The 63170-nt window shown below is 41.0% G+C and overlaps 8 protein-coding genes across 12 annotated transcripts; 5 read left to right on the top strand and 3 right to left on the bottom strand.

The window, feature by feature from the left end:
* Positions 1-15806: 15806 nt before the first annotated feature.
* cnr1 (cannabinoid receptor 1) lies at positions 15807-19489 on the top strand. 2 transcript variants are annotated; one of them, XM_028397559.1, is made up of 2 exons: positions 15807-16063; positions 16641-19489. In XM_028397559.1, exon 2 carries the CDS (start codon positions 16686-16688, stop codon positions 18093-18095), a length of 1410 nt encoding a protein of 469 aa, XP_028253360.1. In that variant the 5' UTR covers positions 15807-16063; positions 16641-16685; the 3' UTR covers positions 18096-19489. The 2 variants fall into 2 exon arrangements, with proteins under 2 accessions (XP_028253360.1, XP_028253361.1); XM_028397560.1 differs by having other exon boundaries at positions 15807-16058.
* Positions 19490-22059: 2570 nt separating this feature from the next.
* Positions 22060-24739, top strand: akirin2 (akirin 2). Its single transcript, XM_028397586.1, has 5 exons — positions 22060-22570; positions 23026-23160; positions 23674-23823; positions 23905-23976; positions 24087-24739. Exons 1-5 carry the CDS (start codon positions 22399-22401, stop codon positions 24095-24097), a joined length of 540 nt encoding a protein of 179 aa, XP_028253387.1. The 5' UTR covers positions 22060-22398; the 3' UTR covers positions 24098-24739.
* Positions 24740-25572: 833 nt separating this feature from the next.
* Positions 25573-30501, top strand: rars2 (arginyl-tRNA synthetase 2, mitochondrial). 2 transcript variants are annotated; one of them, XM_028397550.1, is made up of 20 exons: positions 25573-25710; positions 25823-25896; positions 26001-26103; positions 26441-26524; positions 26639-26739; positions 26808-26863; positions 26967-27050; positions 27142-27218; positions 27290-27448; positions 27556-27662; positions 28038-28133; positions 28249-28309; positions 28435-28511; positions 28719-28843; positions 28982-29049; positions 29132-29241; positions 29316-29411; positions 29526-29600; positions 29722-29785; positions 30300-30501. In XM_028397550.1, exons 1-20 carry the CDS (start codon positions 25675-25677, stop codon positions 30384-30386), a joined length of 1740 nt encoding a protein of 579 aa, XP_028253351.1. In that variant the 5' UTR covers positions 25573-25674; the 3' UTR covers positions 30387-30501. The 2 variants fall into 2 exon arrangements, 1 of the variants encoding a protein (XP_028253351.1); XR_003669613.1 differs by lacking the exon at positions 29722-29785 and having other exon boundaries at positions 29526-29673; positions 30300-30427.
* Positions 30498-35747, bottom strand: slc35a1 (solute carrier family 35 member A1). The gene is made up of 8 exons (XM_028397567.1): positions 35570-35747; positions 35122-35302; positions 34308-34467; positions 31902-32054; positions 31733-31799; positions 31405-31581; positions 31196-31330; positions 30498-31102 (listed from the first exon to the last, which is right to left on the bottom strand). Exons 1-8 carry the CDS (start codon positions 35574-35576, stop codon positions 30969-30971), a joined length of 1014 nt encoding a protein of 337 aa, XP_028253368.1. The 5' UTR covers positions 35577-35747; the 3' UTR covers positions 30498-30968.
* Positions 35748-36078: 331 nt separating this feature from the next.
* Positions 36079-38589, bottom strand: LOC114428854 (protein yippee-like 5). The gene is made up of 3 exons (XM_028397587.1): positions 38414-38589; positions 37628-37802; positions 36079-36831 (listed from the first exon to the last, which is right to left on the bottom strand). The coding sequence occupies exons 2-3, from the start codon at positions 37766-37768 to the stop codon at positions 36610-36612; spliced, it is 363 nt and encodes a 120-aa protein (XP_028253388.1). The 5' UTR covers positions 37769-37802; positions 38414-38589; the 3' UTR covers positions 36079-36609.
* Positions 38590-41128: 2539 nt separating this feature from the next.
* LOC114429035 (phospholipase B1, membrane-associated-like) lies at positions 41129-51163 on the top strand. The gene is made up of 42 exons (XM_028397883.1): positions 41129-41257; positions 41492-41545; positions 41675-41735; positions 41821-41855; positions 43047-43131; positions 43203-43251; positions 43348-43428; positions 43781-43843; positions 43921-43982; positions 44061-44136; positions 44224-44331; positions 44426-44500; positions 44585-44656; positions 44802-44876; positions 44964-45024; positions 45158-45216; positions 45354-45427; positions 45529-45572; positions 45659-45767; positions 45956-46007; positions 46098-46178; positions 46264-46329; positions 46414-46514; positions 46589-46670; positions 46749-46853; positions 46981-47076; positions 47219-47290; positions 47367-47444; positions 47592-47652; positions 47746-47804; positions 48027-48094; positions 48165-48208; positions 48353-48446; positions 48533-48584; positions 48657-48737; positions 48819-48884; positions 48966-49060; positions 49176-49257; positions 49532-49636; positions 49866-49961; positions 50044-50118; positions 50888-51163. The coding sequence occupies exons 1-42, from the start codon at positions 41182-41184 to the stop codon at positions 51161-51163; spliced, it is 3306 nt and encodes a 1101-aa protein (XP_028253684.1). The 5' UTR covers positions 41129-41181.
* Positions 51164-51930: 767 nt separating this feature from the next.
* Positions 51931-57055, top strand: LOC114428839 (serine/threonine-protein phosphatase PP1-beta catalytic subunit-like). The gene is made up of 8 exons (XM_028397571.1): positions 51931-52020; positions 53320-53451; positions 53694-53924; positions 54043-54147; positions 54234-54305; positions 54399-54550; positions 54761-54895; positions 54978-57055. The coding sequence occupies exons 1-8, from the start codon at positions 51969-51971 to the stop codon at positions 55080-55082; spliced, it is 984 nt and encodes a 327-aa protein (XP_028253372.1). The 5' UTR covers positions 51931-51968; the 3' UTR covers positions 55083-57055.
* A 77-nt stretch (positions 57056-57132) lies between these two features.
* bpnt1 (bisphosphate nucleotidase 1) lies at positions 57133-60731 on the bottom strand. Of its 3 annotated transcripts, none has more exons than XM_028397568.1 (11): positions 60611-60731; positions 60365-60447; positions 59665-59798; positions 59368-59472; positions 58886-58993; positions 58696-58744; positions 58356-58439; positions 58123-58214; positions 57739-57936; positions 57537-57642; positions 57133-57388 (listed from the first exon to the last, which is right to left on the bottom strand). In XM_028397568.1, the coding sequence occupies exons 3-11, from the start codon at positions 59782-59784 to the stop codon at positions 57237-57239; spliced, it is 1014 nt and encodes a 337-aa protein (XP_028253369.1). In that variant the 5' UTR covers positions 59785-59798; positions 60365-60447; positions 60611-60731; the 3' UTR covers positions 57133-57236. The 3 variants fall into 3 exon arrangements, with proteins under 3 accessions (XP_028253369.1, XP_028253370.1, XP_028253371.1); XM_028397569.1 differs by lacking the exon at positions 60611-60731 and adding an exon at positions 60529-60547; XM_028397570.1 differs by lacking the exon at positions 58356-58439.
* Between the last annotated feature and the right edge of the window lie 2439 nt (positions 60732-63170).

Genomic DNA, 63170 nt, shown 5'->3' on the forward strand with positions numbered 1-63170 from the left:
TTTGTGCTCTGTGACTGGTCAAGGTGAGATAAAAATGAACTTTTTATGGCGTTTTTATTGGACCTGTATACAACGACAACAGCAGCAACAACAACAAAGCTTTCAGCAAGGCCGCAACGTCAGTGCAGCCTGTGCATTTTTAGTTTTATCTTTGAACTTCTAAATGAATCTGTCTGAAAGATTAAAGACCTGGATTCTTTTTTTTCTGAGTTCAAAATAAAATGGCTGCAGCACTATTTTTCATTTCAACGCCAAAGAGCACACACGTCATCAAAAACCATCAAGAGAATGTGATTAAAACAACATTTTTTTGCTTATTAGCATGCTAACCACCTAGCCTCAGATCAGTCATGTATCATATGGTATTATTAGATGGAACAGTGAGTCCATGCAGTGTCTATTTTTTCTTATATTTCTTACAGTCTAATCTGGCATGAGTCATGTTGACAGACAGTAAACACAACAATGGTTGAAGTTCTTGGTGAATAACCATTTTAAAGCAGGATTATCTGGTTGCAGCTACTTCCTCCATTACTTATTATGCAGAAGTTTAGGAATGTCAGACTAATATCACAGAATAAAGTACATCAGCAGGTGAACTGCTGAGGAAAGTCAGAGTGGGATTCATTGTTTTATTGGGATTATACAAGAAGGAATAATGAGCAGAGAACAAAGCTGTCAGACGTGCTGACGTACATCCTGCCTTGTTCTACTGAAGCTCTCCTCTAATGACTTTGTTTGCTCGGCTCTGATTGGAACATTCTTCTGGTGTCAATTACAGACCTGCACCATCAAAGCAAGAGGCAATTTTGGCAAAAATCCTTTACTAGAAAACCCTCCCTTAATGTGGAAGGGTTGCCGGTTCATGCAGCCTCTCCAGCTGTCGCTGCAGGATCCATCTGATTTTTTTAGCGAGGTCCACCTCCCGTCAGCTTCCAGCTACACTAATGACATGACTTTGTGTCACTGGTATTTGATATGAGACACTTGCAGAGGGGAAACTCTGAGCTTCATTTAGCCGGCAGTGTAGCTGGTGTGGTTTTCAAAATCCTGACACTTATGAGGAAAAAAGGGCAGAGATAGAGTGACTGACATGTGAAAGTAAACATACAAAGGCGTCACAATACAAGAGGCAGAAATAATGATGCTGTAACAATGATGCACTGAAAAGAAAGGGAAACAAATCACACAATAGTTGTAGTGCATTGCAAATTACTTCTCAAAATTCAACATCACATCAAACAGACACTTTTGCTCCTCTGGATCTGTCTATTTGGCCACGAGGCAGCAAAGAAAAGCTGCTATTTGTAAATATGCATTATTTGAAATCCAAGAGTGGAAAATTGAGTCAGGATTTTGAGCGTATGGGGGTGTTTGTAATTGATATAATAGACCTAGGAGGAAAATCTGAAACGAGAGCTTTAGCATTGAGAGCAGAGAAGAGCCTTTGTGCGACTGCAGCACAGGCTCTTTGTCTACAGGCAGCACAAAGCTGCAGCACAAAGCTGCGCTGATCTGGGTTACAGCCTTATTTTCAACGGATTTAAGAAGCTGAATTCCACAATAATGTTAGCCGTCGCCACATCAAAGAGGCAGAGTAAACAGGCTCTCTGTTGTTCATCTCTAATAGTGACCAGCATTAAGGAATGTCTGCTTGTATCAAAACACTTTGGGATTACCAACAAATCCTTCACATGAAGAAATACGATAGACGATAGAATTAACCCACATTTTACATGCTGCCAATAAAAACTAAATCTAACAGGGTGAAAACACAACAGCTTGTGGTGTCAGGGGGCCTCGGACCTCAGACTCCTGAGTCTGCTGCGTTGCCTGTGCCACCACAATCCCCATCCTACCTCCTAACTTGGACTTTTGTGGCTTCGTTGTTGCCAAGACGTCCCGCAATGTGTCCACGTTAGCATAAAAGAAACCATGTTTGTGTGAAACCGCTGATCAATACACATCTAATAGGGGATGCAACCTCCTGTCAGACATTAAAGTTTATTTATAGTTGATGGAAAAGTTCAGACGCGGTTGTGCAGTACAATCAGCAGCAGATTCCTCTCAGTGATGGCAACATAAGTTTTAATAATATCCTCCACAGTGATGTGTCTGGACGCTGTCTGTCTGTGGTATCAGCTCCAGTAAGAAAGGCCTGACTGCTTTCATTATGAGACTATTACAGTTCTCTGTTGTTTCATTTGCTGTTCTCACAGTGATGATGGATGAAGATGATTATTTATTTTCTTCATGCTGTCTACTATCTAATCAATCTTTGCTAGCATCAAGATCAAGTTGGAGAAACAACCATCACATCCATCCTGCTGTGATCAATCAGAGTGTCCAGTTTTCATTTTTGTGGAGGCAAATGTCAGCTATCGTGTAACGTTCTTTATAAAGTACAGAGATGTTTTTGACGACAAAACCTCTAGAAACTAATTATGTGAAAAGCATTTCTAAACATTGATTAGTTTATTGAAATTAAGTGGAGGGATGCAGGGATCAAAGGAGGGCTGGACAGAGATGAATAAAGGGTCACACATGAAGGGGGTGAAGTGGCGGTCGATGAAAGTGGAGGAACCCGCGGAGCCATGGCTCAGGGTGGGGGTAACATTTTGTTGATGAGGTGTGTCGTGGCTGCATCTTTCTCCGTACCTGTTTTAAAATCCCTTCTTAAAACTCACTTGTTATAAGATTCTTTCATTTGTTGTTTTTATATGTTGTAACACTTTGGACTGGTTGTTTTAAATAAAGTTGAAGTTTTCCCCCTCAGAGAGGAGGAAGTAAGGAGGCCAGAGGGAGAAACTCTATGGATTACCCTTAAACACAGCAGGTCTGGACGTGCAGAGCAGTTAATGACATTAGTTTTTGAACTTCAGGTTCAGAGTCATTTGTTTTCCTCTGAGTGGTTTTAGCAGCCAAGCCTTGGATTTAACAAAAATCCAGTCTCTAAGAGTAAACAGGTATTGACAGCACCACAGTGTTTTACTGTAGACGACCAACTTTAAGCTGCTGTCGAGTCGACTTTAGTCTGCAGCACAGTGCTTTCAGACCTGGACAGGCTGAGTTCTAAAAGCTTGCATGCAGATTTTTTATTATTTCATCAACACTGTGAAAGTCCTCACACATTTGGTTGATGTTACACCCATCAGAAACAACACATGGTTACATTTATGCTACTGCTGACATCATCCAATCATGGTGCTGACAGCCACACAAGTCTAATTAAGGAGGCAGGTGGGTGATGGTGGAGGTGGTGGACTTTCAATCAGGAGTCCGAGGTTGTTTTGTTTTTACTGGTGGACTGGTGAGTGCACAGTTGTCCTACACGTCTGGTAGACAGGTGTCTATTTTGCAGTGACACACACTTTCCTGGGTTATTTCAAAGCATGGTGCTCCTACAGCATAATGAGGTTCTTTGGTCTCTTCAGAGACCTGTTTCCTTTTAAAGTATGGTGCATGGGCGCTGAACTATACTGAGCTGTGTACTATTACTGTTTAAAAATCAAAAAAACTTTCTTAAAAATTAACTTGGGAATGACGAAAATTAATGATTTATTTAGCTCCTTTTGTATTAAGGTGGATTTCTGTGTGTGTGTGTGTGTGTGACTTTTTCATGACCGAGGTAACTTGGAGGAACACTGTTGACTTCCAGAAATGAGACTGAGCAGAGTGCGGAGGTAAGCTGGAGGTTCAGCCATTGTTTAACGTGCACAAATGAATCTGTCAGGCTAGAAGCAACAAACTCATTCTGATGCTCAGATGACAACTACAGCATTTTTAAGAAGACACGCTGATGCTGGCAAAGTGCTCCTTAATGATGCCCTGACATTCCAGCTCTGACAAATGAACACCTTCAACTCCTCAGTCCTTGTCAGCTCATCCACAGCTCTGTAAAGTTGTGTCAAACCTCCTCCTCTTCCTCCTCCTCCTTCTCCTCCTCCTCCTCCTCCTCCTCTGTTGTGATGAGGAAAAAAATAAGTATATTGTGTGACAGCATGTTGTGCGCACACACTTTCAAAGATGTAAATAGCACACAAGGAGGAGATGACAGTCCTCCTTCCCCTCCTCCAGGTTGTCCATCAGTCACATCCTCAGCCTTCTTCCCACACCACCCGCAGCAGCAGCCTGCCTGCATCACTCAGCCCAAACTCCACATACACAACACCTCCCACCCTCTAAGTCTGTGTAATGTTTACCACAAACACTCAAAAAGGAAACACTTTTCTGAGTCCTGGATGCAGCTGTGATTGATAAGTGTGGCCAAGTTTTCATGGAAGTTGATGAAAGTGATGATTATCTTTAAAAACACTTCTTTAATCATCAATGTTTTTTTTTATTATTTTCATTGTTCATCCCTCTGTAATTACCAGTAAGACATCATCATTATCATCATTATGTTATTATTAAAGCAGAAGCATGTTTTTTCTCTGCTTCTCTGTGTCTCTGCTGTGGTAAAGTGATGGACAGACACAGATCTGTACATTTTGTACAATCTGAATCTGTGAAACGTGAACATACAGCACTCGCCAAAGTGTCTGCGGGTGTAAAAGACACATCCACACATAGACTGATTATATTTGAATGAATTTGTTTTATCTCAGTTGATAGGCTGTGACTGGTTTTCCCACATTTTATATATGATGAGAGTGACTGAGAAGCCCATTCCAAGCTGTTTATCAATTAATAAAAATATATTCATATTTGTAAGACCACACCTCTCACAGTCAAATAACAAATAGTTCAACAGTAGATGCATCAATAATATTATAAATAAACATATTTATGATTACAATACAAAGGCCAATTTATCATATTGTTATGGTGCATTTAAAACCTGTGATTTTATTTAGAATTTAAGATGCAACGAATCGTTCATCTGTGACTTCATGTGTTTACTGATCCAAACTAAGATCAAAAACCAATTTGCTCATTTTTTTTTAAATCAGACTTTTCTTTAATGTTTCATATTATTTTGATGCTTACACCACCACTATCATCAAAAAAACAGTCATTAAAGTTCTCTCTATCTTATCTTCATTTCCATTTCGGCAGAGAAAAATCTGATTTTAATGTGGACGGCAAAAGCAATCAGTGTACATAAATCATATCAGGACACAGTGCAGACACAAGGAGAATACTAATAACGGCTTGCATAGAAATGCTAAACGTTCACACTTTCATTTTGAACTGAGGGTGTTTTCATCAGCACCACACACAGATGGGTGTGGTTTCCACTGTGGAGCTAAAGGCTCCAGTTTAAAGCAGGTTTTTAAGCCCCTCTCACACAGACACCACCTCAGTGTGTGTCTTCAGAGGGCATGCTGCTGCTGTCTAATCAGAGGTGTTTTCTTGTGCAGCTGGCTCATTCACAGTTCAGTGCTGTTACAACCTCCACTGGGCTCCTCAGTCGAGACGCCTCACAATGTGCCGTCGTTACGTCTCCACACCTTTCACATTGACCAACAAGATGCATTAAAGCTACATCCAATTATGAGGGTTTCTCATCCTACAGGCTGTTTACTAATTTGACTTGTAACTTTACATCACTTCTCCACCTATATGTGACTTATTTATTCTTTATCAGACTGAACATGTATGAGTTCAAGAAATTATGTCATCATGGTCTTCTTCTTCAGTTTCATCCCATTTAGTGCATCTATATCTGCAGATGTTGGTAACTGTGGTGCCAAGAAATCCTTAAAAACAGACAACCAGGTCTTTTTCTGTGGTTCTTCTCCATGTTGAGCAAGTAGCTAGCTTCCCTGGTTACATAAACAAGCAACGAGGAGAATGGTGGGCAGCACCAGTCCAGGCTATTACATGTGACCAGAACTGGCTTAGTGTAAACATGCAGAAACGTGTGACACTGTGCTAGTTGATTTATTTCCCTGTATTAGTAAAGCTTAACTTGGCAAAAAAAACACTACAAGAGAAGCTGCAACAAAAGAAATGTGTCATCAGACTGAACAATATATAAACATTTGCTCTGTTTGGCCAAATCTGATTCTGGAGGTAGGTGAGAACAGATGGCAACTTCAGATAGAAGCACAAGTCAAACCCATCAGCCAGCCATGTGCCTTTTAGGATAGATTCCCCTCTCAGTGCCATCCTGGTGCAGCCAGATTACAAAAATTACCTTGTTGAGCTGTGCAGCCAAAGTGAAAGTTTGAGTCAGAGGTTTGATCACGTCTGTGCCCACCTGTGTGATGAAGCTGGCAGTGGAGACCTGATGGGCATGTTCATGTTCAAACCCAGCAGGACCCTTTAAACTGGTTGAACAGGCCTGGAGGTTGTGTGTGTGTGTGTGGTGTGTGCGTGTGTTTAACTCTGGGTGTCTCGCTAGTTAGACGCTCATGGGACAGATGTTGAACACTGCTGTGAATGACTGCAGCCGCTCAGTGCTCACACTTCAGCTGTGGAGTATCTCTGTCCAGAGGCTTGCTACTTAGCCACATGATGCTTCAGCGACAACATCTCATTCAAAGGGACTCAGTTGCCATGACGCCCATGCTTAGCTTTGGTTCAGACAGCAGATGTTACCTGCTTTCTACTTGTTTTTCTTCTGTTCTTTGTCTCCTCACCCTTCCTCAAGGAGCTGTAATGCACTGTTTGTGCACGGCTCACTAACATTGTCAGATCACGATGTGCTGGGCAGGAATATACACCCACCTCAGCTTTGTTGTACAGCAGAGGAGGCATCCTTGCACCTACTAGATGTCCCCAGGATAATTAGCACAGAACATCTTGTTATTGGCCCTGTTTTCCTTTTTTCTTTTTTTTTTCCCAATGCATCTGTTGCAAAGTCTTTTCCCCTGCGGAAAAAAATGATCTGTTGTTTTGTCTGTGCTCAACCTTGGCTGTGTCATGTGACTAGCCATTTCAATCCTCACTGGTTGTCATGCCAACAGTGTATCTAAGGCAGCCGCGCTAGTTCAGAGGAGAGATGGGATGTTTGCACTTCACAGACAGCCAGGTAGGTGCATGCTGTGGGTCAGTGGGAGGTTTGAAACAAAAGCATTGATGAAAATGAGGAACATCCTCATTGCTGAATGACTGACTGAATGTTGCTGAATGACTGATCAGTGTGTTTGTTGTTTGTAGCTTGGCCTTTTGTTTTGTTGCTTACTATCAATAGGGTCCAAACAAGTCCCTGAAAAGCTGATCTAAAATCCTGACTGGAATATTTGTATTAAACACATTGGCTTCTCTTCATTTAAATCACTGTAATTTTCAGAATGGATTATAAAAATAACCAAAATATTGATTTGAAATTAAATGTGCAGGACTTTGTTCACAGCAACAGCGTGGTATACATACCAATGCTCTAATAGGCCACTGAATGCTGCATTTCAGCTATGCTAATGGGCTCCTCTCTGGCTGGAGGCAGACACCATTTCTGCTTTTAGGTGTGTGAAGGTTCAAGTGAACCTTGCTGCAGATTACAAATAATCTCCAAGTGTGTGGTGTCAGTACCATTATTTGAGTGCTCCTGACTGAGACAGAGCCCCCCCTGATCTGGAATCAGATCGTAGCTGCTGCAACAGCCATCGAGGGCAACAGACCAGGAAGAGTCAACAAATGTGTGTTTACAGCTCACAAACATGGTGGCAACCAGAAACCAAAACACACCTAGGATCAAATGAAATACCACAACAGCCAGCTGAGGACGCCCATCATCCTCCATGTTTGTGTTTTTCTTCTGAAGTCATGTGTGATTACACGCCTTTCCGTGACATCACTTCTCACCGTGGTGAAGTCATTGCAGCAGATGTGTGGCCGAATCCTGTAGCGTGTGTTCGCATGATGATAATGTTAAAATTGTCCCTGTGTGTGTGTGACCCTGCATATGGTCTTTAAGGTAGTGTGATGAAACATCCACACACAGAAAGCATAAACTCTGCTTCACTCTCCGTGCACGTCCATCTCCATCCCTGCCTCCCTCCCTCCCTCCCTTACCATGTCACCCTTCTCTGGGGGCTTCAGGCCCTGAGTTATGTAAAGCACATTTGTTATTGTTGTTATATAAATAAAAATACATTGAATTTGCACCTTCCATCTGACATCACCAACTATTATATATTGAATACAGTCATTTGATACGAGTCCCCGAGGAACATCAGGTAACACACAGCTTCCTCTGTGTCTCTGTGTCTCTGTGTCGTGATTGTGAAACATTTAGAACAACATAACATCAGCATCATCGCCTTTTTCTTTTGAGAATCTTCCACATAATGTCTCATAATAACGATGGCAGCAATATAATTTCATAATAGGAAAAGTTACTAGATTTAATATCACAGTGTCGTGAAGCCCTCCTGATACTCAGGAGAATGAGCTGCAGATATTTGGTCATTATTTCATTCAGGTTATGTTTTGTTTTGTTGAGATGAAAAACCTCAGTAATTACATGTGAATGCATATCTCAGACATTACAGCCACAAGTAAATGATGTCTGATGTGTATATGATTGTTTCTTAACACAATAAAGATCCAAGCTGTTTTACAGTGTTTTGTGAGTCAGGCTGGTTTCATGTTAGAATCCTCCTGGCATTAAGTGTGTGTATCACTGATTACTAATTAATTCATCCATTGACTAGACATCACAAATTGTGATTCTAATTCCAATTCACTGCCAGCTATTGTCGTCGCAAGTGGCAGGATTTAATGAGCAGCAGCCTCAGGCAGTCCAAACAGGATATATGGTCCTCCACTGTGTTCTGGGTCGGCCAGAGGTCTCCTACTAGTCAGTCTTACTAGGAGTACCTCCCAGCAGAAGGCACCCTGCAGGCATCCTCACCAGCTGCCCTGCTTATAGCCTTCTGACACAAAGCCTTCATGACAGGCCGTCAGTCCCTCTGCTTCTCTCAGGCTCTCTGAGGAAGAAGAGGATACTGCCCCCCCCCTCCCCTTCCCCCTCACCTGGATAGGACAGGCCTCTCTGTTTGACATCAGAGGTGGTGATCCTCATTTGAACTCTTCCAAATGACTTTGAGGATCACAGTACAGTGAAGCCAGGTGTTAGTCGGGAGTTAGTTTGTTGATGCATCCTTCCTTCTCTGGACGATGGTTTCTGAAGGCTGCAAGTTTTTACTGACAGACACATTTAAAAGGAAAATGTTGCACTTTTTATATGTTTGTCTTTGTCAATGTCAGTGTCCGGTCTTCTCTATAAACTGCTTTGTGAGCTTACTGAGCTGTCTTGTTAACACAGCTGTTATTGCAATGCTTCACGTAGGAGGATGCATTGAAAAGGAGTCTTAAGTGATCCCCAAATCCATCCAGACTCCACCTAGTAATCAATAAAATAACTGGGGCCCAGGCACAATCTGGGTTATAAAAGACACTATTAATACAATATTGAATTGGAAATTATTTGTTAATGTCACAAAAACAGCTCAGTCAATGGTCCTAAAACACAAAACAATCAGTCAATTGAAATGTGGCACAGTTCAAACCCAAAAATCACTAAAAGCACACGTATAAATGTCTTTAAAAGCAGATAGATGGCTTCTTCTGTACTAAGATTAAAACATGCACTACAGTCACACTCACTGCAGTAGAAACAAGTTCCTCATTCAGATGTGACAAGTTAAAAAAATGTTCATTTATTCTCTGTGATTCACTTCATTGAAGGACAGAATGTTCTTTAAATATTTTTCTAGGTTTTAATACCTTTCACTGTCAGACCAGCTGTTTTCAGTTCAAATTAAGATTCTGAATGTTAAATGGCAGCTTAGAGTATAAATGATTATCCTCAAAGCTGCAGGCTCAGATAAATAAAAAGCTGTAACATGCAGAACTCCTGCTGCACCTCCTCAGTCCAGCTCACAGCTGATAGGAGCCTTCCCAGTGAGGCTTCTTTTCAGCTTACAGTGCAGCATGTTCACCCGCATTAGTTGTTTTAACTTCAGCTTCATAAAATGTGTATGAGGATGCTTGAAATGCTGGATCATCCATCCACAAGCAGCAGCAGCAATAGCAGCACAGCCGCATTCATCCATGCGAGACTCCTCCACTGCTGCATTTCATATAGTTTAGGAGGAACAGAGATAAACCACTGCTGAGTTACCGTTTTTTCTTGCTTATAGAGCCTTATGTTTAATTTTTAGCTACCAAAGCACAGCTTTTACAGTTTGACACAAGTTTAAGTCAGAAAACATCCTCAAAAGCATTTAATTTTTGTTGTACGTACTTATACAATGACAATACATTCTGATTCTGATGCTTAAAATGCTGTATACAGAAATACAGCCAGTCTCAAATGATTTGACATGACTAGGATATTAAAAATCATCATTATTCGATACCCTATTAACGAGTATGTTTGTTAGTGCCTAACTGCATTTAAAAACTAAACTTAACTGTGGGTGAAAACAAAACAGCTCATGGTGTCAGGGGAACTCGAATCCAAGGCATTTAGGTAATAATAATAATAATAAATAATCATAAATTATTATTGACCAGATCTGGTGTTTTCTTGTGAGGATGTGTAGGGAGGTGTTCGGGGCATGTCCCACCGGGAGGAGACCCCGGAGGGAGACCCAGGACATGGTGGACAGACTATATACAGTCTCTTGGTTGGCCTGGGAACAAGCGCTGGAAGAAGTGTCTGGTGAGAGGGAAGTCTGGGTGTCTCTGCTCAGACTGCTGCCCCCGCAACCTGGTCCCGGATGAGCGGTTTGAAGATGGATGGATGGATGCATGGATACAAATGTGCTCACAATGACACTGCCAATTCCCTTTTCTCCCATATAGAAACATAAATATGCAGGAAATGCTGCTGAGGTGTCCTATAGGAGAATAATCCCCTGTCATAAGGGAGACATTTTATCTTCAGGGGGGGAATCTGTGTATTAGTTTTCCTCATTATAGAGACTTTTCACTGATGCAGGAAAAGTCAGGGGAATACATGTTTATGAATGGTACCAATTCATATCAGAATTGCTGCAGCATTTCAGTTGGAGCCGCAGTAGTCATTAATCAGACGCTGCTCCCACCATGGCTGATAAAACAACATAAATAATAGTTATTTAATGACATTTGTTTATTTAAGGCATATTCTTTTAAAATCTTCACATATCTCTATGCAGAGAAAATTGGAAGGATGCTCACGCTACACTTTTAATAAAGTTTTAATTTGAGTTATTAAATGTTCTGTTATCTGCAGACAGCCTTTAAAGCTGTGTGGGTTTTTAAGCAAGGTCATTTGATTTGTACAGAAAAAATGTGTTCTCTAACGCAAACTCTCAGATCAATACAAACACAAACAAACCCAGTATTTGGCAGACAGTCCTCCAATATGAGGTATCCTTCTGAAATTACAGCCACTATAAAACCAACAAGAAGCAACAATAGAAACATCCATCTACCATTAATGTGAGCAGCACAGGCCTGTCCTCCAGCCACTCATAGGATTCATCAAGCCTTAAATGCTGCTTTTTGAAACTAATCAAATCTTATTCCTCACAATTGCTGGGAAATGTTCATTGTTTTGCATAAATAAGTTGAGCGTGGTGGAGTAAACTGTAATTTATCATGACCCATGGGCCAGCTGCAGCTCTGTTACACCAACACACTTTATAGCTGCTTTGTGCCTATTTATGGAGGCACAAGACACCGGCTCATTCGTCTCTATAGTTTTCTCAGCACTTCACATGGAATTATGTGCTGCGTGTTGAAAAACAAGCTCCAATTTTGCTGAACTGCTTTGCTTACTACACATTTGTCCTATTTTTGGGTGGAGTTGACTCATGCACATGGGCCATGTGATAACCTTAATCACTGGTTTAGCCTATTTAGTAAAAGCACCAGCAACTCGACCACTGTGGAGATTTCAGGATTCAGATCAGGGGAGTACCAGTGGGAAATGAAGCTTAGATGGAAGCAGGAACCCGAGACAGATTTTGTTTGTTCAGCTCTGCTGGCCTTTCATATTGATGAGGGGGATACTGTTGCATTAGTGAGGTATTGGTGGGCTAAGGTAGAACGTCCTTTGTTTAGTTCTGGTGCTTTTTGAAATGGCAGGATGTCACCAAGTATCAATGCTAATGTGGAGTAAACTATTACCTAGTTGAATCTAGAGGGGAAAAAAGCACTTTTTAGTTTCATCAGTGAATTATTTCGCCATCTCACTAAAACCTGCTTGGCCGTCGCATCCAACCATGATTCCAGAAAGAGCAATGAAGCAGCTCTGGAAGGGTTTTGGGGTCAGTTAAATGTAGTGTTCAGTGTTTGCTTCCTGTTTTATTTTTACAGTTACTTCCCTCCTGTGCCTCTGCCTGTCCTTGATGACCTGCCCCGCCCTCATGCACCTGAGTCTGTTTGCTCTCTGTGTATTTTGTGTCAGATCTTCTTTGTGGAAATCATTTGAGTTATTAAGCTCCAATGTATTGTTAGCACTTTTTTTGTAGCTTTGCTTCTTCGTGCTCCTGGTGGATTTCTTCAGATAACTGTATTGACCCTGCCTGTTTGTTTTCTGAACTACCACCTGTCTGATTGTTTGTTTTTGTTTGCTTCTTGGTTCTAGTTGGCGAATTAAATGATGGCACTGACTCCTGTGTCAGTGATCATTCTTTGAGTCCAGTCTCAGTACTTCACACAGCTTTGTATGTAGTCTGTGTGCTTCCCCTCTTTGTAACCTCTCATGTTGTTCCTGCTTTAGTTTCCCATACAGTTCCTGCCCATCTAGTTTCAGGTGTGTTTTGCTGGCCTCCATTGTTTTGCACACATTATTTTAGCATCCAAACACATCCTGCTCCAATAGTTTTGATTATTTCTGGACCAAGTGGGGCACCTGTGTTGTGGGATTGGCAGTGGTTAGTTTTGGATTGTTGGCGGTGTGTGTGATGTAACTAACAGAGTTTTGGAGTGAGGTCTGGTTGGTTGAATTAACTTTAGAGAGGAACTCTATAATACACTTAATATATATGCAGCCATATCGTCTGCATAAGAACAAATATGAGGCTAATTTTTCCTGGTTTCATGAAATGAATATTTGCTTGGTGAACACTTGCATTATGACATATATTTCATTTCAAATTGTAAACAGCTGTCGGTGTACCTTACGGTTGACATGCTGTAGGTTACTGTACACGCTGCTGTGTGGTGACATTTAGTTACTTCCTATTTATACATATGTACATGTTCTGATGATGCTATCTGCACTGAGAAGCCTGGCATCAAACACAAGTCACAATCACATATCACATTACTACTATGACTTCCTTTCTTTTATTTTTCCTGAACTCTTGTCTCTGCTCTTTGGAATCAAAGTGAGTCACCGGAGGACAAAATGTTATGTACAACAACTGAAACAGATGGCCGCCAGTTTTTGCTTCAGCCATCACTCACTGCTCACTCACAGGTTAGCATGCCAACCAAGTCAGAGAAAACTGTCACAGGCCTCCAGTCAGTTTGGCTAAGCAGCCTGCTGCCCAAAGTCTAACTGCTCCATGTGGTGCATGTTACAAAGTCTCAGTTACTGGGATGAAAATAATGAGCAGAAGAAATCCAAATGTCAGACATGTTTGCTGGAACATTTTCTGAGGTTTTTTATATTTAGAGAAAGACTGATGCCTCCCACGCTGTTCTTGCAGATGTTTTATGGTGGATGTATGTGTTATTTATAGGTCTTGCATGTCTACATGTGCAGGGTTTGAATCCAGGCAATGAAATATTCTACAGTGTCCACAGAGAAGGAAACACAACAAGGAGCTCAGCATGTTTGAAAGCTATAGGTAGCAGTTAGCATGTTTGTAGATGATTTATCCTTGTAAGGAGAAAGGGGCAACAGCTATCCATAACTGCCAGGACGGTCCTTAAAAAGTACTGATTGGTTCCAACCAACACACAGTCAGAGGCGCCTCCAACTGCTGTCCCTAAAGATCTGACACCAACACAGCAATCTGTCATCATTTTCTTTAGCTTTTGTTGTCATTAGAAATGACAGGGGAAGGGAAAGCCTTGCTCACTTTGCACATCGTCACTAGTTGTTTAAAGTTTGTTGGCCCTCAGACAGGCCTAGGCCACAAGCACACATTGCTTTCTACAATGTTGTTTTTTAGTCACCATTACATGACATTTTTAAAAGCTGGGGAAACATCCTCAGGATTCCTGCTGTATTGACATCTATGACATCTTTAATGGGCTCCCAGCAGCACAGAACTACTCATGAACAGGCACAGTAAGCCTGTAACACACAACAGCAGACCTTATTTCAAGCATGTAACTAAAAGTTCCAAAAATCAACTTTGAGACAAAGAAGCGGAACAGTGCAAAACACAGAGAGCTCCTATCATGTCATGAAGCCATTTCACAGCTCTCCTGCAGGTATAACATATGAAACAGAGCCCAGAAGTCAACAATGAAAAGGTGAACTTCAGCAACATGCTTAAAATAGAAGTGTTAGAATGTGCTGCAGCATCACAGATGGAGGCTGTCGACGGATGGAAGTGCAGCTGAAGGTGACGTTCTGCTTCCAGGGTTTAAAAGGCGAACTGTAGACTGCAGGATCATTATACCTGGAGGAACCTCAAGCAAAGGGAGCGAAGCTGTGTTTCTCTCCTCTTTGATGTTTCCTAGAACAAGGCATCTATCTGCCAGTGACTCTGCCAGAGCTAATCACTTATCAACACTCAAGGAAGAGGGCTTTTATTCTGGTCTGCTTTCAGGTTGGAATCAGTGTGCAGAGCTCCCACTAGTCCAGCAGATCATGACTGTAAATAATATGTTCTTTCTCAGTTTACAGACAGATTAATGAAAATTAGTTTGAGGAAGATTTACAAGCAACTTGGCTGTTTACACTGACAATAAGCCAGAAGGGGATTATCATCCAAAAAAAAGAGAGAATGAAAATATAAGATTGTTTTGACATTTTGTATTAATGTTGGAAAGAGGACACTTTCATTTCATCAGAGGCAGCCATGGCTGACTGATGTTAATATTGACGCCTATGATTATAATAACAGAGCCAAAGAGGCGAAAGGTTTTTATAATCTGTGGTCAGACACAGTTAAATAAATGCTTCTCTTCTGATTTTATCTACAGCTCCCCCCTGATTCTGCCATTGTGTGTAGGACAGTGTGAAGAAAAGAAAACATGAGAAATGGAAATGAGATCATTGGTAATCAGTGAATTGAATGTGTTTTCATTAAGGCCGAGCAGAGACCACATCTTTGTTTCTGTGACTCATAATCTGACTCTTAATTTGTTGCTGTGTAATCTGATAGAATGTGCTGATAACTGTTCAGAGAGGACAACGCAGTGTGCGCAGATCACCTTCCACACTTTCCTCCAGCTGGATGGCTGAGGGTGGCTGCCTTCAGCTTGTGCAGCTGATCTCATTTCAAAGTGATGAAGTCTGATTCTTTGTTCTTTGTCAAATTTTAGTTAATTATTCACACAATAAAGAGACTGTCAGTGAAGTGTGCAACCTCCATCTGCCTTTGAAAGGCTGGGAAAATAACCTGCACGCTGCAGATTCATGACAAACTGTAGATTTTTGTTCCTGCAAAATCTACACAGTCATTGTGTTTACTGTTTTTAATATAAATTAGAATTTTCTAAGCTGTTCTTGATCTATTTCTTGCTGCTGAGGTTGGTGCTTTGTGCGAGGGATTCAAATAAAATCCTTTTTTCCCCTTTATAAGCCTCTGTTTTCTGCTCCCTTGTTCCTATATGCGTCGCAGTTAACAGCTTCATGGGTTGGGCAGATAAAGCTGTATGGAAACACGTGACAAGCCTTGTAGCAGCGACGCTTCATAAGTGTGAAGACAGAGAGAAAAGGGTTGGAGAGACGCTGGAGGCGGCAGCAGCAGCACCAACCTGCATCCACGGAGCAGGAGCGCACCCGGAGAGCGGCGACGCACACTTGCAGAAAACTTACAGAGAATTACAGAAACAAAGTAGTTATCATGATAAAAGTGAGGAGCTTATTCTAACACGTGCAGGCTGGCTTTACTCTTTTTATGTAAGGTTTGTGTTTGCCTGGATGATGCGCTCTGACTTGGATTAACGCGCTGTGTTTAAGGACTCTGCTCACTTGGAAAAATTATGTAAGGTAAAAACATCACGGTTTCTTCGTTAAACAACTATTTAATGCTATATACATACTTTAAATTGTTTTTATTATGTATGTCAGCATGCAAGCGCTGCTTTGCTTCCCTAGAATGTGGAGCTGAGTGCTTTTGTGCGCCAGAATTACGAGAAATCTCCATTTATTAGAGCTTCTGACTGTCAAAATAACTCTCCGAAATTCGAATCTATCCAAATAAAGTAAAAACAATTGAAGTAACCACACATTAGATTGTTCCAATTTAAGGCTATTTTCATTTTCTTTGTTTTTTTCTTTTGGATAAAAAAACCTCAAAGACATGAAAGCGTTTTTGTTATTTCCCGTTGGATGTTCACCCCAGAGATGGATCGTTTTCTTTATTGTGGTGATGAGTGCAGTGCTGAAATACACCAGCCATTAAAGCGTCAGTGTTGTCTGATCCAGGAACTCTGTGGAATGTGAGGAAAAGGGCATCTGGAATAGTTTTTTTCCAAATATCTGTAGAGAGGGTTATTCAGAGTGTGACGAATAATCTGAGATTGTGTTCAGAAGTCTGTCTGAAATCTTTCTGGTTAATTTGTAGGTTGTCCAGGCGTCTTAGACCACAGTACTACCTTCAAACACAGCCATGAAATCTGTGCTGGATGGCGTGGCCGACACCACCTTCCGGACTATTACATCTGGCTTACAGTATCTGGGCTCCAATGATGCCAACTACGATGACCCCATCAATGATGTAGACTTCAAGGGCAGCTTCGCTCTGCAGAAGCCTTTGTCTGCTTTCCGCAGCAACTCTTTCCCTGACAAAGTACCTGCAGACGAGGAGCTCATAATCAAGGGCATCCCCTTCTACCCCACCAATGCCACAGACTTATTTGGCAACAGGAGCACGTTCAGAGATGAGACTAACAACATACAATGTGGGGAGAACTTTATGGACATGGAGTGCTTCATGATCCTGACTCCCAGCCAGCAGCTGGCTGTGGCTGTGCTGTCTCTGACTCTGGGTACCTTCACGGTCCTGGAGAACTTGGTGGTGCTCTGCGTCATCTTGCAGTCGCGCACCCTCCGCTGCCGGCCCTCCTACCATTTCATTGGCAGCCTGGCCGTGGCTGACTTGCTGGGCAGCGTCATCTTCGTCTACAGCTTTTTGGACTTCCATGTTTTCCACAGGAAGGACAGCCCCAATGTTTTTCTCTTCAAACTGGGTGGAGTCACAGCGTCGTTCACGGCATCAGTTGGGAGTCTTTTTCTCACTGCTATTGATCGCTACATCTCCATTCACCGGCCTCTGGCCTATAGGCGCATTGTGACACGGACCAAGGCTGTCATAGCCTTTTGTATGATGTGGACCATCTCCATCGTCATCGCAGTGCTACCTCTGCTGGGCTGGAACTGTAAACGTCTCAATTCTGTCTGCTCAGACATATTCCCTCTCATTGATGAGAACTATCTGATGTTCTGGATCGGTGTAACCAGCGTGCTGGTTCTTTTCATCATCTACGCCTACATATACATCCTGTGGAAAGCACACCACCATGCTGTGCGCATGCTGAGCCGCACCTCTCAGAAGAGCCTTGTTGTGTATTCAGCAGACGGGACTAAAGTGCAGACCACACGCCCAGAGCAGGCACGCATGGACATCCGTCTGGCCAAGACCCTGGTACTTATCCTGGTGGTGCTGGTCATCTGCTGGGGCCCACTGCTCGCCATTATGGTCTACGACCTCTTCTGGAAGATGGATGATGACATCAAGACGGTGTTTGCGTTCTGCAGCATGCTCTGCCTGTTAAACTCCACCGTCAACCCAATCATCTACGCCCTGAGGAGCAAGGACCTGCGGCACGCCTTCCTCAGCTCCTGCCATGCCTGCAGGGGCAGTGCCCAGCAGTTGGACAATAGCCTGGAGTCAGACTGCCAGAACAGAAACGCCAACATTTCTGCCAACAGGGCTGCAGAGAGCTGCGTGAAGACCACTGTGAAAATAGCCAAAGTGACAATGTCCGTGTCGACGGAAACTTCTGCAGAAGCCGTCTAATTGGCCGTCATAGGGAAATAAAAACTGTAAATGTCATCCTCCCTCTCCACAACGCCACTCCACACACAAAAAAAACAGACATTATGTATTCATATCCTCTCATGAAAGTGTTGACTTACATCCTCCTATAGATGCTTTAGTGGCTGCATAAGTTTACGTTTGTGTGTGAGTACATAGTGTGCCAAAGTGCCAAATGGAATCGCAAGGTCATAGGAAGGACTCACAATGATGAAGGAATATCAGAGTCTGTTGTTTACCATAGACTTCATGATATCCAATTATATTTTTGTACTGTGAATTTCAGGTTTTGAAAACAATATATCTTCATTTACGGGATAAGGGGCTACTGACATTTTTAATTAGTTTTGTGTCATTTAGACTTTAACATGTGTCTTGCACCATAAATACAAAATCCTTGCGCCTTGACGTTTCTATAAGCAAATGTGAAAGTGATTGTTTTTGCCAATAATGTGTCACGTTTTGTACTTTTCCCCCTGACAACACTCAGTGAGTGGCAAGAGATTTATTCATGTTTAAAAAAAAACAACTAATTACCGTAGATGAGGGTAAACAGACTCACAGCTTGAATGTGTTAAATCTGAAACGGCATTCCTTGTGTCAGAGTGATTTGTCCCTGACATCCATTCCTTCAGAGTAACTCGTCTTTGTTCAAAATGTATACTTAAACAACTGTACAGTGTTTTCTTGCAAAATAAAAGTGACTCATTCAGCTTTAGCCAAGACAACAAGCGTGAACAAAACTGAGTGAGGACGCAGTGTGCTGGTCGCTACTGCAGGAATCTGACGGAGATGCTGACTGTGGCTACTTTCATCAAATGTGTGATTTAACTGGCCTTGTGTGTGATACCTTGTGCAATGGTGATACATTTTCAACCCCCCGAGCCTTTTTGATCATTGCAGTGAGTTGTTTTTTTTTTAGTGCTACTGTTGCAGTGGGGGCATCGTTTCGGAAAAAAACAAAAAACAAAACAGCAACCCATGCACAGGGCTAGTGAAGTAGTTTTGGCGTTAATCTGAATAATAATAATAATAATAATAATAATATGTCTGCTTCTAATTTTACTTATCAAAACAGAGGAACTTTTCATTTGCTGGTAACTTGAATGGAAGTTTGTGTATTCTGTGGAGCAGTGATGACTGTCCATGCCAAAAGAAGAGAAGATGATGTAGTACTTTGAATCTAGAAAACCTCATGGCTCAATTGTTCTGTAGACATTTATCTTGGTGTAAACTTATCCAGACAGCTGTTTTTTATCAGTATATGCTTTGCTGCTTCTTGTATTATTGAGTACTGAAGATCAAAATGTCAACTGTCAAGTGGCTTCTGTATATTGGTGGCATAATGAGGAAAATCTATGACTTAAAAATCACAACCAGTCAAGTGTTTTTAGTATTGCTGTTTTCAAACTTTTCAATAAAGTTGCAGCTGGTGGTCATCCGAGTCCTTTGATTGATTAACTGTGTGATGAGAAAGAGAATGAAGGACACATTTTGAAGTCCTGAAACTGTCAATGATACAATACTGCCCCCTTGTGGAGGACTCATCACTGCCTCTGTGGAGAGGATGTGTGGATTCGCTGTGGTTCCAACCCCAACAGTGACGAATTGCAAATAAACGTCTGCCACGGCATCCTCTTCCTGCAACATCTGTTCTTTTTATCTGTTGGCTCACAGACACAGGCAAACTGCAACATCTGTTCTCACAGATGTCAACAGGATTTTGTTCATTCATACAAAATGCTCCAATCTAGCCAGGTTACTATGCGTGTGCACGGCTACAATGAGGACTGAATGCATCACTTGAATAAATAACCTGGGTTTGGAAAGGAGTAAGCCATCAATCAATTATTCTGCATGACAGAAGCAGAAAAGGAACCAGAGGCTTTAAATTGAGTTGGTAAATATTTTATTAAATTGAAATTTTAAAATGTTGATCAAATTTTATCAGTATTTTCTATACCTTTATAACAAAAGCTTGTTCTGTTTTATTTAGTATGTGTTAGTGTCAGTATAAATTTATCTTATACAGCCGTTGTGTTTAATTTTCAGCTTTAGCCTGAGTTAGCTAGCTTGACTTCGCCAGCTGCTGAGATTTAACCACTATAACCACTAACTACAAATTATGGAGTCTAAATTATTAAGTTAGAAGCTAGATGGCTAAGTATGTCAAGAAGCAGTGAGCTGGTGATCAGGGTAAGCCAAGCTACTTCACAGAGGAGGTCTCATTTTAATAGCAAGTAACACAATGTTTGCTTTGTGATTGTTTCTTGTTATCAAGTTTACATTACGGTCTATGTATGCGAACATAAGCACATAACTCATAAGAAGTCACTGAAAACAGCTTTAATAGCAAAGTGAAGTAACTTCAGTCAATAGACAATGCAAAAGGTAAAGAAACAGTTTGCTTGCTGTGCTATAGAGCCCTCTCTGCTTTCATCCTCATATATTTTTCCCTCCTTAGTTCCTTCAGCAGGTCCTCCACACTGGCCCTGTCATGACAGACCGTGTCTCCTGAGTGACTGGTTTCTGCCCCTGGAAAAGTGGTGCCTTGGATGCCGGCCCCTGACTGACTGGTCCTTGGCACTCTGACCACACGCTGACCTCTGCTTCATCGTCTCCTCATTTGCCTCTAACTGAGAAACTGTTCTCCCTCAATATCTGCAATAATACCAAGGAGTTGTTGCTGTTATATATATGGTGCAGCGAAAGAATTCTGTTGAATTGTTTTCTCTTTATTTTCTTGTTCACAGGTTAACACACACACACTCACACACACACAATTGTTCATTTCAATAATTCCTTAATAAATACGTTCATTGGACAACTCTTGTAACCACCCATCCTTTTTTCAGTCCATCAGCTGTGACATAAATTGCAAGTGTCATCAATTAGCTGCTTGAAGAGATATATTGTTATATATTGTTATTATTTATTATTTATTTAACATTCACTTTAACAAACACTGCAGGTGGTTTTTTGATAGATCTGATACATGAGTATATATATATATATATATATATATATATATATAAAAAAGCAAGTCCCGGATTCCTGTAATACTGAAACCTCAACATAGTAAATTGTCCAACACCCTATGATAGGAGTGACCAGACATCTTAAATCTTATATTACAGTCCATAACCCACTCCACAGAGTCAAGTCTCTGCGGAATGGCCTCATCGCCACGAGCATTTATTTGTGGGTTAAGTATGTTTTTTCCTTTGTTTAGCTCATAGCTTTCATTGATGTTAACTGAACAGCCTAATGAGGGAGCTAGAGGTTGTCTAACGCAAGTTACTGTATCTGCTCAAATACCACACAGGACCGACGCTCACCCTGAGTCTCTCACTCTCACTCACCCGGGACAAACCGGGACATATTAGTGTATCCACACGCCCACTTCGGGTCAAAACCGGGACTATGCAGAAGTGCAGAATGAACGAACCTGTAAAGTTAGCACCACTCACATGAGTAGCTACCCAAGCTAACCTTTCCTTCCGAAATTTAACACTTTCAAAGTAATAAATGCAGTACTTTCAGTGGTCAACACCACAACTCAAAAGCAAAACTGACACTAATAACGGCGGGGCATATACTTTTGTGGGGTTTATTTTGATATTTACCATGAAATAGGGCACTCGTTGCTATCTTTCCCACAGAAGTAAACGGCAACACGGAGTTTGTTTGGAACTATTGAGGCTTACAAGAACCACGTGATCACTGTAGCGGTGACAAAATACTACATATCCCGAACTCCTCGATGTCGTCATTTTAAAAACAAATTTAAAATGACGGCTCGAGGACTTCGGGAACTGTAGTATTTAGACCAAGAGTGTGGTTGCCTAGCAGCATTCAAACTAATAAAATAACAACGGACACGTTACAGGATAAAAACTACAAGTACCAGCCTGACAACTCTTTATTGCGCATGCTCATTGTGGACTAAACACATAGACTGGGGAGCTAAAATTTAAGCTTGTCCGATGCGATACTGTCGGTGACTGATGTGGTGAAATCTTTAATCATCTAATTTTATACAGCATTTACGCAAAGGTATTTTATATAGTCCGCTTCAGGAGATATTCGTTAACGTAAGGGTTGTGAGATTTATTAGTGAAAGACAGTGAAAGGCGAAAAAAGTGCGTATTTGTCTGCATTCCGGAATCGTTGCTACCCTTCGACCTAGCTAACCGCTAGCTAGCATTAGCAGTAAAGACCGTGGCCCAGACCGGCGGCTTTCTTTTATAACAAGGAATTTGAGGTTTTGAAACATTTAAGCAAGATGGCTTGCGGGGCTACTCTGAAAAGGACTCTAGACTTTGATCCCTTAATGAGCACGGCTTCCCCTAAAAGAAGGAGGTGCGCTCCGATCATGTCTCCGGTTTCTTCACCGCAGAAATATCTGCGTATGGAGCCCTCACCTTTCGGGGAAGTGTCGTCCAGACTCACCACGGGTAGGAAATGAAGTCCACTTTTTATATTTCATATTTGGTACCTCATGTTTAATCTATTGATATGATGTCTATTCATAAAACGGCCCAGATAAACATTCACCCATTTTGCTAGTTCCTACTATGATGATGTGAGCATTCGGCACATCTCCAAACATAATGTATGAAGTTTGATGTTAGTACCACATATTTAGGAGCACATGGCAGATGACCGGAAATCATTTGGCATACATAGAGTTGCACAACATATCAATAGGAAACGGTATTTACCATTTTGGTGTTCTGGTGTGTTTGAACAGGAAACGTTACAGGTTAATGTGCTGCCTTCAGTGTGAGATCGATTAAACAGTTCTTTTCTTGTTTTAAAGTTTGAAAGTACAAACACCAAGTGTACTTGACCATATACTGTACTACTTCTTAGTTATGATTTAAGCACATGTATTTTTTTTTTATTTCAGAGCAAATTCTACACAATATTAAACAGGAATACAAGCGTCTGCAGAAACGTCGACACCTGGACAGTTCTTTCCAGCAGGTGGATGGCTGCTGTCCTCTGGATCTGCAGAACGTACATGGTGGATCTGCCTTACCAGGTAGCTGCAAGGTGTCTCTATTTTAAATAAGCAAAAATCAACTTCAGCTCTGGTTTGTTACAAGTCCAATATTATTGTGTCAAATATGATAGTTTCTTGTTGTTGTTAGTTTTGTGTTCTCTGAAATCCCAGATCAACGGCCAACTCCCTCAAAAGAGGAAGAGTAATTAGATCCCTCCCTTTCTCCTTTCACTTTCTTTTATTGGAAAGTTTTGTTTATTTTTCATCCATGACGCTTAAAAGAGAAAGGGCTAACAGGGATTGTACATTGATAGGATTTTCTTCAGAGTAAGCACAATTCAGATTGAAGAGTAGAACCTTTAACTAAACATGTAAAGTCAAGAGGTACCGTCTGCTAATGAGTGAAGATGGCACCTGTGCTTGATACATTCTTTCATACCCGTTTGATGTAAAAGGTGTCAGGCTTTCATGTCACAGATGTGAAACTGATTCTGTTACTTTTACTTTATCTTGCATTTTGTATTAATTGTATGATACTTACTCTTCTGACAGGCACGTCCTCAGGTGGGTCCTCTCCCATCAGGAAAGAACAGCCGTTGTTTTCCCTCAGACAAGTTGGGATGATCTGTGAAAGACTACTGAAGGAGCGAGAGGACAAAATTCGCGAGGAGTATGATGAGATCCTGACGACAAAGCTGGCAGGTAAGATTTGAAAAAAAGTAAACATTTATAGTGAAGAATACAAACTGTGTTAATGCATTATTTTTTTCTTTCTTTCACTAGAGCAATATGATGCGTTTGTCAAGTTCACACATGACCAGTTGATGCGAAGGTTTGGAGAGCAGCCTGCTAGCTGTGAGTTTATGGTTTATTGTCAAACACTTGTTGTGTTATAAAATTCGTACCAAGTAATAGTATATTTGACATGTTAGTGTTAATATCATGCATTCTTTGTCTCTTCACAGATGTTTCCTGAGTGATTGTGTCTGATTTTGCGGAATACTGTTTGCTGCAAGCTACTCCAGGGACTCTGTGGGTCTAGTTGGACTTTTCTCCTAGCTGTGCCATATCCGCCTCTATGTGGACTCACTGCCTCAGGCATCAGTTAGTGGCATCAATGTTTGCTGTTGCTCCCAGAGTTAGGAGAGCTTCCTGCTGCCAACGTGTCCAAAGGGACTCTACCAGTGGCCTCTTAAACTGCCGTGTCAATATTTATTTGGCTTTGTTCTGATGCCTTGAAGGCTGACTGCCACCACCCACCTGGCCTTTTGGATTTTACTTTTTATTTTTATTTTTTTTGTCTTCATGCTTTATTTCAGAGAAAGGTTGATAGGAGTGCAGCTTTTCTATTTGTACTTTTTTGAAAAAGGGATTGGACTGTGATGAGTGGATGAAGGCAGCTTTCGGACTGGACTGGATCGTTGTCTTGGCTTTTTTTTTTCCCCAAACATTGTTTAAACTGTATTAGTGATTACTGCTTTTACATTCATATACACTGTAATTTTTATTTTGTAAGTTTTTGCTTGACTTTTCTCTGTTGTTACAGAACTTTGTGATTTTATTTGCTGTAGGTATAAAGGAGCTTTGAAGAAATGCAAATAAATAGTCTTTACACAAATGGTTGTTTGGGTTTGCAGTGATTTGATCATCTCCTGTCACCACACTTTTTTTTCAAAGGCTGTATTGATATAAACTGGGTGATACCAATTTCCTCCAATAACCTCAGTGTCTCTAAGATGAGTTTTAGCTTTTATAAGATTAAATGAGGTGTTCCTTCCCCTGCCTAAATGGAAGAAGCCATTATTAGACAGGAGAACTAGACAGGGCCATGGAGGGGGGCATCAGCCAACATTTTGTGCAAGGAGGACCAGGTAGTTGAGTGGTTAGATCGCTGACCCTTTCTGCATGTTGACTTAGTGTTGACATTTCATGATTAACTTTCAGTGGTGTGTGCTTGGAAAAGACCCAACCTAAAGTTGTTTGCATCTGCACTCCTGCTGTGTCGAAATGACTGGAATTTGGTAGGTACCATACATAAGGGTACCAACCAAATATCAAAGATGGCCTGGAGTTAAAAATATGTAATAATATGAATGTAGACATAGTGAATATGCTTTTAAAATGTCATTCTGACATTTTTAGACATCTATAGTGTTTTTTTGTTTTTATGTGACATTCTAAAAGTTGGGTTTTTCTCTGGTATATTGTGATAATTTATGCCAAAAATAAAGCATTTTTCTCACATTTTTTATGGTATTTTTTCTATTTATTTTTACAATTATGAAATGCCTCTTTAGTTATAAGTATAAACAAATGCTTAGTGACAGTTTAAAGATGACTGACTAACTGAGAGCAGCCGAGATATAAATCGAACATCCCTTTAGTATTGTTTGACGTTGTTCCGAATCTCAGCCTGTGATTGGACGAGCGGACAGGAAGCGGTGCTTTAACCCAGGAAGTATAGTTGCTATGTCAATGTGAGCGGATCATGGACAGATTTATCTACCTTAAATTAAAGTTTATCTTTATATTTTGTTTACGCTTGTAAGAAACATGGCTTGTTTCTTTAGAAGATCAATTGCAGTTAAGGTAACGAAGCTTAAAATCGTAAATATGAGACATCACACGGTTAGCTAATGCTAAAATGCCCTGACCCTGAAGCAAGTCAAACTTTGTGTTGTGTTGTTTTATTTATGTGTAGCTGGGCAGGACGCTGCAGCACTCTGAGGATGCCTTTATACCAGCTTTGACAGCAGTTCCAGTTTTTAAGAAACAGTTAAGTGTATTTGTGTTGCTCCCACTGTGGGACTCTAATGAGCCATGTGTGTCTGTCCTCTCTAACCCGTGGGTTTAAAGCACTCTGATATTTTGCTCCTCAGGCAGACTGCTGACTTCAAACTGTGTATTGGCACATTAAGAGCGAAAGGGATTTTACCATCCGGTGGGGACATTCAGCTGCAGACACAACGCTTGGCCAATCAGGTAAGAGGGAGAGACACAGGCTCCAACAAGGAACAGCCTTAGATAAAACATAATATTACATATAAGGTTTTTGTTTCACCTTTCAAAATACTAGTAAAAGAATTGTAAGTCTTGGAATAAGTAGTTATGGCAGCTAAGGAACATATGCAGTGGGAGTAGACACTTAGCAGCTGGCACCTTAGCCACACATTGATAAACAATTGCATAACAGGCATCCATCTTTTCTTGTTTGCCTTGTCATAACATCCCTTTAAAATCCATCCATACATCAATCCATCAAAATAAACGTTTTCTTAATCTTAATCGTAAACATTACATTTGTGTGCTGTATTTTCAGTTGGAGCGGGACAGTGTGGTGGAGGAAATCTCTGCCGGCCCTGGAGTGATCAACTTTAAAGTTAATCGCAAGCTTCTCGTCCAGGTTTGACAGTGGTCGATTTTAAAGTGGCACACAACAATCCGACTGTAATAACTTTATTAGGAAATTCATGAAGTGTGGTATATAGACATGTTCTTTCTGCTTTGTTTGTTCTAGAAATTGTTGGAGCCATTTGGAACAGGGGAGAAAGACAGATTTGGGTTAAACAGTGAACTGTTCACCACACTGAAAAGAGGAACAACATTAGTGGAGTATAGGTAGGTTTTGTGTGTATCATTCTCTTTAAAATGACATACATTTTATCAGGTGTGTTTGTGTATTGCAGCTCTCCAAATATTGCCAAAAAATTCCATGCCGGACACTTGCGTTCTACTATCATTGGTGAGCTAAAAATGGATCTTGAATTCTAAAGTGCAGACCAACCCGTCTGCAGAAATGTTTATTGTTCATTGCTTGCACTAAACTGTACAAACACCCTCTCCAGGCAACTTCATTGCTAACCTAAAGCAATCCCTTGGAAATAATGTTATCCGAATGAACTACCTTGGAGACTGGGGGATGCAGTTTGGTGAGTATTTTGTCCAACATACTCACTCAGATGATTGAAATAATTCTATGAAATTCTATGAAAAATGCCAGTAACGCATCGTAAACTTCAGGTTTGCTGGGAGCTGGTTTTGGCCAGTTTGGATGTCAAGACAAATTAAAACAGAACCCCTTACAGCATTTGTTTGAGGTGAGTGACATGCTTGCACAGTGCTGTGTTGTGAAAAGGCTTTCCTCTGATCAGTGGATTCTGTCCTGCAGGTTTATGTTCAAGTGAACAAGGAGGCAGAGCACAACGAGGACATGAAGCAGGCTGCCAGAGACTTCTTTAGACAGCTGGAGCAGCACCAGAGCCAGGCTGTGTCACTATGGCAACAGTTCAGGGACATCACAGTAAAAGAGTATCGAGATGTTTATAAGGTACAATCTGTCGGACATATATATATGTTTTATATGAACTTATCAGCTGAAACATTTGAAGTTCACTGCTTAACAGTGTGATTGAAATTTATTCCAAATCTTTCCAGCGGTTGGGGATCCACTTTGATGTTTACTGCGGGGAGTCCTTCCACCAAGATCAAGCCCAGGAGGTGGTGCAGCAGCTGCAGAGCCAAGGCCTGTTAAAAACCACCGAGTATGTCACAGTAAGACACCAAGTTAACATCTTTGAGGAGGGCTGCAGGTCACACACACACACGGTTTAGTTTCCCTACTGGGTTGTAAATAAAACCAAGATGGAGTGTAGAGGACTGAAGTTTATTTACGTATATGACACTTAAACCTGTATTTACATGAACACTGCACTCTTTTTGCACTTTTTCTGGCCTCTACACACTCCTCTCTTCGTGCCTGTAGCTGCTAAATACTGTTTTCATCTACATATTGCTAGCTGCACACGTGTGCTGTTTGTATTCAAGTTTACAGAAAAAAGGAAACTTTAATTAAATTAAATTAAACAATAATTCCTCAGCTTACCAGGACTCGACATCATGTTAGTTTTCTTTGACAGGAAGGGGACTGGTGTAGTGGATCTTTCCCCTAATGAAGACATGAGCAGTGTCTGTACACTACTCCGCAGTGACGGCACTACTCTCTACATCACCAGGTTGGTACCAGCAGGAGCTAAAACATTGTTAAAGAAACACCATGAAATGTAGAGGCATCTTATTCTGGTCATCTCTGGCAGGCAGCTTCTGATTGCAGCTTATTTTGTCGTTCAGAGATCTCGCTGCAGCTATCAACAGAAGGGAGAAGTACAGTTTTGATGAGATGATTTATGTGGTAAGGACACCAGTGCTTTCTTGTTATGTTACTATAATTCATTTTAATGCAACCACAGCTGAGTAGCAGGAAAAAACGTCGATCTTGTTTTTGGATCACTGTTTAGTTTCTTTTTTGTCTTTCAGACAGATAAAAGTCAAGTGAATCACTTCTACCAGTTATTCAAGATCCTGCTCGCTATGGGACATTCATGGGCTGACAGGTGATCATATCTTGACACACAACATTCACAAGTGGGAATGGTTTCATTGAAACCATGCACTTCAATAACATAATCGGCACAAAAGTGAAGCATTAAACTGCTGTTTAAAGGCTCAGAAGCTATTTTAGCCACCAAAAACAAGACCCACATTACCACTGCTTCATGTCGACGTTGCACATTTAGGTACTTTCTCCTTTCTGGTTGTAGGTGTCAACATGTGCCCTTTGGTCTGGTGCAGGGCATGAAGACCAGGACGGGTGAGGTGGTGTTCCTGGAGGACGTGCTGGACGAAGCTCGGGCGAGGATGCAGCACAACATGAGCCGATCAAACAGTAAAACCTCTTGTACTTTGATTGCTGTATCATGGGAAACTTAACATAGCTATAAGCATAATGATGCAAATGAAACAGTGGAGATAATGTCTTTGTTTTACGGGACAGAAGTGACTCCTGTGCTTCCTTTTTCCACAGCAACAAAAGAAATGGACGACCCAGAGGACACTGCAGAGAAAGTGGGAATCAGTGCTTTAATAGTCCAGGTGAGTTATTATAATAACTAAATTACAGTAGTAGGTCTAATCTGTCTGAGGTGTTGGACTGACAATGTTTTTTTTCCCTCAGGACTTTAAAGGCCCCCTGCTGTCAGATTATAAGTTTGACTGGGACCGGATGCTGCAGGCTCAGGGTGACACTGGCGTTTTCCTGCAGTACACACATGCTCGACTCTGCAGGTCTGTTCTCACTCAAGTGATTTAATGAGACCTAATAGAGTAAGACAGGCTAATTGTAAATGGTGTCATGGCAGTTTAATGCAGAAGAATGAACGAGAGGAGGCAGCAGCATTTGATCCCTCCCTTCTTGTTGAGCAGACCAGTGTCACCATTCTACAGCACCTCCTTCGGTAAACTACTTTCCTGTGCATTTGCAAATAAAAGCTTTGCTGAGAAATGACAACAGCTGTCAAAGTATGTAGTGTAGGACCCACCCTAAGCAAATCTTCTTCATCATTTTACAGTTATGATGAGGTTCTGTACCAGTCAGCCCAGGATCTGCAGCCCAAACACCTCGTCAACTTCTTACTGAAGCTGTGGTGAGGAACAGGATGTTAGTTTTGAGGGATTGGTCTTAAATATTTACCTGCTGCCACCTCAGAGATACTGTCGGTAGGTGTAATATGTTCACATTTTTGTCTCTATATCCTATCTCTACAGCCACCTGATTGCTTCAGCACACAGAGAGCTGCCAGTGAAAGGAAGCCCAAAGGATGTTGCACAGGTAGAAAGAAAACATGAACACACAACATGTAAACATCCAAACACATAGTGATCACAATTTCCTGAATTTCCTTGAGGGACTAATAAAGTATATTCTATTCTGATCAACCTAGCATTTACATGCACGCACTGATCAGGTTACATTTGCTACTCCACAAATGCATGCTGCGTTTAGGTGCTAGGTTATCACAGCTTTTGGTAAGATTATGGGTAATTTTAATAGAATAGTGGGGAAAATGTTTTTTATAGCTTTTCATAATGATGTGTTTGACAATTTTAAGACTTATTTCTTATACTAGTTTCAGTTACTGGAAAGAATGTTAAAGGTTTTGCAACTTGAAACTGGCACTCTTCTAGAGTCTGACTCAAATCAATAGGATTCAGCCGTTGTTATGCATACATGATTCTAGTCTTTAGCATTAGATAAACACAAGTGACTGTTTACAAAATTTTGCAAATGCATGTGACTGAATCTCTTGAATATATATTAAACATATGTTATCTTCCACTAATAGGCAAGGTTACAACTGTTCAGCGGCGCATGCTCAGTCCTGGCCAACGGGATGAGGATCCTGGGCATCACACCCGTTCAGAAAATGTGAAGCTCAAAGTTTGATAGTTGTATCAGTGTTGTTCAACTGCTGTAGGTAATATATTTAATTTGCACTGTAAATACTGCATTACATTTTTAAAATAAAATCAGGATTCTGAACTTTTCTTCACATCTCTGTTCAATTTTAATAAAAGCTTAAAATAAAACAGGATGCAACACAGAAATGGTACAAAAGACACTGTAGAGATGATGTTAATACATAATAACACATGCAGTCCTTTCAACAGTGGTCTCCTTTCACATTCAGATTTAACACTGCAGTCACTTTTCACAAATGAACTGAAAATGATCCTCCATGATATGGAGTCGTAACACTTCATTGATTAATATATTTACAGACTTTTACAATGACCACCTTCAAAATTAATGTCAACAAAAAGATTGTTTGAATCATTAGAACACTAAAGTTAGGGAATTCATAGCACTGAGTTCAGTCATGTTAATGTGGAACAGCTTTCATCTGAACTGAGCACAGAGCCACTCGCACTTTGTGTTCATGAGCAGGAGTAGCTCCCTGAATCCTTCCACAGTGCAAACCTTCCCAGAAATGTGACACAGTCTCCTCGCTGACTCACACATTCAGCAGTTTCTGTTTGAGCTCCTTGTCCGTGTCTTGCCGAGCCACTTTGGATGTGTCCTGCTTTGGAAGTCCGTACAGGTAGATGGAAACACACACGCAGACAGCTCCAGAGGCAAATGTGATCGCTGTGCAGGACGACACAAAGCCAAACGAGTATGAGAACACACTCCTGTGCTACAACCTGTCTAAAAATGTGTAATCATGAGAAACAAACTTACTTATCTGTAGTCCAAACAACATGACGGACGCCACCGTTGAGAGAACGATGGCAGCCGCAGCAGAGAAGCCCTTCATGATGTTGTCTGTGTACTTCACCACCACTGATGTGTACAGACCACCCACACTGGCCAGGACTGGGAGCACACAGGGAGCAGTGTAAAAAAAGTGAAACAAAACAGCAGACGTTCTTACGTTTTATCATACTTACATATTACAAAGCACACCCAGGGTGTGTAACCAAAGAAGAAGCCTTTCTCAAGGACACTCTCTCCATCTGTCATGTAAACTCCAATCAAGGTGACCACGATGCCAGACAGATACATCTGGATGTTCCTCACCCACAGAGATGTGTCTGAGCTCTTAAGCACCTTCTCAAAGTACACACCTAAAATTGTGGACACAAACCTTGTTAAGGTACAACTACTGCTATCTTCACATCTTTTATGACTATTATATATGACTATGACTATTATATCTGCTTGTTAAAATTAAAACAATTTGATGATGAGAAGAGTGTTCATCTGCTTGCATTTTACCTGCAAATCCAGAACAAAGGACAGCAATAGCGATGGCGATGAACCCAACTAAGGGATTCTGTTGAATCTGTGAAAAAGAGTCAGACCCACACAGACGGTAAACAGATAACACAACAAATACCTGACAGTGGAAGTCACATGACAAAGTGAGCAGTAAGGCTCCCCATACCTGAACTTTTGTGGCCTCTGCAGGCTTCCACTGCACAAGTGTGACGCCTCCACAGAGCATGAAGACGGAGAACCACTGCAGCCGGCTGAGAGAGCGGTTCAGCATGAGGACTGTGCACAGGGCCGTGCACGGGATCTTCAGTTGGTAGGTCACCTATGTAAAAAATACATTAAAAAAAAAGGTCAACTGCTGCATTTTAAAATTAATCATAGGCTCTTTTTGCAGCATTAAAAGCATATTTTAGAACAGGGGGGTCCAAATGTATGTTGTTATGTAATATATTTTATTTTACACAGCAAACAAAATAACATTTAAGCATTCAGATGAACAGATCAGAACATCTGAATTTACAGCATAAATTTAAAACATTCAGAAACTGTGTGATTGTGATAATTGAGCAACAGGCAAGTTATTGATACTTCCGCTGAGGGTAAGATCTGATCATATATGGCAGGTCTGGTTTAAGAGCAGCAGCAGACGTACGTAAAATGTCACGTAGTCTATTATAGGCCGGAGTCATTTAGTGCTGATCTCTAGCGGGTTTAATTTGATGTAATGTTTACACAGGTTTACAGTGCATGCACTGAGACTCAAAGACCTAATGACGTGTCTTATGACTGATGCGTACTGCAACACAGCAGAGTAGTGTGGAGAGACGTGTTGCATCTCATACACTGTGTACAGTTGGTAATTTAGCAATAAAAACCGTTAACAGACGTGCTGTCTACACCAATAAAACATCAGTTTATAACAGAAAGCCTGCTCACAGGAATGGAGCCAAACAAGTTCATACTTCAGCCCACAGGCTGCTTGTATAACTGTCTCTGCAGCGGGGTTTTCTTTCTGTCCGTTTGGGAGCACTGACCCTTGCTCCAGTTATGTCCAGTTTTGAGTTTTGTGCCAGCATCCTCATACTCTGATGCTACCTCATAAAGGTTTATTTTAGTAGTGGAGTCACACCCATGAATGACTCAACTAAGATTCCTGGTAAATTCAACTTCTTCCACTTGCATATTGAGGACACGGTGTTATTGCAATTTCCTCAAAAATGTCATGTCGTTTCTTGGCTTGGCCCTGTCATGCAGTGAATATTTTTTGCTTCCTTACTGACACAGGTGTGGGCCTAACGTGTTCCCAATCAGGTTCTTGACACATCAGTCATACTTAAAATAAACAGGATGCATAGTATGACACACTTTTCGAGTGAGCAAAGGTTGATGAGGTAATGTGTTATACGAATACTATTTTTATTTTACAACATAATATGCTGTATTTGATGATATAAATCATAAATATGCACTGTTTCAGTGAGCAGTAAGGGACTATTGTACTGACTGAGTGCACGTCTTAATTCAACTAGTTAAGCTGGATCCATACTCCGCGAGACAAAGACATTTTCCCCCCCTGCAGACGTTACGCCCACAAAATGACGTCATTTTTTGTCTCTGACCGCCCGCTGATCCGCACTCCTGTGCACAGGGTCCGGGCCGAACTTTGTCTTTCAAGGCTGTGCGGCAGCCATGCTGTGATTGGTCGGAATTTATTGTGGGCGTGATGAAAGTGGAGAAGCCAAGAGCCTCTCCAGGTATATAGGTAGGTGTATAAACAGCACTGATTCAACAGATTTAGATAAGACCATACTGGTTTGCATGATGAGCAATAAAAGAAAGAAAGAAAGGCAAGTCAGGGTGATTTGTCACCAATAACTCCAGACAGCCATTCACACATACCAGATGGTGACTGTTATTACCATTCTATATACTCCTACATACCCGGGCATAATAGGCTCGTTAACAATGTCTGTATATCTTTGCTATTGTTACTTTTAATGTCGCATCTTCACAGCTCATCACCGGACAGTTTGAAGTATCGCAGGCACATTGGAACACAGTAGATGTGCAAATGTGGTCATAAAGGCACAAACACTGAATCTTTGCTATTGTTACTTTTAATGTCGCATTTTCACAACTCATCGCCGGACATCTCACGCTGTTGCAGGCACCCTCTCTGTATAATGCCCTCTTGCCATGGCACAAGTCCTTGTGGTGTGTTAAAAAACTCAGTAAAGTCTTTCCTTATAGTTTAGTGGGCGGGCCGTATGAGGAGTTCTGCACACACGCGTCTCGCGGAGTATGGTACCTCAGTGCGGAAAAGACCTTTTTTTTGTATCTCTTACCACCCGTGGAGTGCGTTCTCCGCTCTTTGTCTCGCGGAGTATGGATCCAGCTTTAGTCTTTTTTACTGTGTGTGTTTCTCATGAGAATAAACTGTGGCTTCTAATTATCTCTACGCTACAGTTAATGGGTGTAACTCAAGCACACCAGCAAACAAACACACTGCCAGTGTGGTTTGAGCATTCAGACCTACGTTCATTAGAACATTTGACAAACAGGCTTGATATCATACCTGATAAACTGCTGCATCAAGGTTGCTCAGGGCAACAAAGGCCATGTTATTCTGGATTGCATACACGACCGAAGGCACGCTCAGCTTCAGCAGTTCTTTGGGGCTGAAGAAAATATGTTCCATTATGGTGCCCTTCAGTTTGACCAGGCTTCCTGTTTCTCTGAGAGGGTAAACATACAAACAGGACAAAGAAACAGATTTAGAAATATAAACAGATGTGCAAAAACACTACTTTACACATAAAGACTCTGGTTCCTGTTCATGTGGACTGCTGCATTTCACACCCTGGTCATCTGTGGTTAACCCCTACATCTCCAGGCTGCCTTATGTTGATTTGAACATTACAGTAACTGACTAATGTGCAGATTATTTCTCTCATAACTGCTGTTATCTGATGTGTGACATTGTTAAGAATACATTCTTGTGCTCAGCAGCTGTAAAATATTCTCATCACATCACTTTTTAAAAGTCATATTAAACTTATTTGCTTGATTTTACATTTTTTCAAAATCTTGTCATATTTGTTTTTCTTTATTTTTCATACAAAAGGCTTTTTTGGAACTTCTGGTCTGACAAAATGAGTAACAGGTAGATGTCACATGCGTCAGCTGTGATGAGCATGGTTTTCTCATATCAGGATAGTAGTTAATAAAAAAAATCATGATGCTTTTTAGTTTCCATGCCAAAACACATGAGCTGTTACATTCTGCCTCATCTTCCCATGGGCTGCATATTCCTATATTCCTAATATAAACTAAACCATGAACACACCTTCAGATGCTCTGAGCTGTGATGAGCGGTCACAAACACTTACTTTGTCAGCATCCCCAGACTTAGTAGTAACTTAATGACCTCAGTGATGCACACTGCCGTTGTGGAGAAGTACATGTCTCCTGAAGAAATGGTTCTTGTGTACCGTAGGGCCACTGTGTATGTAGCTGCCACCAGTGTCATCACTGTCAGGCAGTACAGTTTGAAGACCACACTCACTTTTTCTGAGGGGAGAAGGGTAAAAATGAAGCTAATTTGTTTTAGCTAAGGGTCGTAACAACACACTCACTATTAAGGCCGCCTCTAACAAGCACAGGCTACTTTAACAAATGTGTAACTATTATATAAAATACTAATACTTTTATATCTACAAAGGTGACTAACAACAATAGTAGAAAGTCTGGAGAGTTTAATATTATTGTAGCTCTCGCCGCTTTTCAGACAGCTAACGTAGCCTTTCGTGCTAGCTTGTATTCACAAGAAAAACTCACCGGCCATTGTTGCTCTGTGTTGAGTTCGTCCGAGTGGCAAGGCAGTCTGTTATCCTGCGCACATTACATGCCATTAAATTAAAAATACGTATCCAGAGGGAGGAATGCTGCTAGACCTGCAGCACATTCAGTTACAACCCCGATTTGGGCTTTCCTGCCTTGTGTCATTCTTCCTGCGTTTCCCAGAATGCAGTGCGATCCAACAATATCAAAGGAGCGCTTGTTTTCACCGCCTCGACACTGGCGTTTCCCTCGTTATAAGGGTTAAAACCACAGACCGGTTAAAACCAGGTATTTAAGATAAACATGCAGTGATACAATTAAAACATTAGAAAGACAAATACATCTAAAACAAGAGATAAAATATTTACAAATGAAAAGAGTGCAATATATATATTACACTCTTTTCATTTGTAAATATTTTTACAAATGAAAAGTGTATTTAATGTGACCTGCATTGCAAATTATTGAAATTATTCAATTAAAAAAAAAGACACGTTAAACATTAGTGAAACTTTTTTTTCCTTTTTAATTCCAGCCTCACACTGAACACTCACAAGAAAAGGAATGTTTCACAGCTTTGTGGCTAACTTTCAAAAGATTTAAATTACTGAATAAGACAGCATTAATAGTCTGAACTGGTCCAGTCTGCTGTTCAGAATTACCATTTGAATCCCCACACAACAATTTGTTGGAGCCTGCTGTAGGGCTGCAAAAGCAAATCCCCATATCTTGACATAGGTCAACAACCCACCACACCTAAACATGACTACCACCATCTGTTGGGCACATATTATAGGTGATTTTAAATAGGTGGGAGAACAGCAGTGTTTCTCCTCCTATGGAGAGATCTCCAGATGTTTTAAACTATGGGTAAACATTCACCTACTTCTTGCTTGAACTTCCACAAACACCCAGCCAGTGATGTAATTTTGGTGTAGCTTTACTCATAAATGGAACACTGTCCATGCAAGTCCATGCACTGCTGCTGAAGAGAAAGACTGTACGAGTTTAGCAACGCGGCAGTGACAGAAGTGAACTCAGGAGGTGTCGGAGGGAACATGCTCAAAGCCTTCACTCTCTGTCACCAGTGCCCTCTCCAGGATGACGCGGCCCTCCTTGTAGCGCTGGCTTTCCTCAGTGGCGAACTCATACATCCAGCCGAGCTTACTGTTGCAGTTCTTGCAGCTGACATCCCGCACCATGTGCCTCCCTGTCAGCATGACTCTGTCTTGGACTTCACTGTGTTGCAGATTCACAACCTGGAGAGCAGCATGTCAGAGTTAACTACTTTTTTTCCAGGGATCTTTCATTGTTTTTAATTAAAGTTAAATCAAAACATTAAAAAAAAACACACAGCTGATGCTGACAGAAGCCAGCTGGTATTCACCCACAGTGGAGTACAAACAGAAAAAAGCATCAAATCTTCCACATGTGAGAGGCTGGATCCATCAAACATTTGTCTTTTTTTTATTTTAACCACTTCATGCAGTGCTGTAATGATGTGCACAAGCTCTTAGTGTTTGTATTGTTTTATAAATAAACAGACAGATTTATTGATCATTGATTGTGTAAACACGGAATGGCCTGTGTTGCCACAGCGCATATGACATCAGTGTGCTGAATAGATAATATACACAGGTGGAAATGGCAGCTGGACATATGTAATTGATTACTAACAGAGCAGCTATTCTACACTATTCCCTGTTGTTTACAAGTCCTGTAATTTTACCCACATTACTTGTAACTCCCACCTTCCACAGCTAGGCTGTGTTCTGCCTACAGCTGTGTACTACAGAGCATGTCCTAAATATTGTAAATTATAAACTCTGGATGTCTGTTGGTTGTACCTTCTTGAAACTGGCATGGCTCTGTTTACAAATGTACTCTGAAAACCGAATGAATGTACTGTTATCTCAGTGATAACAGAAACAACCAACACCTCACCATATCATCCTTGGTTGTACAGTATTTTATCTATGATACAATCGAAGTACTACAACATTTAGTGACTGATGTCTGTCATGCGAAAAACAACAACCACTGACTTCTAGATACCTTGTTGAACAGGAAAGCTCGTCCCGTGGCTCCAGTGAAGCGCGTAGAGATGAGTTCAGCTCGGTTGGTCAGGATGGTGTCACAGTTGGCACAAGAGAAGAGGCGAGTGCCACCGATGTGATCCAAGAAGATACGTCCCATTTTTTCTTCCACTGGCTAGAAGCAGCCCACAGCCCTGTTAAGATATGTCACATATACGTCATACAAATGTCAGTGTTGATTCATACAGCTCAGTAAGAACTGAAGCTATTCACAGGGTTGGACTTTGCTTTCAAGCTTTTAAACAGCAAACAAGTAAATGCAATAAAAAAAACAATAAAAAAAACATGTCTTCTGTCAGAGCTCATACTACATGAGCAATCTGAATCTATGGTGGATTAGCCCATTTTGGATAACTGTACATATGTATATATATAAAATGAGGATGTTGCATTTTTTTTAATGCTGTCTTGGTTTCTGGAAATTGCGATTTACCACTTTACATATTTTACTTAATGGGGAATGCTACAACTTTGACCCCCGAATGTCTGAATTTATGAGCATCACCTGAAAGCATCATCAGGCCTCCTATGTCAACAACGCTTTAGAAAATCCACCATACGGTGCCACACAGCTCTCTTGATCAATTATTAGCAGGGCTGTTATATTCATATGACAAAAAATTGAATAAATAACTGAAACCCTTTAGAAAACTACCCCAAACTTGCCAAAGTCGCCTAAACAGCAGCTAATTAACGATAACGTCAACAGGCCATACAATCGTTCCAGCGATAACGGATTTCTCACCTCGTAACGTTAGCTGAAGGAGAAAAAACTGCCTAAAACCGAAGTTTTCTCGTATAAATGTTTTACACGCGGAGCTCTTTTTAATCTGTGCCTTAATCTCACGTTTCCTCTTTTGTTATTGTCGTCAAAGTCAGGCCAGAGTAACACTAGAGGCAAAGACGCTGTTTTGAATCAAGCTAGCAGGAATCAGAGTGACACGTCCGGCTTAGGACTTTCAAAATAAATCCCTAGTGAGGAAAAATATTTTAAATAATTAATTAATAGCACTAATACAGCTGTATTTGTAATTGTTGAACACCTAATAATATTTGCTGCGATACTTATCATTATTTTAAACGTGGGCTGCAATCAGCCTCACGAAGTCTGTGCTCTTATTTTGAAAGCTAAGTCTTCCTGTTGTTTTCCATAATATCTTTGCTAACTTGATGTAGCTCCACATTGTGACCACTAGGGAGCAGCAGAGCTCACTACAATAGAAGTTTCATTGAATAAAAATACAATGTGCTGCAGATGTAAAGCTAAGACAATAAACTGTAACTTTAAGATATTTAAAGCACAATAAACAGAATAATATTTCCTTCTGAAATTATGCAATAAAAAAATAAAAACACACGTTTACACACATGTAGAGAAATGGTGCAAGTGTATTTAGTTACATCCAGTGTCTGCTTTGTCTGCTGTAGTTTCCACTCATGTTCATGTCTGAGACTTATGTATAACAGTAATTAAGCATTAATCAAGGCCACAGCTGGCTGCATTTTACAGTGCACATTACCAGACAACAGCGCTGTACTTATAATCACTTATGATATACCCTGCAGTGAAATGACAAATTAACGCAATCAAGATGTAACTGCGACATGGCTGACATTTGAATGAAAGAAAAGGATCCAACATATTTGACTGCAAGCCCTTTATAATCCTAACACTCCTGCTTCCACCAGGTCAAAATAATTTTTCCTGGACTTTACATAATTGTTTTTTTAACTATTTGTTGCAACATTGTGTAAACTCCTTGTCTATTCTTTTGGGTAACAAATATGTACCATATCGTTCTTATATGTCAGGCTGCTCTGACACCTTTGATGAAATTATGTGTGATGGTGTTCTATAAATCTCATTAGTTATTACCTGTTTGCACAGATCATGTGCTGCCATCCAAGTCTGTTCAAAGATTAGCACGGATCCGAGAGGTCGTGCAGAGTTAATGTCCTTGACGGAAGATAACGGACTGTAAAGGCTGTAGTATGACCTCATATCATGATTACAGTAATCATGACTGTTCATCGTGTTCCTTGTTCGTCTGAAATCAAAATCAGCTCTGAGCTTTGAAAATTTCAGTAATTAAAGAGAGATAAATAATGGTCAAAGTAGCACTGAAGCATCACTGAAGTGTCGCGACCTTTACACCAAATGTGGACATTGAAAAGAAAAAACTACGGAGTTATAACATCACATAAATGATGCCACTTTAATGTGTGATCTTCACATGTTGGGAAATGCACTAAACAAGGAGAAACAGACCCAAAGTCTACAAGAACCAGCACAGCCTCCAGGAAGTCTAGAAACAGTTGATTAATTAACAGGTTTTCTTACAGTCTATATGTGCTACCTGCTACTGTGACCTCATAACAGTCTAAAACATTTAGATGTTTATACGCATCAGTTATACATCACCAAACACTACACAGAACAAAGTCATGTTGTGGCTTTATTTCGAGATTCAAGATAACCTTATTGCCATGCCGCCACATAGTTATTTGAAATTAATGTCAGTGAGTTCTACATACAAATAACAAGCAAACACACACTTCTATAACTCACTCAACTGCATACAAATCAAAACAATGGATAACATGACTAAAATAAGACAGCAGCTAAAACATATGAGATCATAGTAGAATAAATAATAACATAATAAATATGTGAGTGCTTAAAGAGTTTCTGAGAGTGGAGGAATCCATTAAGATTCGTAGATTTAGATTTAGAGTGTTGGGAGCTCATACCCAGAGATATTTGATGCAGGGTGCACCGCATTGTTAAGCTGCCTTTCCTTCTTTGCTGACAAGTTCCTCAAACCAGACAGTTATAACAAAGCTGAGAATGCTGCCTGACAAAATTGCTTTAGACCTTGCTTGGACACCCCACACTTATTCAGATGTTTAAAAAAGATTACTCTCTGATCGGCTTTTCTTTAAATGGGGCCAGTACTGTGGCTGTCCACTGTCTGCACTTCAGTGTTGGATACAGCCAATGGTGTACCCTGCACTGCAGGGCGAAGCATGTTCAGATGATGGATGGATGGCTGGATTACCAGATTTCATCATAATGATCAAACAGATATCACTGAGGGTTATGAGGACAGATCCTTCATCTCTCTTTATCTAAGTGTACAGCTGATAATGGAGTAGCCTTGAAGCTTCTTCCTTTGGAACTCTAGTTGTCCTGATGGAGTTCAGATCAGATGTTGATAGGGAAGTACAGTATGTGTTACTATTTACTATAACACTGCATCCGAATGAACAAATAATCTTATATCAAAATCAATTGCCACAAATCCCTCTCACATTTCCTATAAATTTTATTCTTATCAGTGCCAGTGTCCCACTATAACCCCACGGCTTTGTCCTTTGAACTGAGAGGGCCCTCCCCTGTGTGCAGCTTTATCATAAGTATGGAGAACTGGCTAGGTAGAGCTGATAGCGACACATTCAGACGACTGCCTGCCAGACCACAGAGCACAGAGGAAGCAGAGAGAGCTGCAGAACATGAGGACAGAAATCAGAGAGAGGATGCTGCTCCAGCTGCTTCTGGTGTCACTGCTGGGTGTCACACGGACTACAGGTCATCATTATTGATGTTAGAAGAACATGATCATAGCCCACTTTGTAGTGTATGTGTAGAAAGAGTTGAATCTTTATGCTAAAATACAAAAAAATGCTGTTTTCAATGTTTTATTGCTTTAATTTACTTTTGATCCGTGTGTCGTGTTCTGTTTGTTTTCATGCAGAGTATGGAGAAGAATAATTGTGTCCTAAATGTATTAACGTGTTCATTGTTCTGTCTCCATGCTTCCAGCAGCTGGACTGCCTTGTGATCAGACACCCCCCTCTCTGCAGCCTCCTGCGACAGGTCAGTAAAAAAAAACAAACATCTAAAACTGTCTTCCACTCGCCGATTAGCTCACACACATTAATAACCTGTCATGTTCTCCATTCATCATGTGGGTAACAGATGAAATAATTTATTTTCTCTCTGAAGTCAACAGTGTTAAACCCTCAGATGTGGCCGTTCTTTCCTTCATTGGACTACATGCACACAGGTGAGCAGTCAGCACCCAGCTTCAACTAAACACACTGAAATGTATTTCACAACATCTAATACTCACACTCTCTCTGTTTCTGCAGCACGGAGCTGTCCAAAGTCACATCGAGACTCACAGGTAAGTTTTTACAAATCAATCAATCAATCAATTAATCAATCAATCAATCACACAAAGTGCTTTCAGAAGTTAAAAAAGTTAAAACCCCTAAAAACTCTCACCCCGAATACTTAATGCACACACACACACACACACACACACACTAACATACACCTCTACACATTGTATAAGTTTAAAAAAATAGGAACATGATCAGACACACAGACCAGTGTCAGGAAACACAGATGAAATGGAAATTAAACCTAAAAACAATACAATCAAACCAAACAAAATCAATAAGATCAAACAATAAGTCCTGCTCAAGGTTGTTTCCTGTTAAAGGGGAGTTTTTCCTTGCCACTGTTGCTCTTAAGGGGGTTCAGGCTCTGGGTCTCTGTGAAGCTCTTTCAGACAATTTATGAAAATGCGCTCTATAAATAAAACTGAATTGAATTGAATTGAAACAATAAGACTTAAAATAAGCTAAAAGTGCTAAAAGACCTGTGCATGTTTAGTTACACTTACTATGAAAGAAAGGATAATAAAAAAAGGATTAAATAAACAGAGAAATGATAAGTATATCAGATAACAAAACCATTACATTAATAAAGTCCGGTGAGTTAAACCATACAATAAAATAATAAATGAGCTAGAAATAAAGAGTTATAACTAAAACTTCATTAACTCAAAGCCAATGTAAAAAGGTAGGACCTCTTGGAGACCCACAGTCCCACAGACAGATAATGTAAGATCTGCAGTTAATGTCTTTGAGACAACATAACAACTTCACCTTCACTCGACCATCTACATACACTCATCTGGCTGATATGAGCTTCTGTGTGCTATCTTTAGTACACTGATATAAAAACTGATGTTATACTGAGAAACAATGAACCCCAATACAGTGAACACACACCACATTAGTCCTGTTATCTTTCTGAGACTCATTCATAAAACAACAGAGGACTGTGTGTACTTACATATAAACATAAAATACTGAACCCAGGCAGGAAGGTCAGGAATAATCTATTAAGATGTGTTTGCTTTTTATTTAATAATGTTTAAAAGCTTTAATTAGTGCTGCCAGTATTTAGCGAAAGCTTCGACACAGACAGAGGACAAGGAATGAATGAATGAATAATAACAGTCTTTATTGTAAGAGGAGGCTAATGCAGCTGACCTGTCACCATGTGTTCCTTCTGCCTTCATCAGAGCTGATGACTCTGTTCAGTCCTGACCTCATCAATCACCTCCCAGATGAAACCAGCCTGTACGCTCCTCAGAGTCTTTATCACAGGTACAGCTACTAACTACACATATGTAATATGCTGTGACTCTGGCTGTTTCTAATGATTTTGTTTGCAGCAGACTGATGGAGCAGGCGAGGGATGTGGCCCTCTACCTGCACGACAACCAGGTTGGTGTTCCTAATGAGGCTGTGTCCAATCGACACAGTGTCTATTTTTATAATTAGGACACAGTTACATACAAAGGACCCTTTTTCCTCCAACAGGATGCTGATGTGAGTGGAGACTGGAGGCTGGTGCTTCTGTTCGTTCAGGTGGAGCAGCTCTGTGTCTGTGAGCAGCAGCAGGTAAACAGTGACTGACCAAAATCACTCCAATGTCTCGGCTGGCATGTAGGGTTTATTTAATGTTATATTCTTTTACATGGGCTGCAGAGTTTTGGAGATAGCGGAAGAGATTTTGTGGTGAGCTGCTCAGTGTAGTTTTTATTAAGCTGATTTTTACTGAAGCACAAACAAGTTACAGAGTCCATGTTAGCTATTCTTATCAATGATGCTATCTCACTCTCTGAACTTTCCTTGATATGAACAGATAAAATGTGCAGTCCAGCAGAAATCTGCCTTTACAATGGTTACATCTATATTATTTAAGATGTTAGCACCACAGCATTGGTTCTGACAGACTGTGTGTGTGCTGCAGGCCTCTGTTATCAGACAGATGGTTAAAGAGGTGGATGATGCTCTGCAGCTGCTGCACTCTCAGGTACGTTTCATGTTATCCACAGCTGGATTCTGTCACTAACACTGCACATTCACACTTCTTTAAATTGTGTGCTGCAGCTGAAACGGACCTTAGTCAGTGTTGCATTGTGGGATGGAGAGCTCACCGCTGTCCATAGCAAGTGAGTGTGTACTGTGAATTTACACTGTCTCCGAGGCTGACAAAGAGATGAGTGGCTTTTAATCTGATTTATTGACAGGGTGTGTGCATGTGAGGACAGGACCAGCGAAGGAGAACTCAGGCTGCACCGGGCCATGCTGACTCAGGCTCTGCAGGTTTGTCCAGGCGAATTCTGCAGTTATTATTGGACCTTTTCTGAGTGTGATATTTGCTCAAATGTTCTTCTCACGCACCTTTTCCAGGAGTCCCTGGATGAGCTGATGGTGCAGAGGCATTGGTACAGTGACAGAGATGACTTCACTGTCGCCCTGCAGGACACTCCTTTTATCATAGATCCATCATCTTTTACAGTGAGTTACATTCAAACACAACAGCTCCTCTCTCAAACAATAACTTGTCATACTGAAGATGTAACCCACACTGCATATTGCTGTTTTCCCTCAGAATGGGAAGCCTCTCTCTGAGTCCAAAGCATCGCACCACACTGACGAACTGATGGTGCACATGTGGGCAAACCTGGTGAGGCCCCCAGCTCTCCCTCTGTCACACTGTCACTGTTCTTGGGACAACAAACATGTAAACAAAGACCTCTTTGTCTTTAAGCTGCAGCCCACAGACAACCAACCTACAACAAAGGACAATGGACAGATCATCACACTGCCATGTCCATCTGCAGTAAGTAACTATGCAGATGCATCCCCACACACATTCAGTCAAATCAGCATGTCGGCCATTTCACATGTCGTTCAAATTAATAACTCTTTGTGCCTTCTTCCCTATCTCCTTCTCATCCTCTTCCTCCTCCTCCTCTCTCCCTAAGGAGCGACCCTTCCTGAGGACAGAGGGAAACTCTCCTTCGTACTGTCACAGCGATACCTCCGCTCTCCTCCACCCAGTGAGTACTGTTAGGAAGCAAATGGAGGAGGTAACTGTGCAGTGCACCTCCTGTTCGGTTCTGACTGTGCTCTGTATTTCTGCTCAGTTTACAGGGACAGAGATGCCCTGCGAGGACCTCAGCCCATCTGACTCCACACCCACCTCAGGTGAGTACAGCATGGGCTCACACTGATATGTTTTCTACCAAAAACTATTTTTGCTGCCATTTTGATATGCAAGGTAAAACTTGAAACTGCGACATATGGTGCAGTGTCAGAGATTTCTTCTGTATGTTCACAGTCCATGAACTCAGGCCTGGAGACATCAAAGTTGTGGCTGCTGTGGGTGATTCTCTGACAGTGAGTCTTCTCCTTCTTAATCCTCTTTATTTTCTTCTCTTTCTGCCCTTTCCCCTTCATACTTATCTTTTTCTAGACAAATCTACAGATAGATTCTCTTTTGACAGTCAACACTGTCTGAATGTTCTGTCCTTCAGGCAGGAAATGGCATCGCCTCCAGCGCGTCTAACATCCTGGATGTCCTGCGTCAGTACAGAGGTTTATCCTGGAGGTGAGTCAAGACTCAGCAGAGCTGTTATATACTGTACCTGTAGGAAGTTGATCAATCACTTCCTTTGGTTGAAAGGTGATTTTATAAGTGTTTTCTTTCAGTATTGGTGGAGATGAAAATCTGACGAGCGTCACCACTCTGCCCAGTGAGTGTTCTGTGTTAAATTCCATTTGTGTTGTCCTGGGTTGGTCTTGGTCTGCTAACCTTTCTCAATCCTTTTTGTTGTTACAGACATTTTGAAACATTTTAATCACAACCTGACGGGCTACTCTGTTGGTATGGGCATGCAGAACACCCCTCAGGCTTTCCTCAATCAGGCTGTGGCAGGAGCAACGAGCAAGTGAGTCCCAACTGAGGCCATTATTAGTAAAATATGAATCAGTTAACAACCATGTTTTTGTGGTGTGTGGTAGTTTTAACACTTATTATGTACTCTAACTGAATTTAGAGGAACATATATGTGAAATATCCCATTAAGGGTTAAACACTGTGTTTATGGTTTGATTGTAATCATTAATTTACTTTCAGGGATGTACCATCACAGGTGCGCGCCCTGGTGGCGAGGATGAAAAACGATTCTGTACGTTTACACACATTTATATTCAAGTCATTATTCAAGTTCCCATTGTCATGATGTGTGTGTGTTCTCACATTCTACTTCCTTTCACAGAGAATAAACTTTGAATCAGACTGGAAGCTTATTACAGTTTTTATTGGTGGAAATGACATCTGTGACCACTGCTACAACTCCGTAAGTGAGGAGTAAACATTCATTCATATGGCATCTTTGCAAAGGAAAAACTGAACCTGAAGATGTTTTTCCTCTTTGTTTACAGCTGCTGTTCTCAGTGGAAAATTATATTCGTAATGTTCGTGAAAGTCTGGATTACCTTCATAAACAGGTACAATGTTCAGACGTGCACCCACATGAATATATGTGGTTAGGCTCATTGTTTGTTAGCATTAACTGAGCTGATCTCTGTCAGGTACCTCGGGCTCTGGTGAACCTAGTAGAGCCTCTCCACATAATCCCACTAAGAGAAATGCACATGGATGCTTCACTCAAATGTCCAACCTGGCTTGTGAAGTGAGTAAAAAGATTATCAATCAGATTATCAGCTTATCAAAGTTATCATCTAATATTGACCTCCTCTTTGCCAGTATTCTGTGTCCCTGTGTTATCCTGCCAAAGTCCAACTCTAATGCTCTTCAAATGGTGGAAAACCTCAACAGAGGCTATCAGGTATAAAATTCCAGAGAACACCAACACATCTACAAAGCAACCACTATGCTCGTCCTCACAGTTTCCTTTACCCTGCAGCGCACCCTGCATGAGCTTGTGGAGTCAGGTCGCTATGACACTCGCTCCGATTTCACTGTGGTTGTCCAGCCGTTCTTCAGAGAGATTATTGTTCCCAGACATCCGGTCAGTGATCACACTCAGACATGTGCAGCACAAACACAGCTTTAGATGTAAACACCAGAACTATTGACTGTTCTGATCAATAGCCAAAGAGGCCTTAAAGTAAGTATCCTTATCTTTACCTCCTCAGGATGGTCGCCCCGATCGCTCCTTCTTCAGTGCTGACTGCTTCCATCTCAGCCAGAAGGCCCAGACCATGATGGCTCGCTCCCTTTGGAACAACATGGTGAGAACCTGGCAGACAGAAAACAGACAAGAAGGAAAACTGGTTTAGTATTATGCATCAAATGCAAAGAACATGTGCAACGATAGCACTCATGTTATGATTCATATTAACTATCACTGAATGATGATGTGTGATCACACAGCTCGAGCCTCTGGGTAATAAGACGACCAAACAGGATTTTACTGAAGCCACTGACTTAAAATGTCCAACAAAGGTGAGATTAAATTAAAGGAAACACCCTAATGATTTTAGATGTTGTCTTAATTTTAATACATGTTCTTCCATCACAGACAGCACCTTACATCCGGACCTATAACAACAGCAATTACATATATTCTGGACCTGCCCCGACACCCAGACCTATTACAGTGAGTTTGGTTTTGAAGCTAAGTGTGGGAGAGTCCAGCTGAGAACTTTGAGTGGCAAGCCCTCATGTGGCCACTAAAGGGACTACAGTTTTGTCTCAACTTTTCATGTCAAAAGTTGTAAAAAAACAATTTTTAACTCTCCCCCAGAACTGGGGAAGCGACCTCTCCTGTGCGAATCTTACTCCATCGAGCACTGTGCCAACTTCAGGTGAGACTGACAGCCAGCTTTAATTTGTAGTTTAAATGCTAAATGTAAATGCATTGAGAAGGTGTTTGATTTGATGTATATATGACCTTACAGTGCACATGCTAAGACCAGCTGACATTAAGGTGGTGGCAGCACTTGGTGACTCTGTAACAGTAAGTGTCAACGATCCAGCTTTATCTCTTTTATACTCAAAAAAAACCAGGATGTTCCACATTTAGCACCATCTATGAGTCTGTCAATATGATTTACTAGTTATTGAACTATGTACTCCCTAATCAGCGTGTTATCAGTCAGATAGGTCACACTGCAGTGTTTCACACATCCTGGTGTTTGATGTAGAGATGATCAAAGTTTCACGTTACTTTCCCTCACAGGCAGCCGCTGGTGCCAAAGCGAAGAACGTGTTCAACCTAAATAAAAACTATCGAGGAGTTTCGTGGAGGTATGACGTGTCTTCAGAGTAAATTACGTTCATGTGAATGATGACATCACAGTTTGATCTTTGTTGGCAGCATTGGAGGGGACCAGGCTCTGGAAACTGTCACAACACTACCAAGTGAGTTAATAAAAATCATGTGTCACTAAATAAACTGTATTTAACTCCTTCTTTTCTTGTTTTTTTAACAATGGTGATAATCATTTACCCCCCCCCCCCCTTTTAATTTTCCACCATCCTGACTATTTTTTTGAATTTCCCTAGACATCTTAAAGAAGTTCAACCCCTCTCTAAAGGGGTTCTCCAAAGGTCAAGTACAGAAGGGCTTTAACATGGCTAATTCTGGAGCGAAGACCTCGTATGTATTTGTTTATTTCCTGTATCTGAGTAACCATTAGTACCAGCCCGCTGTCATTGATCTTCTGACACATAACTCTGTTACAGAGACCTCCCAACACAAGCACAGACTCTCATTAAGACAATGAGGGGCAGTAAGGTAAGTGAAGAAAGTCACTTATAAACCTTCTTAACATACCTGAGTCTAATGCTGCCTTTCATGCTCACGCAGGAGGTGGATTTTGAAAAAGACTGGAAACTTGTGACGATATTTATTGGAGGAAATGATCTTTGTCATTTCTGCACAGATCAAGTAAGTGCTCCCTGATTGTCACTGTGCACAGGGAGTATTGGAAATACAGTGTGATTTATTTCATGCTTGATGTCTCTGCAGAATAACCTGTCACCAAAGAACTACAGCCACAATCTTATGCTCAGCCTGGACATACTTTACAAAGAGGTAAACTGGACTATTAAAAAGATTTGAATGTGATGTGTAATTTTCTGTCTACCCTTCTTTAATCTCTCTCTGTATGTTTAGGTGCCGAGGCTGTTGGTCAATGTTGTGGAGATCTTGGAGATAGATCTGTTAAAAACAATTAAGAGGAACACACTGGGCTGCTCCCTGCTGCAGAGGTGGGTTTGCATCAGTTTGTCCTGTTTCATCCTGTTCATCATCTTGCAATGTGTAACACTGAAAAGAATTAGGACTAGTCACTGGTCATTATAATGACTTTAAAACACCTTACAGGTCCAGCTGTCCCTGTGTTATCAACCCATCAGAAAACTCACCAGAGCTGGAGGAGATAAAAAGAATCAATCACAAATATCAGGTAAAAGCAAAAGTGGTTTAGAGCCACAGCGTCAATATCTCTGGAATGCTGTGAAGGAATTTCTTCAACTTTAGAAAAATGTTCTCTTGGGCTGCAGGATAAAAGATTAGACATACTGCGGCCATAACTAAAGAATGCACACTGATTATGACAGAATTTCACACACATATGTGACAGGATAAGATGATCTAATGTTCTGCACAATTATACGGTATTAAATGAGTCTAGACAAATAAGAATGTAAGCCATTGCTTGAAGGTGTTTTTTTTCTCAGGCTGAGATAAGGTACCTTATTTCTGGGGATCGCTATGATGGAAAAGAAGACTTTGCTGTTGTACTCCAACCCTTTTTACACAATTCTTTCATCCCTCAAATTGGGGTAAGTAAGAGACACAGTAATGAATGGATTAACTTATCCTGGCACTAGTAAGACAGCAGTTCCTACTTTAAAATTGCCTACTCTTCTCAGGAATCACAGTATTCAGTATATAAGTGCATCCTGCTGTGCTGTCATTTAGAACTGGGTCTGAAGTGTGTTTATTCATAATAAACGAATGATGCTGTATCAGTGTACTCAAGCTGTGGATACCTGTTTATTTTTTCTGCAGAAGGGGGAGGCTGACTCCAGTTTCTTCTCTGTGGACTGTTTCCACATCAGTGAGCGAGCTCATGCTGAAATGGCCATTGCCCTGTGGAACAACATGGTGAGCTAATGAAATACGCTCAGTGTTTTTCTGCAACACTTTATGTTTATGTTTACGGATTTCATTTTTTCTCTCTTAACAGTTGGAGCCTGTAGGCGGGAAGCAGTCCTATAACAACTTCACTTATGACCGTTCAAAGATCAACTGTCCCTCAAAGGTACCACAAGTCTTCACAAACAAATGACAGAATCAGTAAAAGGCTTAAATGCCAGAGAGATGAAATAACATTCTATACTAGAAAAGTATATTCCTGAAGAAAATGCAAGTTTGATTGCTGCAGCTGAAGCATTGCTTTGAATGCTGATGTGAAGGCTTGCTCTGAATTGCTGGAGAATCAGAGCAGTTCAGAGCTTTGTATGCCTCTGTGTGTCAGCCTGTCACCATGCAGAGGAGACCTCAAAAACCACTCCAAAGTTGAGAGCCTGGCGTGCGGAAACGATTCGGAATTAGAAAATTCTGAATACAAGTTTGATAGATACATCTAATGAGCGTTTTAAGACTAAAATGGAGTCTGTAGCTTGAAATTTGTAGGAGGAGATACATTTGGCAGATGACCCTTGTTGAAGGGCTCTCCCATAGACTCCCATGTTAAAAATGACACCGAAATTGCTTAATAGTTGAAAAACTATAATTTTTTGAAAAAAACTTGAAGTTGACCCGGAATGTCCTCTGTGAGATGAACATTTTGATAGTTGAATGGCTGAAATCAGCCAATGTATGCTGAACATACCAAAAAACGTACGGAAGAATAAGAAGAAAAAGAAGAAGAAAGAGGGTAAAGAACAATAGTTTGATTGCCTAGCAACGGCAATCAAACTAAATATTGAGCTTAAATAATATAATGGAAATCTATTGTGTTTCACATATAATAAATCATGACATTAAACTCTGTATACTCTGTATACCTCATTTTGTCTTTTCCATAGGAGCATCCCTTCATCTTCACTAAGATCAACAGTCTCCAAAGTCCTTCAGTAACCACTATGGCTCCAACCACAGGAACCACCACCACCACCACACCCAGCACATCCAGTCCTGTCCCCAAGTGTCCTTCATCCATGCCTGTGTGGGTACCTGTGGTTGTGGGTACAGTGAGTTTACTGGCTGGAATCATAATCTCCTGGTTAACTCTGTCCTGCAAGCAACGCCGGAAATACAAAACAGAGAAAGAAGGAGTAGAAATGCGAGGAAGCAAGTTTTAACATGGCTGTTTATGCACTACTAAAAGCTCACATATTTAATTCTGGCACTAAAACTGTTGCATATTGGTGCCACAAGTATGTATAGTATCTGATTTTTATTGTATTGTGATGATGAGATAATCAGAATTGATGCATGAATTAAGATATTTTGTACATTTCTTTTCACTTTTATTTATTGACTAAATAAAATTGCTATAACATTTGAGTAATAGTTCCTTAATACTTGTGTGCATATTTAACAACACGGAAAAAATCCTCCTCTGTGGATTCAAATATGTCTGTTCTCTGAGGAATTACATATCAAGAAAGCTGATGTGTAGCCATCCAAACTGGGCTGTGGTCAAAGCCACAAAAACACAACATCACATCCTGGAACATTCTAAGCCTAGAATGCAGAAAATAGGACTTAAAGTTATGGACAAAACACAGCAAGAGAAACCAGCTGAGACACACCAGTGTGGGTTTACCAGGGATCCACTCTGGCCAAACAGAACTGAAGAGATCACATGGAGAAGTGGTGGAATAGACTGAAGGAACTCTAACAGTCCACCTTGCTAATAAATTATTTGGAACAACATGATCTGGAGAATTTTGTGATGCATATGGGGTCTGTCTTAAAATAGATATAAGTCCAAATTGTTTTGGTTACAGGCTGCTGCTGTGTTCACCAGCTCCAGGATGTTGCCCTAAACGCCTTCATTCAGGCGCATCCTCTTTTTGAGCCTACGAGTCAGATCGCGGGGCCACAGTTGCCCTGGTAACCTGTCACTATGTCAGTGTGTGTGTGTACGTGTGTGTCAGAAACATGGCGGAAAGCGAACTGAACGTTGATAGCCTTATCTCCCGGTTATTGGAAGGTAAGCTAACACAGCGACGTGCTGACTGTGTTATGCAGTGAGTGGTCGCTCTTGTGTGTGTCCAGCAGCGCGTTAGAAGTGACTGTAGCATCTGCCGCTATGTGCACCGTTGCTCCATAGTAATGTAATGATGTCACTCACTAGTAGTAGTGGCTACAGCTAGTGAGCGCTTACACTGCCTGTAACGGGGGAGTGGTGAAGAAATAGCTCGCTGGCAGCTAACTGCGTTAACCAGTCATCTATATTTCATCACAGATTTAGTTACGGGTGGAATAGCTTAAGGGACCGTGAAAAGTTGTGGTTGCTTAGTAACATTAATAACGGAGAGCTACCAAGTCGGTCACCTCCGCGGACACACCCCCCTTTACATGGGCGATCACTACAGCCTGTGTGGCGTCTATGCAGAGTAGGTCAACGTATAGAGATTCACCAAGTACCGTATATGCAGACAGGCGAAACATAATCAAATACATTTGACGCGGTGACTAGATAGAACACAAACAATACAATTATGCGCTGCAAGTAGCATAAACGGCAACAGGAAATGTTTCCAGGGGACTCCAAAAAGTGATGAACCTGCTGTAACACGGAAATCTGAGAGAGAAAAGCAGAGAATACTTGATTGAGACGACAGTTATATATTTGTCTGTGTATTTATTTATTTACTGGTCATGTCCATGACGACAATGATAATATTTCATTTCTTAAACTGTACATTTTGGTCAATGTATGAAATAATATTATTTCCCCCCTTCCTCAAGTAAGGATCCAGTCCAACAGCCACTGTGCGTTGCACCATTCACTGGTGGCACTTTCCAGTATAAAGTATTGCCACATTAATATTTTGCTAGTTCTTTTTATATGTTATTGGAACAGCAAATGTTGGGAACCTGAAGCATTAGCATCTTCAAACATGTATTTGCCCTCCAGACTTTGTTGTCCTTCCTGGAGACCACCGCCCTCACTCACTCACTCACTCACTCACTCACTCACTTCCAGCTGAGCCAACAAGCTGTTCATTCCTGTACTTGCCAGTTCATGACAACCCCTGTTGACTAGATTAAATGTTATGTCTGGCCAGTATCAAAACAAATTTGGTGATCAGCTCTCTTTAGTCAAAGATGCAACTGTACATCAACTAATAACACATTTTCATATTTTGTGGACAATACTTGTAGTAAACCAGGCCATGACACTGATCTAAAATTAAAAAACAAGATGTGTTTAAATTTTCTTTAAATTTAGAGACTGGTGATGTGTATAAATTAGAATCAATATATTTTGCTGTTTGCCTTGCAGTGCGAGGATGTCGTCCAGGGAAGGTGGTGCAAATGAGCGAGGCTGAGGTGCGAGGACTCTGCATTAAGTCCAGAGAAATTTTCCTCAGTCAGCCAATTTTGCTGGAACTGGAGGCTCCACTCAAAATCTGTGGTGAGAGAACCAGCACCTGACCCCTGCCTGCAGTGAGGGGTGGTTGATGAGTTTGTGGGCCAAAGTGTTAGAAATCTAACATTGATTTGTTAAGACCTGACTCTTGATCAGTCAGCATCCTGGACTTCTAGCAGCACTAATGACCTTTTTTTGGCAACAAACATATCTTCCACCTGTTTTTCTAGCAAGATTTGATTTCAATTAGTGATTTGAAATAAACGTATCGGTATGTTTAATTCTAGGTGATATCCACGGACAGTACACAGACTTGCTGAGGTTATTCGAGTATGGAGGCTTCCCTCCAGAGGCCAACTACCTGTTCCTGGGGGATTACGTAGACAGAGGGAAACAGTCACTGGAGACCATCTGCCTGCTGCTCGCCTACAAGATCAAATACCCAGAAAACTTCTTCTTGCTCAGGGGGAACCACGAGTGTGCATCAATCAATCGTATCTATGGCTTCTATGACGAGTGTAAGCTTGAAAACATCACTGTTCATTGGGCATTGGTTACAAGAATTTTCTGCTTTCCTGATACATATTGAAAATGAATTTAATACCTATATGTGGTTTCATATTTTCTTCCACTCAGGCAAGCGCAGGTTCAACATCAAACTCTGGAAGACGTTCACAGACTGTTTCAATTGTCTCCCCATTGCTGCAATTATTGATGAAAAGATCTTCTGCTGCCACGGAGGTTTGTGAACAATTTGTCATCCACATTTTACTCATTCGAATTTTAAGTGATTGTGAAGAGTGCAAAGTTATCCCATTTCCCCGCAGGACTCTCACCTGATCTGCAGTCCATGGAACAAATCAGACGCATTATGAGACCCACTGACGTCCCAGACACAGGTCTGCGGCTGAACTATGACAAGCACACAAAACCTACATGTGTCTGTGTCAGACTGACTGACCTGTCTGTGATTCTCGCCCTCCTTGTTTCAGGCCTGCTGTGTGACCTCTTGTGGTCTGACCCAGACAAAGACGTTCAGGGCTGGGGGGAGAACGATCGGGGGGTCTCCTTCACCTTCGGGGCTGATGTAGTCAGCAAGTTTCTTAACCGCCACGACCTGGACCTCATCTGCCGGGCACATCAGGTAACACATTCATAATATTACAAGATTCATTGATGACGCCATGAATTACTGTAAAAACTGTTTAACCTCACTTATGCCTAGAAGCCCAGTGCATTCTGGGTGTTGATGTTTTACTACATATTTGGCATAAGGGAATAGCTCTGCCCTTCTAGCTTCTAGCTAGTGCTATACAAAATGTTTTGCCTTGGCTTTAATCCTGCTCCCTTACAGGTTGTTGAAGACGGCTATGAGTTCTTTGCAAAGCGACAGCTGGTGACCCTGTTTTCTGCCCCTAATTACTGCGGAGAGTTTGACAATGCAGGCGGCATGATGAGCGTGGACGAGTCTCTTATGTGCTCCTTTCAGGTACTCACTGTTTCTTCTAGTGGCACTTTAAATCTGTACTACATAGATGCATGTATCATTATCATCTCTTCTATTCTGTCAGATCCTGAAGCCATCAGAGAAAAAAGCTAAATACCAGTACGGAGGGGTGAATTCAGGACGCCCTGTCACCCCGCCTCGTACTACTCAGACACCTAAAAAGAGGTGAGCAGCTGGACCTGGCTCTCCTGCTCCTCCTCGGATTGGGCTCCGGCCCACATCCCAGCAGGCCGCCTCAAACTCTCCAGCCTTCTCTCAGTCAGCTTCTTCATGTGTAAATACAAACACAGGAGTGTTTTTTGTTCTGTGGGTATTTTTTTCTATAAACACATACCTGTTTTTTTCCTTTTTTCTAATTCCATTGTGTGTTTTTACTACTACTCAGCCCATTCAGGGATATATTCACCAAACTCTTGTGGAGAGGGTGGGCAGCATGCTTCTCTGTCTTCACATTAACAATTTCCACCGCAAATTTTTGTGAATGCATGCACGCTTGTGAGACGAGTTCTTTGTCCAAGCAAATGTAAACGCCCAACTCTCCCAAATGTTTACCTTGATTGGCTGAAGTATTACACTGCTTGCAAGAAAAGTTTGACATATTGGGAAATGTTTTTATTTACATTCTTGCAAAGAGTCAGATAACATTGATGCCAATCCTGCCTGCTAGACTTTAGATTTGTGATTAGATTAACACAAAGCATAGAAGAAAAGGAAAACAGCTCACCTGACTCTGTTAACAAAATCCACCAACCAGCACTTTGTTTACACATTAAATCATGTTTGATTTTTCCATACCAGGCAGGAAAACATACAGAACACATGGTTCATGTGTGGATTAAACAAAAAGACAGTGGACCAGGAGTGCTGGTTGTTAGATTTTGATTGATTTGAGTCATGTAAATCATTTTCTTGCCTTCTGCCTTCATTCTAACCCATGTTAGCTACATATTTATCAGGTAAGTGCAACAAATTTCCTAAAATGTTTTTAAACATTTTGGAGATTTCTGTTTAGTCACCACCAACTACAGCCAGGCAAGGCTGTGCAGTGGCGATGACAATGATGGTGCATGCATTTACAGTATGACAAACTAGGTGTATAGAAGGCATTTCTGCTCATAATCAGTGATAAGTGTTCTTCCAGTAGTTACATATTTCAGTCAGAGGGCACACTGAGCTAACATTCAAACATTACACAGCCAGCACTCTTTGGATCTCTGGGAAGTGAGAGTTAAACATCCACTGATAATCTCCTCTTATTGCCAAAGAGAACAAAGCAGACCTTCCAGATTACCACTTTTCAGAATCATTCTGCAGACATGACAGCTACGACTTCCTCCACGACTCAAGAATGTGTTTCTCCTCATGGGGATTATAAAAATACTGGGATTTCAACAAGCAGCACCAACAATGAGCGTGCAATAAATATGGTTAGCTATAACTTAACAAATAATACAGTGGTGACTAAAGCCTCTGTAAAAAAAATGCTAACCTATGCTATATGTTTAGCCTGGCAGTTTTTTTATGCCAGTCTTTTTTTCACAACCCACACCCAGCTGTGTACATTTATATTCTTTCTGTCAGTTAATGAGCGTTTGTGGTTTGTTGGTATAAAACAAGGGACACTGCAATGCAATAGTTTAAATGGTACCTTCTTTTGTTCAAATGTAAATCCTGTTAACATATGAACAAAACGACTCAATGTGCACTTTGAGTTTTGTGTCCTTTAGTCTGTTAAATGCATTAAATGTGTAGAAAAGTAGAGACAGATACTCCAGGAGACGGTGTACAAATGAATGAACATGGCAACAATTATTTAAGTATGCAGACCTCTTGAACCTCTTACACACTGAATATTGTTGCACTTCTAATCATCGCATGACTTATCTTAAAGAGGTCAAAATCATCAAGTCAAGACAATGGCATTTTGTTGACATACTAATTATATAACATTGTTCCTACATAGTGGATATAGAGTCAAGTACGGTAGATGCAATTATTTCCACTCATCAACATTTAAGCTGTGTAATTTTTTTGTAATATTGCCTTTTGCCTTGTAAAGCTGTTGGTCTTTACGTTGTAAACAGTGTAGTCAAAGATTTGCACCAATTTGTTTCAGAGTGAAATAAATGGAAGTACTGATTAGTCTGTTTTCTGTTTGTATACATATTTTGTGAACTTGGTCACTAAGGCACTGGGATAAAAAAGTAACAGACATAAAATCAAAAAAGTCCAAAAATTAATTTAATTAATAGTTAAAATTATTTTATGGCTAGAAAATAATCAACAAATTTCTCTGCACCACAAAGACACAAGGAGACTAAGCTCAGTCTGACTTCAGGCCGTGCAGCACTGACTGTGGTACTCTGCTGATGTAGTTTTCATGGTTACGTAGTGTAGCGAGAACACCAGCAGAGTTCATGTGCTTGACGTTAGCATCATAGTGGTATGCGTTTCCGTACATATCAGTCAGTTTACCTGCATAGAAAAAAAATTTGAATTATTTATGATATAACTAAATATTTGTCACATTTTAGAATCAAAGTTCAAAAAATGTTGCATAGACACAAACATGTTTATACATAGGAACATGCTTTAAAATCCTCATTATGTCAAAGGTTTTTACCTCCAACAGCATGCAGGATGGCTTCAGGTGCACAAGTGTCCCACTTCTTACAACCTGGACTAGCAAAGACATAAGCAGAGGCCTTTCCCTCCACGAGCTGGATTATCTGCAGGCAGATGAGTCAATGAGTGTTCAGCAACTTCAGACTGGGACCACGAATGAGTCATAGCTACAACAGTAGCACTGCTTAAACCCATCTTACCTTGTTTCCAGCACCACCCACTCTTATAACCTCATGAGGCTCCATGGCATCTACACAGTCCATCACCATCTTGTTGCTATGGGAACGGGTAGTGGTGACTATTCGCCTGTCACTAGGAACTTCCCGCAGCTGGAATCCAAAGGCACCTAATCCCAGCACTCCCCACATAGTTCTTCCCAAAGTTGCTCCTGCACCAAGCTGATGAGGGAACAGTGAAATAGTCAGACTGACAGACCACTGCCCTCTGACTATTTTTCTGAACTATTTCTGGAAACATCATAGCACGGCTTTACAGCCACTTATTGACAAATAAACACCTAGCTCTTTGGATTCAGTGTCAAATACGGTCTTGAAGTAGAGAAGTTTGGAACTTTTAGTTTGTACCTGATAGTTGTAGAAAGGCTGATTGATGACACCTGCTATGGCTCTGCCTCCATATGCAATACCAATAAGCACCGTCACATTATCCAGGAGCCCTGAAGGCAGACAGCAGTACCATGTTAGCCGGAAGCTAAACAGTTGAACTGATCTTTCACACAAGCCAATGTTTATTCTAGTGGTGTGGCCAGAACAGTGATTACTCTACACTGCCAGGGGTAATAGTTGCTTTCCCATACAGAGAGCTGTGTGGTGAGACAGAGAGGTGTCCGACCCTGTAAGAGGTATCTGGGCCACAGCTTGGAGATGGAGACACCTCGAGGCTGGGGTCAGCAGAAAGGAGCAAGAGACAGATATGGAGCAGGAGCAGGGATACAGAAAGGAGAGAAGCAAAGAAATATGAAAGTGACAGCAAGGACGCTAAAACCAGAAGAAAGACACACAAAGTGCTCTGCAAGCGTTATGATTAATAACCAATATAATCAATCAAAAGTTCTTCCTGTTTCTATTTTATATTCAGACACTGAGTAACCAAGAAAAGCAGTTTCTCTCTCACACACACACATTTGAGAGACCTACCTTCAGTGTATTCCTTTGTGCCATCAAGTGGATCCACCCACACAACCAGCTTCATTCAAATAGACACAAACAGAATTAGTATGTTTACTGCTGCAATAAAGAGCACAAGACTTGTAACAGGAAATGTTATTTTTTTAACCAGAGGGAATGCTTTCTTTTCAGTTTCTAAACATAACAGAACATTTTTCACCTCTTCTTCTCTGAGCTCACTAAACTCTGCTGGACAGCTCCTCTGAAGGATTTCATCTGCTTGGCTGTTCTCAATGAGATCTTCCTGTACCTCCACAGCTGGAAGCTCCTACATAAACAAAAACAATTGATCATCACACTTGGTCTCCCTTAGGGTTAATAATTCTTTTCAAGTATAAAAGGGGTCAGTGATCTAAGACAGCAGGAGATATAAATCCTTTTACATGCACGAACAGTTGTTGTGCAGAGTCCACAGTTTGAGGATGATGTCACCTTCTACGAAGAAGAGCTCCATATGCTGCACGACTACTGGACAAAGTTTATAAATGTAGGAAAAAAACTGAATGATGAAAAATAAATATGCTAGGTTTTTATTAAATTTAACCCTTTGAACTCAGGACAGAATCTTATTAGTGATTAGTGGGGTCTGCATGGGCCTCATTTCACCACTGTGTGTCAAAAGAAAGTGATGCATTCACTAACCTCCTCTCCTATGATGGTGACTTTAGGGAAGCGTCTGGACAGTGAAGCACAGATGCTCTGCTGTGCAAGTCTGTCAGCCAGTGTCTGCAAATCATTCGCTCCTGTCTATTCAGGGATACAAACAGGAAATCAAACACCTGCTCATTCTGTACTTTATTCATGCCAAGCTGGCAAATTGCAGCAGCAACATACAGGCACTCAGCATATTAAACATATACCTCTAATGGTTAAAATAATCAGTATAGACATTTTTAACAGAAAATATAAACAGAAAATAGAAGTGCACATGGGTCATACCTTCTCCACAATGTCAAGTTCCCCGCTGTGAAGGACCTTCCTCACAATGGCTCCAGCCTTTTCAGCCACTCTGTAGGCCGACGCCACAAGCCGCATGATTAAAGCAGGATTTCCAGACATGCTGACAAGTTGGTCTAGAGCAGAGGGAAGCCACGTGGCTCAATATTTCAATCTTAACTTAGAATGATCGCTTAAATAGTAAGGATTAGAGTGACATTTATTTGTGACCAAACCCCACAAAACACCATCATACATTCATCAAACCTTGATGTAACTAGTAAGGTGATCTACTACAAATAAACTTTCCTAAAGCACAGTTTGTAACAGTTTATAATTAGTTATGTGCTTAATTCATACATATGCTGTGTTATTATTCAGATTGTTTATGAGTTCTCTTGTTTTTTCAGACAGTAAAACTATTGCTTGACTTGAGCCACACACACATTCAAAACTTGGATTAAAACTATTTCTTCTGATGATTACCTTATCATTGTTAGGCAAAAGTCATTTAATGGACACCATCAATACCAATAAAATAAACGTTGCTGTGAATGTAAATAAAACCCTGAACGAGCACGAGACGTCTGTAACTAACTGGCTAGCACGCCATAGCTAATAGCTAGCTGTCTTGATAACACCAGAGATTATCCAGTAAACATCACGCTAATTAATTACTAATATCATCTTGGTGAATACTTACCGATTCTAACCGTGAAGTGCAGCCACCAGTTCTGGACAATTGAACTCAGGAAATACAGGAAGTGTATGTGTTTTCACCGCCCCCTGCCAATGAGCAGGGTTAAAATGGCAAGATTGTTACCTACACAGCTAACACAAACCCGTCCCTGTCAGCTAAATTGTTACCTGGCTCATTGTGATGATTAATCTGCTATGAGAACGTTTAACAAGCGTCAACAATATTTACGGATTTTAATCTAATAATTACCTTTAAGTCTTGAATCTCTGAGTTAAAACCAAAGACATTTAACAGCGTATCTGACGGCTTTGAAACCAATGCGGAAGTACACAGAGGTGAATAATCTCGCCATAACTCCGTGAACAGTACAAGCGAAGGTCCAGCTCATTGGCCCAGCTGCAGCCTCTACAAACCACGCCCACTGAATGTCGTGAGAGCCCTCAAAACGTGATTACGTCCCTCTAGGGAGAGATGATGGTGATGATGAGTACTCACCCCACACATATCGCTAATTGTAGCGACCATCGGATGGACACTACTTTTCATGATGCATTGTGGGATACACTGAGGGCATCTAAAAATCCTCACTACACAGCACTACAGTACAAAGAAAAATGCACAGTGCCAACAGTGAACAGTGAGTTATGTGGGGCTACATGAGTGCTGCTGGGGTCGAGGAGCTGATGTATCATGAATCGTGTCGTGACCTTCCCTGGTCACCCCGGATTGTCAGATTCCGTCTCCTGTATTCAGAACATTGAGTGAAAGAAAATACCCTGGGTTTTGTAGTTTCACCTTTTGCAAAAGGGAGAACACCTAGTGAACACAGGCCTTTCAGTCTGCTTCACTCCCGTCCATAAGTGTTCTGCCCCTCCCCTGGACACAGGCTTGTTTTATTGAAAGTTGAGGTACATTTGCATAATAGATAAACAGTTCTTCAAGACCCTCGTAGGTATTCCCATATTGGGACATGTTGCCCCTTTATCTCCACCTACTAATTATCATAATTGGTCTAACATATTTATGACTATGAAATACTTTGCCCCTTCTATGTTGGATGAATTATGTTACATCCGTACCTCCTAGTGCTTCGGCCTTCACCGCATCAGAGAGTTCCTCCCTAACTCTCTATAAGAGTTATAGATGTGTTTTTCTCTAAGTGTAAGCTTATATAATCAAATACATACATGGTCTGTATCATGTCATTGCGTAAATAACCTTGTATACTTCACAATTGACAGGTGTACTGCTTTATTTTCAAAGAGAATATGCTGCCATCACTCCGTGCCCTTGGTTGTCGTGCACTTTTCCAACATGACAATGATCATAAACACACATAGGCCACTCTTGCATTTCTGAAGAAGACCAAGGTACAAAATGTTCTACTAAAGCTGTATATTCTCTTATTATAAACGGTTGCCATGCTGTCACTATTTATCAGTATTATACTTTAGAGATAGTTTGAATGACATTTTATGTGTTTGTTTATTTGCATACCAGCAGCCAGCAGGGGGAGCTACTGCTGAATGTACCTGCACAGAAAGTTAAGTTCAGCCCAGCTCCAGCCCTGCAGCATGTGCTGCTGCAGTGTCTCTGGGTGCAGCTCTTGTTGGTAGACATGAGGCCAGTGTCAGAGTGGGGATGTGGAATGAGGGCATGTTTACCACTGTCACCAGGTTAAATCCTGTCTGGGTGGTTTGCCATCACTTCTGTCTGTGTGCCATTTACCTGAGCATGGGCTTGACTGACCACAGCTGTGTGTGGAACAGACATCTACCGCAGGGTGGCTGTGGCTCAGCTCGTACAGCAGTTGTTGACTAACTGTAAGGTTTGTGGTTTAAAACCTGACTGCATGCTGTTGTGTCCTTGGACAAGACACTTAATCCCAAGTTGTATGAATGTGGGTGCTTGTGTGAGTGAATACATAATTGTGAATGAATGTTAAGTGCTTTGAGGACCTTAGCAGCCCCCTTAAGATTAATGCCTGTATGGGATAAGCTGGTTCAGATAATGGATGGATGGCCTTCCTCTTGACCTCCAGCAGCATTCTACCATATATAATATATATATATATAGCCTCTATCCCTCCACTGTATATATATATATATATATATATATATATATATATATATATATATATATATATATATATATATGACAAGACAAGAGGCAGAGCTGGAGGTAGCAGAGATGAAGATGATGAGCCCTGAGCTGTCCCTCTGATGTGCTCGTTCCTCTTTACTCCCAAAGTGAACCTCATCATCTTCATGTCTGCTACCTCCAGCTCTGCCTCTTGTCTTTTCCTCACTGCTACAGTCTATAAACCAGCTACAGCAGAGCTGCTCCCACCACTGTCTTGTATACCTTTCCTTTGATTCTTGCTGACACTGTCACTTTCTCCACCCACTTCAACCTGCCATCCTACCATCGCCTCTTCACCTATTTTCCACACTCCCTGACGCACTAGATTGTTGACCCCAAGTACCTAAACTCTTGCACCTTCCTCAGCCCAACCCACCTGTAACCTCACTGTTCTACTTCCCTCCCTTTCATCTTCTCACTCTCTCAAATCCTGTTTAACAAACTAGTTCAACACACATGCACATTTATGCATATAACTACACTTATTTATAGTTTATATGTTATGTTTACTTTTTTGCATGCTCTTCTCAAATTGCATATTTTGTTAAATTATTCTATTGTATTATACCTTAATCTTTAATGGCATTCAGTGTGGAGTAAATGGAATTTCATTGTACAGGGAAACCTGTGTCCTTACTGGTCACATGACAATAAACACTTCAGGACC

The sequence above is a fragment of the Parambassis ranga genome, chromosome 24 (assembly GCF_900634625.1).
Source record: "Parambassis ranga chromosome 24, fParRan2.1, whole genome shotgun sequence".
Taxonomy (NCBI): Eukaryota; Metazoa; Chordata; class Actinopteri; family Ambassidae; genus Parambassis; species Parambassis ranga.

Bases quoted from the DNA above. Each gene is read 5' to 3' on its own strand.
- bpnt1 (XM_028397568.1), bottom strand. From the start codon at position 59,784: ATGTCTGGAAATCCTGCTTTAATCATGCGGCTTGTGGCGTCGGCCTAC. The intron at 58,440-58,695 runs GTAGGTCTCTCA...TGCTGACCCCAG, and splicing joins CACAAAGGAATACACTGAAG to CCTCGAGGTGTCTCCATCTC. The intron at 57,643-57,738 runs GTAAGATGGGTT...ATCTGCCTGCAG, and splicing joins TGGGTGGTGCTGGAAACAAG to ATAATCCAGCTCGTGGAGGG.
- akirin2 (XM_028397586.1), top strand. From the start codon at position 22,399: ATGGCTTGCGGGGCTACTCTGAAAAGGACTCTAGACTTTGATCCCTTA. The intron at 22,571-23,025 runs GTAGGAAATGAA...TTTTTATTTCAG, and splicing joins GTCGTCCAGACTCACCACGG to AGCAAATTCTACACAATATT. The intron at 23,824-23,904 runs GTAAGATTTGAA...TTCTTTCACTAG, and splicing joins CCTGACGACAAAGCTGGCAG to AGCAATATGATGCGTTTGTC.
- slc35a1 (XM_028397567.1), bottom strand. The intron at 34,468-35,121 runs GTAAGTGTTTGT...TTACCCTCTCAG, and splicing joins AGTCTGGGGATGCTGACAAA to AGAAACAGGAAGCCTGGTCA. The intron at 31,800-31,901 runs GTATGGGGAGCC...TCTTTTTCACAG, and splicing joins CAGAGGCCACAAAAGTTCAG to ATTCAACAGAATCCCTTAGT.
- LOC114428839 (XM_028397571.1), top strand. From the start codon at position 51,969: ATGGCGGAAAGCGAACTGAACGTTGATAGCCTTATCTCCCGGTTATTG. The intron at 53,452-53,693 runs GTGAGAGAACCA...GTTTAATTCTAG, and splicing joins GGCTCCACTCAAAATCTGTG to GTGATATCCACGGACAGTAC. The intron at 54,148-54,233 runs GTTTGTGAACAA...ATTTCCCCGCAG, and splicing joins GATCTTCTGCTGCCACGGAG to GACTCTCACCTGATCTGCAG.
- LOC114429035 (XM_028397883.1), top strand. From the start codon at position 41,182: ATGAGGACAGAAATCAGAGAGAGGATGCTGCTCCAGCTGCTTCTGGTG. The intron at 45,428-45,528 runs GTGAGTCAAGAC...GTTTTCTTTCAG, and splicing joins TACAGAGGTTTATCCTGGAG to TATTGGTGGAGATGAAAATC. The intron at 46,179-46,263 runs GTAAGTGAGGAG...CTTTGTTTACAG, and splicing joins GTGACCACTGCTACAACTCC to CTGCTGTTCTCAGTGGAAAA.
- rars2 (XM_028397550.1), top strand. From the start codon at position 25,675: ATGGCTTGTTTCTTTAGAAGATCAATTGCAGTTAAG. The intron at 26,864-26,966 runs GTGAGCTAAAAA...CACCCTCTCCAG, and splicing joins CTTGCGTTCTACTATCATTG to GCAACTTCATTGCTAACCTA. The intron at 28,512-28,718 runs GTGATCATATCT...TTCTGGTTGTAG, and splicing joins GGACATTCATGGGCTGACAG to GTGTCAACATGTGCCCTTTG.
- LOC114428854 (XM_028397587.1), bottom strand. From the start codon at position 37,768: ATGGGACGTATCTTCTTGGATCACATCGGTGGCACTCGCCTCTTCTCT. The intron at 36,832-37,627 runs GTATCTAGAAGT...GCTGCTCTCCAG, and splicing joins GAGCTTTCCTGTTCAACAAG to GTTGTGAATCTGCAACACAG.
- cnr1 (XM_028397559.1), top strand. From the start codon at position 16,686: ATGAAATCTGTGCTGGATGGCGTGGCCGACACCACCTTCCGGACTATT.